Here is a 72089-nt window from a genome sequence, read left to right on the forward strand (position 1 = left end):
CACGATCTGCCCGTCTGCATACTGCCCCCTAGAGGTTTGAGCTGCAGGGTACCAAAGAAACGAGCCACTTCCAACGCCCTGCTAGGGGGAACAGGGAACTTTTCCCATTTCAAAACTGCCCACCACCTGAATGCCCACAGCTCCTAGATCAGCTCCACATTCCAGCAGGCTTTACTAACCGTGGTCTGGTAGACTAAAATAGAATTCTGTCCAACTTCTTCCTGGATTTCTGATAAGATAGACAGTTAATGAGTGGGAATAACCATCACCCAGTTATGCTATGCATCACTGCCACAAAGACCCTCCTGCTCCTGCCTTCCAACACCCGCCCTCTGGTCTTTGGAGCAGGATCTGCTCTGAGGTAGGAAAATAAATAACGGAAGAGGAGAGGAACACAATTCTGCCTCTTATAAAATGGGGAAAATGCACAGGACAAGGATGGCTAAAAGGGACTCTGATATGGTTTGACTGTGTCCCCACCCAAATCTCATCATGAATTGTAGCTCCTATAATTCTCACGTCATGGGAGGGACCCAGTGGGAAGTAATTGAATCATGGAGCAGGTCTTTCCTATGCTGTACTTGTGACAGTGAATAAGTCTCCTGAGATCTGATGGTTTTATAAAGGGAGTTCCCCTGTACACACTCTTTTGCCTGGTGCCATGTAAGATGTCCCTTTGCTCTTCCTTCATCTTCCAGCATGATTGTGAGGCTTCCCCAACCATGTGAAACGGTGAGTCCATTAAACCTCTTTCCTTTATAAATTACCCAGTCACAAGTATGCCATTATCAGCAGCATGAGAACAAACTAATACAGACCCAGACGAGAGGCACCATACTGGCTACCCATGACTCTCCCAAACATGTTTGACATGGTTAGTACCATATTTGAAATAAAATTAGGGCAATGCTAAAAAACAAATAAGAACACACAAATAAAATCCAAATTTCTAACTTCTTCTGAACTATAACAATATTTGGCAAGTCCATGTCTGCATTCTTGGAAGACAACAATTCGATGTCTTCATAGACCACGTGCCCTCTCAACTTTGGCTCTGTGCCTCCCTGGTCAACCCATTCATTTTCATTACCTTAGGCATTTTCATTTTCAACACCTGACATAAACTTGAGTTTTCCATTGTATTAGTTTCCTAGGGTTGCCCATAATAAAACAAAAATACATCCTCTCACATTTTGGACTGGAGGTCACTCCAAAATAAAGTGTCAGCAGAAGCATGCTCTCTCTGAGGTCTCAATGACAGAGTCCTTCCTTGCCTCTTTGAGCTTCTGTTGGCTCCTGGCGTTCTTTGGCTTGTGGTCCCACCATTCCAATTTCTGCCCCTGTCTTCATGTGGCCTGAAACATATTCTCTCTATGAGTCACTGCATGTGTCTTTCTGTCCCTTATAAAGATGCTTTCGTTAGATTCAGGATCCAGCCTACCCAGTATGGTCTCATTTTGAAACTTAATCCATTGTATCTACAGATAAACTATTTGGAAAAAAAAAAAGGCACATGCTAAAGTTCTTGGTGGTCATCAATTTTCATCAGAGAATCCATTCAGGTATACACAATTGAGAGGACACATCATCCAGGGGATCCCCATCCAGGAGATAGATGCACAACAAAAATAATAGTCCTTCCTACCTCTTGCTAACAGAGGATTTCCTCAGTAACACATCCACACCCATAGAAGGTTCTCTTTTCAGTTTCATTGGCATTACTGTTGGCAAAAAGTCCTCCCAGATCCAGTCTTCAGGGGATTGTCAGTCCAAGTTTATGGCTGTGTTTGGAGTTTACATCTTCTTCTAAGCCTTTATAGGTATTTTACATCACATTACAGAGAAGTTGTACCAGGGACTGTTAGCAGACACCATTTCAAACCAGCAGTCAGTGAATCAACTTTATAAGCTGCAATTAGAAAACAAGGAAAGGATAGAGCTTTTATTCCCTCCAAGTAAAGTCCTTATTTCCTCCACATTCTCCCAACTCTCAACTCCTCTACCCAAAACTATCAATCGCATTGGTGACTTTATAGGGATATGGGAAGAAGGGTGAGGTTGCCATGTGAGTATAGAGCAAGAGACTAGATAAGATTGAGTGAAGCATTGTAATGCAGCTGCTAAGATCTTTTATTTTGGAGCTCTGAAGTTTTTATTTGTTAATGTTGATTAAATAATGAAATAACTCCAGGTTAAAAAAATGTTAGTAATCAGCACTACACAATAGCTATTGTAAACGATTTGTATATGTAATGAAAAAACTAATGGCTACATATTTATTATTGTATTATGGTTAATACACCATACCAAATGTGGAAGAATGAAAGTCTTTGAAAACAAGAAAAATGTTTTACTTCTAGGAGGACTGGAGAAAAAAAATGAAAGAAAGAACAAATATCTTAAAATCTCCAGCGCTCAGCTGTGGAAACTGAGGTCTAGATAGGCAAAATTATTTTCCCTAAGTCATCCAACTAATCGGAAATAAAATTGGAACTATAAACAGGAACTATAACCCTTCAAAATCACTGTTCTTGCTAGAAATAACACAGTTAAGTTATTTTAAGCAAGTTGAGAACATAACATTTTCTATATTAATTCCATCTACTCATACATTACTTTGCAGTTTCCAAGTGCTTTGTTAACATTTTTACAAAAGACATTGTGTCATTTGATCCCTACAATGATTCTCCTGTATGGGAACAGAAGGTATTATGGTTCCATTCTATAGGTAAGGAAATGAAAGATCAAATTTTCCAATCTGAAACATTTATTCTTGAACACCATTCACAAATTCTGCAATGAATTCCCAAAGGCAAAGATGGCTCAGAGCCCTAAGGGTTGTACAGTCTGAAGGAGGAGAAACAATTGACTTGGCAATACTGTTGCAATAGAGGAGAGCCCAAGGTTCTAAGAAAGTGAAGAACACGTGGGTAATGAAAGAGCAGAAGTTAGAGAAGGACTTTTTTAATGTATGAACTGATACTAAGGAGAAGACATTTACCAGATGAAAAGTTTAAAAAAAAAAGATATTCAGCTAAAAATAAGACATTAGAGAAGGCAGAGGACAGAGGGGTACAATATGGCACTGCCTTTCAGCATGGCTTCCGGGCAGAGTGTGAGCCAAGAAGAGCCACAGAGATACGAGATCAGGTTATGAAGTCCCTTCTATGCTAGAGTCAGGAGTTTGAACTTAATCCACCAGGCAAGCAGGCTGGCGAAGGTTTTTAAACAAGTGTGTGACATGATCAAAATTGTGTTTCAGAGAAATGAGCCTGTATAAAGCATTGGAGTAACACCTTAAATTCAAATACCTCCCAGGCTCAGGCAGGTAACAAAAAAGAAGAGTTTAAAACAATAGTAAGGAGGAGAGATTATGACGAACTGAACAAAAATTACATGCCTGAGCTACAATAATAAACCCAAAACATCAAGATTTACCCAGTTGTTGCTCGCTGTGGACCAGTGAGGTCGGATCATTCAATTTTTTAAGATAAGCAGGAAATATGGATTTTTATGTAAAATCATCTGATTTTTCAATTTTCAAATCTTATTCCAAAGAGTGTTTTGGACAATAAAAAAATAAATAAAATGCATCTGTGGACTGCAAAGCAAACCATCATTTTGTCATTGGGCCTGTGTACAGTACAAGAGTCTGGAGGCATGGCGGCCAGTTAGGAATCTATTTCAAAAGGATGAACCTAGAGCAGTGCCAGTGAAGCCAGAAAAAAAGGAGATGACTGACAGTCAGAATACAGAGTTGAGAGGAGACCCACCAGATGGTAGATGAGCAGCATGACCAGGTGTTTGGAATCTGGTCTGTGATTTAGTCCTTAGTGTCATTGTTGTGACTATGGATTAGGCTTTACATTTTTATTTTCAACATAGAAAGGGGTAGCAAAGAGTAGGTTCTGAAAAACCAGCTTCCAATGCCTTCCAAAATTGACTTCCTCTGAGCCCTCCACATCTAAACTGGTTCCCAGCGTCACCAGTTGGCATCCAGAGGCAGATTGAGAAGGAAAAGGAGTGTTCTCTGTTTCTCTTCTTCATTCTCTGACATGATCAGACTCTCTGACGTATTCAGTTAATGTTCTCCGCCATAAAAAAAGAAATGGTTGGTCTCCTTTCCCTAACTGTGCTGTCGCTTTGATTTAAGTACTTTTCACCTGTAAATGTCCTTGGTTACTCCTGAACCATATTCTCTCCTATAAAAGGCACTAAATTAAAGACTGCTTTGGCTCTGCATTTTAGTGATTTTGAGAAGTGCTACAAGATTGCTCCTCCCTTCACAGAGCCAGTGAAGTTCACCTCAAATGTCACCTCCTTTCTGCGATTTGCTCTAAGACTTTATCCATTTAAGACCCAGCTCACATGCCCTCTCTTCCATGAAGCCTTTTCTCACCACACGAGCAACCCCCTGTAACCCCAGACTGGGACAGGCTGCCTTGACTGTGCACATCATCATCTGTTACCATTTAACTCCTCTCCACTCCTGAAAACCTTATAGGCACACAGCAGTCACAGTGGTCTTCTTAAATAGAAGTCAGATCTATCACTGCTCACTTAAATTCCCCACTCTGTGGAGTCAGAATAAAACCTAAACTCCTCTAAATGATTTATAAAACCCTGGGCTGTCTGATCCTGCCTACACCTTCTGCAATTCTTTTCCTTTTTTGATTACATTCAAATTATGCTGGACTTCTGAGGTACCCTCAGATACCACCACAAGGTCTTTGCATTTGCTCTTCCCTCTACTTACAAAGCTTCTGCAAGGTTTTTCACATAGCTGGATCTTTCTCATCCTCTGGTCTTGGGTTAAACATTGTCTCCTCAGAGAGATCATCCATCCTTGATCATGTAAATCTCACTCTACCAGGTATCCTCTCTTGGCAACTAGATTACTTGCTCCATACTTACGGAGGCTACAGGAAATGCTTTGCAGCCCTCCAAATGCCAAAGTGTAATTATTCAAAGGCTTTTGCTATTGCTCTCTGTAATCCACCCATTCACATGTTCCAAAGCCATACTTTCGATGAGATGCTCCCACCCAATGGCTAAGTAAGGCAGGACAAAAAGGCAGCCTCTTCCTAGAAGATATGGGACTCCTTTAACTGGCAACTTTGACTTGGGGATCCACAATCGTCTTCGCTGAAACTTCCATTGACTGCACAGCGGTCTGAGACTTCTCCCCCACAACCTTCTTACTTTCCCTCCCTGCACAATGGAGTCAGACCAGCATTGAAGTCTGGTGGCTCCTCCAGGCTCCTTCGGCATCTTCCACATGTTTCCTCATCTACCTGTATCTTACTTGTGATCTCCGAGAACCCAAACTAGCACATTGGAACTTATCCAGATCTCTGTTTATTTTAATTTGTTTATTAGGTCCCCCAGTAAAATGCTACCTATTTGAAAGAAAGGCTCTTATTAGACTTGCTTGCTGCCAAGTCCACTGCACCTAGCACCGTCCTGGCATAGAGTAGGTGCTCCCCAGTATTTGTCCAATTAAGTAATCTTCTTCTAGAACCTTGTGCATAGGTCTATTGCCATATGGACACATCATCCTGAAATTATCTATTCACCCTCTTTCATCTCTCCCTAGACTTCAGAATTCCTTGAAAATATTCTACACCTGGGATTTGGTCCCAGCCTATAGCCCAGAGCCTGAGGCACAGTAATAGCTCAATTAATGTTTGTTAAATTGACATGCCAATTGCTCCTTCTTCACTCACTTCCTCACACCCTAAACTCTCCACACACCCAGGCAACATAAGCTGTGTCCTTACCTGTCTTCCATAATGTAGTCTGCTTTATCCCAGGCAGTTCCTCCTCCTGTGTCCTATATCTCTGTAACTGTCTTCACTATTCTCCCAGTTTTCCATTTTTATTCTCCACCACTACCCTTCTATCTCCCCACAGAATTCTAGGTCATTCACTCACCAAGTCCTTTCTTCTCACCTCCTAAATAAGTGCTCATTTAATGCACTTTTACTTTTCTCCAATTCTACTGCCCCTACTCTGGTCTAAGCTCCCCTTGATTAATACAAAACATCCTCTTGATAGCTTTTTCTTCCTCTTGGTTTGCATCCTTCCTATGTATTCCCCACCCAGCAGCCTGGCAAATCTGATCAGATCTCACAGTGCTGAAAGCCCTTCAAGTCTCAATGCTCGGTTGAGGAGGCCTTTCAGGACTTGAAGAAATCCACCCACTCCTGCTTCGTGCCCATCCTTACTGCACACATATCTCCCCTTATCTTCCAGCCAAACAGAGCAGTCTGCAATGCACCAAATCTACTCTGTCTTTCTTGAAGAATTGTCTTCCCCTTGCTCACCCCCACCTTCATCATGCTAATTCTTGTTGATGTCATTTATTCTAAGAAGTCTTCTGCAGACAGGCCCAGTCTGGATAAAGTGGTTTTCTTTGAATTCCTTTGGGAATCCAAACCACTTCCCTTATGGTACTTATTACACTGGTTTGTTTAGTGGTGTGGCCCTTAATGTGTGACCTTCATTTCTAAAACAAAGATTTGATAAGTTGCCTCATTGCATCCAATGCTTTAAAAATGTCCCCTTTTCCTGCAATTTTGGGTGTTCCCAGCCACCTTACAAGTTTAATTCCTCCTCACCTGCAAGATCTTACCACTCCCGGCTGTAAGCAGAGTCTCGCCCATGTGCTGCCTCGACTACCTTTCCTGCTCTTCCTTCTCATCAAATCATCTCCATCCTTAACTACCCATCTTGAGTGTTCTCTCTTCCATGAAGTCTTTCAGCTCTCTTTCTCTCTTCTATTTAGAATTGATCACCTCTTCTTCCCCTATGGCCCCATGTTATCTGTTCACATTTCTATCATTTACTTCATCACATTTTTTGGTGTATAATTTTCTGTCTGCCACTGGTCTATAAACTTTTCAAGGTTAGAGACAAGGTCTCATTCAGCTTTTTTTAAATCAGTGCCTGCTATACACAGAGAAGGTGTTCAGTACATATTCATTGAATCAACAAATGAATAAACAACTCCATCCATTCTTCAGGGCTCTGCAATTTTTACCTCTCTGATTATTCTCCCTCTTGTGAACTACAATAGATCAGATTGCCTTACTTTCCAAGCTCTATAGACACAGCGCTATACAATCTTTCTTATTAGGTTCGAAGCATCTGAAGAGCAGGAACAAAACCTCACAGCCTCTCTGTCTCTACCGCCATGCCTTGCACAATATTCTTTTGCTGATTGATTGTTACTGCTCAATCTACTATTTGCTTTTGATTTCTTTAAAAAGAAAACTTTCTCAGAAATCAAACACCTAAAATCACAAAATGTCCTTTTCTAAAAATAACACATTCCCCAAACACTTGAGGCAGAGCTGTGCTTTTTCTCCTCTCCCGTTAATGAAAGACGCTGCTTCCTCCGTTTTCATTTTGTCTGCGTCATGTCTGTGTTGCCTAGAGATTTGTGGCTGTTGTTTCAAAAAAGATCAAATGACAACGGGAGACAGATGGTCTTCTTGATTAAAAGGTGGCACTCAGATACATCAGCTTCCTCCTAATTCAAGAAAGAGAAGCTTGTTTCACAGCTAGTGCCTGCTTCAGGAGCATGTCTCCCTGGGGTCAGCTGAGTCTAGCCATCCTCTTTCCAGGTCTGCCCATGCAAGACCTATGCTGTAATAACATGTAAAGTAAAAGTTAAGCCTCAAGAGAGGGGTTAGAAATTGCCACTGACTGACTCAGGACCATCCTTTGAGAGACAACGAAAGAATTACCATAGCATGGTGAGACTAACCTGCATTCAAGTCCTAGTCCTGAAAGTGACTAACTGTGTGACCTGGGAAAGTTCGTTAGCCTCTCTAAGCTTCAGTGTCATCATTTGGAGAATAGAGATGATGAAAACACACCTGATGGAGTTGCTAATGTGATGGGATGAGATGATACAAAGTGTTCGGCATCACCTGTCACCTACTGTTTATTCATCACTATCATGAAGTAGCCAGAACCACACCTGTCATAACAGCTACCAGTTGTTGAATACTTACTCTGTGCTGTGTACTAGGCTCATTTTTTCTATATCAATTTTCTTACTTATACATCTTATAACAGTTCTTCAAGCAGGTATTATCCTAGCTGGTGACTCTGAGAATAACTGACTGCATTCCCTGTCCCTGTGCTCAGCCTGTGCATGGGAAATATTTGGGACTTGGTAAATACATTTTGGAACAATGTTGAATGAGTTCACAATTGACATAGTTGTCTAGGACCTGCCCAACCATGGGCTGCTTCCCCTATCTAACATAGAGTGTACTTGTTTGCTTAGAATTATGTCCTCTAAAGAGTTATGTTCAACTGTTAACACCCGGTACCTGTGAATATGATCTTATTTGGAAATAGGGTCTTTGTAGACGTAATAAAGTTAAGAGGAGGTCATACTGGATTAGGGGCTACCCCTAATCTTATAAGAACAATAGCAGATGTTCTTACAAGAAGGCGAACATTTAGACACAAATGAACAGAGGCACACAGAGAGAACTCCACATGGTGATGAAGGCAGAGACTGAAGTAGCACATGCACGAGCCAGGAGATGCCAAGGATAGCTGACAACCACCAGAAACCAGAAGGGAGGCATGGAGGGAGACTTCTTTAGAGTTTCTGCAGGGGCATGGTCCTGCTGATACTTTGATATGGGGCTTCTGGCCTTAATAACTGTAACAGAGTACATTTCTGTTTTTTTAATCACTCAGTTTATGATAATTCATTAAGGAAACTCTCGAAAACGAATACAGCACTTTATTCCTTTCTTGGCATAGCAAAATGAAATTTCAGGGCACGCACAGAGAGAGTTTAACACCCCTTATTCTCTTTCAAAAGAGCTGAAAAAGCACCCAGTTATTATTTCTCCTACTCCCAGTTCTCCATCTGAAGATGAGACTTTTCAGTCATGCCAACAGTTCTGGGTTTCAGAATTTAAGGGCACACTATGGAGAGATTGCTGGTGAGTTAAGCTGAAGCTCAGCAGTCCCAAAGGGTTTCTGTTCCAAGCAACAGATGAGAGAAAAGAGAGGCAGAAATTATGAGGACACCTCAATTCCCTCATGTAGAACACTAAGCAGCAGCTTTCTCCCTAAATGTTTCTGTAAAAATATTTATTCTAAAACATCATCCGTTAATCTCACTTGCTTCCCAGGAGAAGGGAAAATCATCATGTGTAAGTGTTAGAGAGTTTCGACACCTCTCCTCCCAACCAAAAAGGGTACCGTTCTCAGGGGCTTGCCGTCTGAGGGCCCTGTCCCCCTAGACTAGGAGCCTCATGATAGAGGAACAGCCCTTTTTTGTCCTTAAAAATTCTGGGATGGGAGGGTTGGAGACAGAAAGGGTCCTCCCAGGATCTGAAAACTCAAAGGTTGCCTGCTCCTTTCTCTTTCTACCAAAGCCTTTGAAGACACAGAGAGAAGCTTTCCCTGACTTTCCCATCAGATAATATTCATTGAGGGTTAAATCCTCCAAACAACACCATTCATACAATGACTAGGTTTTAATCAAGCCAGAGGTGCTGCTCAAAACCACAAGCTTAAAAATGCTTTCAGTTTAACGGGACAAAATAAAATGAACACAGATTATTTTTCAAAACTGCCTAGTTCTGGGACAATTGCTGCCAATCAGCCTCACTCCTTGCAATCTCTTTGATCCCAGCATTGACCCTGGGTCTCTGACAAACTATTTGCTGACTCTCTACAGAGCCTGGTATGTATGTTTTCTTCCCAACAGGGCTACTTGAAAGCCCCCATTTGGCCCAAGTCCCCAAATGCCCTCTGATTAGCTCTTGGCCTTCATCCTACTAAGCACGAGATCTGCTGAGTAGAATGGCTGCTGTACCCATCCTGACTCTGGCAACAGGAGCTTCTGTTTTTGCTGAAGAGGGAAAGGGTCTCAAGAGAGCAGTTTGGGTTCAACTTGGATGAAGTCTCCAAGCAGTAGTCTTCAAGGAACTGCTCAGAAACAAAGTTCTCTTTCATTGCATCATTTAGATTTTAAGGACAATATGAGCCTCTAAGAGAATTGACTGGACCAGACTCTAGAGAAATGTTTATGTTACCTTGGCTAAACTGTTGGTGATGGTTAGAAGAAGAAGGAATCAACAAATGAAAAGAGAAAAAAGGGGAAATGACTGGATCTATAGGAGCAGCAGCTCTTGCAAATCAGATTTGGAAAGGAGCAAGGACCTACATTTCTATCTTGGAAGAGAGACACTCAGGTATCAGTAAGTGATCAGGTCGTGGCCAGTTCAAGTATTCTGAAGTGTTCTGATAAGAATTTAATAAGGACCACCTCACACATGCACATGCACACACACACAAACATACCTTTCCCTAGCTGAAGCATGCAGTTAGGGAATCTCTGGAGTCCAGAAGATGAGTCAGCCTAAATGACTCAGCAAGGAGGAACCAGGGCTGAGGCTGTTGGTGGAAACACAGCTGGAGCAAATGCAGATGGGACTGTGAAGACATTGTGTGAGGGCGAGTGAGGATGTGGCTGTTGTTCCCCAGTAGTGACCATCATCCTGTTACCACAACAATAACCTCAAGTTCCCAGGAGGAGCCTGAGGCGGGTCATTTCTGAATCCAAGTCAGTTCACCTCCCAAATGGGTTGATAATGGCAACTTTCCTGCCTACTGACAGGACTCTTGGAATGATTGTATGAGACAATGGTTGCTAAGGAACTTTGAAAAGTACCAATTTCCAACATGTGGAAAGGATTACAAGCATTCTCATGACAAGTTCTCCACCACCTACTGAAGGCACGATGCCTGCTTATGAGAAGAAATGGGGCATCAAAAATTTGAGGTGTGGGCTGGGTGAATCAAGGTACTTGCCGAGTGAATCACTGCAAGCTCAGGTGACCTCGTTATGCAATGTCAGGTGAAAATGTATTTGGTGAAATTGGGTGGAATTTCCCTCGAATCTTGGGATTGTAAGCCAGAAGAGCACCCCGTGAAAGCTGAGTCACAGCGGGGTGAGTTAAAGAGCCCTCAAAGAAGAAATCGGGAGAATTGGATCTCATCCCCGGCATGGCAAAGCCTGTGCCTGTGCCATCAGCTCTCTCTGCGTCTGTTTGCTCACTTGTAAAATAAAAGTGTTATCTCATAATCTTTTCTGCCAGTAACACTTTGTGAGAGTGTGTGTGTGCACATGTATGCATGCAAGGCCCTGCTTTATGCTGATGCAATGCTTTGAAAAACATCAGCTTCTCTTCTACAACATATACTCTGACATCCATTCAGTTCCCCAATTTCCGCAGCTCCAAAGTGTACTCAAATTGTCGAGAAGCATGGAGACATCATCCTGATTTGCCAAGTCCGGGCAGGGTACCCCTTCCCCCAGACTCCACCTTTATGGGCTGTATAAACTTGGGCAAGTTACCCTCTCTGGGCCTCATGTACTTTATTTGTAAAACAAAGATAGTAACTGTACCTATCTACAGACTTGGAATGAGAATCCAATAAGATACTTCATACAAATCATTTAGCGCAATGTCTGAGTCTTTAAAAAGACTAAAGCAACATTCTCCCAGCAATAAACATTATCACAATTGCTATTATCATTCCTGCTATTACTGTCATAGTATTGTATATTCCCATACCAGGATATATTCCTCCAAATTACAGCTGTGTGTTTACTTAAATGGAGAAATCCATGAAGGCAAGGACTGGGCCTGTCCCATTCTTCATTTTATCCTCCATCCTCTGCCGAATGCCTGGCTGATGGCAGTGCTCAAAACTTGTCCTGTTAGATGAATAAAGGGTGTGAAGTAGTGGTTCTCAACCCTGGCTGCACATCAGAGTCACCTGGATGTATTTTAAAATTCTGATGTCTACTCCCATCTCCAGAAATTCTGATTTAATTGATAAAGATTAGGACCCTGGCATTAATCATTTTTAAAGGGTCCCCAGGGTCTCAGTGGGCAGGAGGAGGTGAGGCTCACTTGTATAGAGTCTCAAAGATTAGTCACACCATTGATTGCCAAACTTTTCCTTTTATAATAAAACCATTTTTCTCCACAACAAAGTCTCAGATTGAAATCTACTTCATAAAAGAGAATGATGCAGCTTCCTCTGATAGAAGTGTTGGAGGTGGGCACTGGGGCTCTCCATCCAACTGTGTGGGTCCAAGGTGGTCCACAAAGCCCACAAGCCCCTAGAGACACAACTTCCTAGGATTCAAACTGTCCTCTCCTGAGCTCTAAGCAGTATCTTCTCACTGCACTGCACTGCCAGCCTTGCTGACTCCTCATGTAACATGATGCCATCTTCACCCTGAAACTTGGTCTAAGACATACTGCAACTGTTTTCCTTTTACAGCCAAATTCAGACACTCTCAGCTCCCAGTGAAAATCATTCCCAGGCCTTGTGGATTGAGGAGAGAAAAAACCACCTAAAATATATAAATAATTCAAGGCTGAGTTTATTCATGATGCTGTGTTTTCTCCAGGCAGCAGTTTGTATAATCTCTCTTACACTGCCAGTTGGGCAGCCTCCGTAGCATTTATTACTGCAGACAACCCGTTAGAAGCTGTTTTGATTTATACATCTACATTCTATTACAGAGGTAAGTTTAACAGCACACTGCAGTTTCTGCTGCTGACATTGTAGGAGGGGAAAGAAAAAGAAAAAAAAAAGACAGTGGCGAAAAGAATAGGAAATTATTTCTGCCGTTCCAGAGGAGAGCAAGGAAAATGGGCCTGATATTTTAATGACATATTTAGTTAGTTATCTGGAATACAGACACACACATACTACACTTACATACAACAACATACGTTTATTGCATCATTATGTCTTCGTAAGACAGCAAATGTTTATTGAACATCTACTAAGTGCCAACTTACTCTGTTAGGTCAGAAGGATATATTGGTGAATAAATGAGACAGTTGTTTGTCTCCTTTGTTATTATTGTTTGCTATCACCAAACAATGTCTCTCCAACAATGCTTAGCCCAGCATTGATACATGGTAGATACTTGGTGCCTGTTCAGTGAATGAGTGAATTCAAAATGATAAACCAGATGAAGTTATTGCAACTGTTCAGTTATCTGTCTTCATGACAATGCTACATAAGATGAACCACACAAAACCTCATGCAACAATAAGCCTTTATTGTTCATGCATCGAGGACATTAGGCTGGTTGACTCTGCTCATCTGTGCTCATCACCCAAATAGCTCAGAAATGGCTTGCAGTCCACTGATCAGTTCAGGCTTCTGCTGGGTCCAGTGGGATGACTCAGCTCTGCTCCATGTGTTTCTCATCCTTCAGCAAGCTACAGCCCAGCATGTCCTTATGGCCATGACAGAGAGACAGAGAGTAAGTATGATGGAAACACAGGGGCCTCTTGAAGTCTAGACTTGGAACTGGGAAACCATTACTTCTGATACACTTTATGAAACAAGTCACAGAGCCAGCCCAGATTCAAGACATGGGTAAAAGCGTCCATCTTTAGCATGAAGATCTGCAAAGTCACATAGCAGAGACAAGGCTAAAGAGATTAAGAATTGAAACCACCTTTGCAATCTGCCACAGGAACCCAGCAAATTAGAGAAAAGGTAGTGATGGAAACCCATTTCTCAAATGAAATCTACTGCCTTTTCCAGTATCCAAGTGTATCCCCACCCAGCCCCTGAACAAGGCTCTTTGGTGAGTTTAGGGATGCAGACATCTCTCTGGGAATAGTTTGTTGTGTCCTGAACGTCCTTCCCTCTTTGATCCTAGGTCTTCACCCAGGCACTACGTGGGGTTGACACCTGACTGTGATCCATTGTCCTTGCTTGCCCTTGTTCTTCCTGTTCCAGTTTAACCCATCACATTAGGAGACAAAATGTGTTTATAGTACAATGATGAGACAGTATTGTAGCTACCATATATTGGGAGTTTACCATGTGTCAGGGCCTGTGCTGAAGAACTTTGCTTACACTATCTCATTTAATTCTTATGATGACTCTATGAGTTAGTTATAATTATCCCTCATTTTACCACTAAAAAAGAATATTCACAATACTGAAAGAGATTAAGTAACTTGTCCAAGGTTTCACAGCTAGTTATTAATCAAGCCAGGTTTCAACCCTAATTTGTCTGAATGCAGAGTCCATGTTCTTAATCACTATGCTACGCTCTGCCTTCCTTAAACTGGGAGTTCTACTTCACTAAACCATTATGCTCACATTGGTAAAGAATTGCCACTTCCCTAAAGCAAAGAGATCATGATATTCTGCCTGGCTCCCCGCTATGAGACATTGGAAAAAAAGGATTGAAGTTCCCACAACATTTCGAATTATTTTGCCCTAGAGACAAGAGGTTGAAGAGGTTCACTCAACAAGGGCAGGTCACTAAGTTTTCAGCCTTGTGTAATTTCTACCAGCTTTCACCAGAATATCCTAGGATTGTTAGAGTTAGTACTAATGAGATCATAGATTATAGATTCCATCAGGAGGAAGAGGGATTATACAAAGACTTAGTGGTGCTTATTGGTATAATATGCACTATGTTAAATCCAACTGGCCCAAAAATAAATGTAATCTATGATCTCATTTGCATATTCTCTCTCTCTGCATAATCCCAGGTCAGGAAGGAGGCTGGTTCTGGACAGAAGAGAAGCATGAGAATTACATCCATGCTATTGCAAAAGCTTATTCCTACAGCAGCACCTTAATGTGGACCAATGGGAGAATGTAACCCAGTGGAATAAATGGAAGCTCATTCCAAAGCCAAGCTGTGGAAGGGCACCGAATTTCCCACAGATTGTCTGTTTAATCCCCAGTATCAACAGGCTAATGTCCAGCCTCCCTCCTCACCTCCACTTGACATTTACACCCAACGAACAATGGTCAAATGGAAATCTACTGCTTAGTTTACAGGTTTTCAGGCTTGTGACAGTTCCACTGTAGATCCCTAATCAAATCTGGATTCAAGAGCATGGCTTAGGTTTAAAGCCCTGAGAGGAGCAAGCTCAGGCATGCTGGAGAAGAAAGATATATAACCAGTCAACAGCACAGCTTGGTGCACTGAGCCAGAAAACTGTACAGGTGAGAATGACAGACCTGCTTCACCCCACTCAAGAGGGAGTTCAGTGGGTACTGACTTACACTGGGGATGGATGGAATCCTCAGTACGAAATGTTTACTAAGTCAGCAAAAAAGATGAAAGAGCACCGATTATGTTCAAGCACAAGAAAAAGTAGAGATTAGAATCCTGCCTTTGAAGTGCAGTGAAGGCCAGGCATGGTGGCTCATGCCTGTAATCCCAGGACTTTGGGGTGCCAAGGTGGGTGGATCACCTGAGGTCGGGAGTTCGAGACCAGCCTGACCAACACAGAGAAACCCCATCTCTACTAAAATTACAAAAATTAGCCAGGCTTGGTGGCACATGCCTGTAATCCCAGCTACGCAGGAGGCTGAGGCAGGAGAATTACTTGAACCCCAAGAGGCAAGGTTGCAGTAAGCTAAGATCATGCCATTGCACTCCAGCCTGGGCAACAAGAGTGAAACACCGTCTCAAAAAATAATAATAATTAAAATAAAATTAAAAAATAAAGTGCAGTGAACTCACTCACTAATAAACATGTCCCAGAAAGTGTTAAGCCTGGGTCAATGAGACTGTCAATCCCTCCCTCCTTGAGACAGAGTGAGTGAGGGGGTAGGAAGAGGAACATACTCTTTGTCTTCAGCATCCCTCCCATGAAGAGGATGCCCAGAAGTCACCTAAACCTTGAAAAGATTCTGTACTATGAAGAAATGGACATCAGCATGGCATCTCTCAGCAAAGCCAAGGGAAGTGTTGCTAATTCTGAAGACTACAAAAGAAAAAAAAAAAAAAAACGCCAAGCGTATGAGAAAGCAGACAGGAAGAAGCTAATAGGATTGAGGGGCAGCCTGCTCATTGTAGCTTTTGCCTCCTGGGACGCCAACCTGTCTTTCAGGCACAGCTGTAAAGTGTGGGGGCAAAGTTGGGTCCATGAGAGAATTCAGAGGCATAGCTAGAGGAGCCAATGCCAGAGGGGTCTGCAGATGAGGCAGTAGTTGAGGTGTGAGCCAAATGGGAGGCAAAGGACCAGAAAGAGGAGAGAGGAGATCACCAGAGAGGACAAAAGGGAGGTGGTGGGGACTCACTAGACATAGGACATCTTCCCTTGCAGGTGGATTTCTACCTCCTCTGGAGGGCTCAGGCCAGGGTAGAATGGACAGTGTCCAAATGATGCTTAATGAACTCCTCATTTTGATTTCTTTGTTCTATGAAGGCGTGTGCAACTGCATTAGTATGCTCAGCAAAAGGCCTCCTTTTGTTGTGGCAGGTGCTGCAGGAATTCAGAACAGCTGATGTTTCATAAAATCATGAGCCTGCAGAGAGCCCTGGGAGGTCAGAAAACCCAAGCCCCTGCCTCTCACATCTGTTCTATCAGTGGAATGGTGCTGCAGTTTTAAAATCATGTTTATTGTACTTCATCTTCTTATTTTAAGAGAGATACACTGGGTGCACTTTTATTGGAGAAAAGGTGAAGCAAGCAGTAAAGCACAGAGAAGAAGGGAAAAACATTTTCTAATCTTACAGCCCAACGACAGCCACTGTTAATATTTCAGCAAAGCCCCTGCTACACTTTCTCTCTCTCTCACCCATAGGGTATGGGTGTGGTGTGTGTGTGTGTGTTGTAAGTATATAAAAAGAACGTGGGAATTTTTCTGTTATTCCAGAATTAACAAATAAAACTATGAACAAAGAGGCATTAAGTGCTACACATTCTAAATAAAGCCAAACACCTTCCTTGAGTCTTTCATGAGCTATATGACCCAGTAATCCTACTTCTACTTATATATCTAAAGAAATTGAAATCAGTGTCTTGAAAAGATACCTGTACTCCCATACTCATTGCAGCATTATTCATAATAGTTTAGATATGGAAACTCTATGTCCACTGAGGGATGAATGGATAAAGAAATTGTGGTATATACATGCACTGGAATATTTCTCAGTCTTAATAAAGAAGGAAATCCTGCCATCTGTGACAACATGTATGGAACTGTAGATTATGCTAAGTGATATCAGTCAGGCACAGGAAGACAAATAATGCATGATCTCACTTAAACATGAAATTTAAAATAGCCAAACTCATAGAAGCAGAGAGTAGGATGATGCTGCCAGAGGCTGGTGCAGGGGCAGGTAGGAATGGGGAGATGCTGGTCAAAGGGACGAAGTTTTGTTATTTAGGATAAATAAGTTCTGGATATCTAAAGTAAAGCATAGAACCTATAGCTAAAAATACAATGTTATATTTTTTTAATTTGCTAAGAGTGTAGGCTTACTTTAAGTGTTCTACCACCAAAAAATAATAATAATTATTAGAGTAAAAAGAACTAAGAGAAACTTTGAGAGGTGATGGATATGTCAGTCTTTGACCTTGGTGGTTGGTGGTGATGATTTCACAGCTGTATATGTATCCTCAAACTCATCAAGTAGTAAAAATTAAATATGTACAGTTTTTTACACATCAGTCATACCTCAATAAAGTGGTGTTTAAAAAGAGATGGCTGAACCTCACTGCTACCTGCAACCATAATTCAGCAACACCACCAACCACTACCTCGCATTCTGTAAAAGTAGACTGGAGAAAGGGGCCATCTATGATTGCTGGGTGGAAACGCTGGGCTAGAGCACATCTGAGAGCTAAACAGAGGGTCTTCCCAAAAGATAATTCATAAAGATTGGGAACACTTTCAAGAAGGGAATGCTGATTTCTCATTCCCATTGAGCACCTGATTAGAATGTAGCCCCGTTGATTTGCTCTGTTCCCACTTGAGTAGGAAAATAGAGCCGCATTGAGAGAGCGGGGCAGAGGGAGAGCATCAGTGGAGCAGCCTGTTCCTCTGCATGGCAGAGAGGCACCCACCTTCTGGAGGCCAAGTGAATTAACTGAAGAAGAGACTCACACAAGCATGTGGGCTGCCAAGGAGAAGGACCCAAGCAGCAGGAGGCTGACAATGAACCACAAGGAGGCATCTGAGGGAGGGTTGGGATCTGGAGTTAGATCTTCTTTCTGCAGTTGGGAGGGGGCTCAGAAAAGTGACCAAACACTGACCATGAGGGAGCCACAGAGACGGAAACCAACCAGAGAGGGCTGTAAGGACCTTCAGTGTGAGTCAGAAAAACAAAACCACTAACAGAGTGCACTGTGCGTGCCATGAGTTAAACAAGCAATGCCTGTCTTTGGCCTCTTTCTCCTCCACTCACCCACACACCGCAGCACCTATCTCTATATGAGTGGATGAGGAGGACCATTCCCAGAGAAAGGATACAGGAGGAAGGGTAAAGAGCAGATAAGATCCCTCCCAACTACCTCCCCCAAGTCTCAAGCACAGATAGCACTGAAGTGACAGGAAAAGATGAGATTACTCTCTTAAGCCAGAAGAACTTGTGCAACCAAGGGGAATGGGAAATTATGAAATCTGCTACATTATGAATGAGAGATTTAATACAGCATTATTGGGAACAGGGACTAGGGAAAAAAATCCTTTGATGTTTGTAACTCAGCAAGTTTATATACTTCAATAAACCCAAAATACACACACACACACACACACACACACACACACACACACCTGCGTATACATGTACAATTTTAAAAATCCAAAGTAAAATATAGCCAAAAGCTACTTTATTTTTTCACACTCTGCCTTTCTTCCTTGATCTTGTGATCCTCTCTTCAGTGAAATCAAAGAATTTAAACTTAAACCTGGTGGAACTTTATATTATTTTGAGCCTTGAGAAGAATGTGGCTATGTGGCCTGCGTCATGTGTAGCACACAGCTGCAACTTCGGCTTCTCCAATCATAGATTAACTCCCTTACTTATTCTTGTACTATAGATGATAAAGAAAGACCAAAAAGCATGAAAGCTAGGACTCCCAGGAATCTATTACCCCTCCTTATGGAATGTTAAAGCAATCTACCTTGGAATGTAGGAACCTGTAACCAGTGAAATCACTGTAACATATGTATTGGTCTTACAAGGAAAATATTGTGACTGTTAAATTTCCCCATCTCTGCCTATGTAAGTGAAAGCCTTAATTTACCTACTTTGGAACCCTGACCCATTCTTTTGGAATCCGTGTTTCCTCCTGGGTTTCTACCCTCAAGTTTTACACTTGAATAAACTCTACTTAATCATATTTTCTGAATCTCATTATTTAAGGTTGACGCTTCTCAGCACTTGTGTGAAATCTCATGCAATTTCCAGCATTTCTCTACTCACTTTCACATATAACAAAGTTCATACTCTCTCTCAACCAACTTAAAGCCCTTCTCCACTCCACAGTGCATACGTGCCTTACACTGGGAACCTGAGGGAGGAAGGACATCGTGGTTTCAAGGCAGGTTTCTTCACTCTCACTTGCTTCCTCAATCCATGTTGTCCCTCACTTTCTAACTGTTGTTTAGAACTCTCTAAAGAGATTAAAGGGTACGGTGGCTTTGTAACACGTCAGCTTAGCTAAGCAGGAACTCAATTCCCAGAGTTTCATCTCCATGAAGTTCTAAGTTGAAGAGGCTATAAGAAAAATGCACACAAGATAGAAAAGACCATGGTGAAGAAGCAGCCATGCTTAACATCTTCAAGTTTGGTGTAGGCCGCCAGACACTGGCAGCTCATGCATGTGGCAGCTCACTGATCTGCCAGCTTGTGTTGCTGGTATGGGACAGCACCCAGGCTTACACCTTCTACATTGCATTGCTGTGTGGGGCAGGACCTGAGCTCACAGCTTCTAGAGTGTGTTGCTACTTTGGGGCAGCTCTTGAACTTGCAGCTCCTCTAGCACTCCCTGGATCTCTTCCTTCAGCTTATTCAAGCCCTGGGTCAGGTGCATGTGCAACTCCATGTGAAGAGTACCCATTTCCCATTAAGTTTGGAGGTAGTGGGAGACAGACAAATGCTTCAGCTTGTTTTTGTGGAATTCAGTACCTCTCATGGGTTTCCCTTGTTCTCCCAACTCCCTGACCGTCTCCTATCTCAGCTGCTGGCTTGGCTGACCTATTTCCAACCATGTAGAGCTTTTCATGTCAGGACCATCAACATGAAAATGCATGGTTATTCTCAAAAGATGTTTTTCTAAGCCTACATATTCACTGTAAAGCATCCCAGAATCCTCTAGAGTGAATGTTAATAAGCACAATAGGGTTGGAATTGATGGTCTTGAACTCTTATCTTTCTACACTGATCGTCAGGAACTGTAATGTGAAAAGCACAAAGCTTCCCTCAACAGCTACTATACAATCATGGTAATGTTAACAATACAACTATCAATCAATTATACAAGCTAGACATGATTCCATCATTTAACTCTCATGACCAACCACACTCTGTGAAAGAGAATCTTAATATCTGAACCATACAGATGAAGAAAGGGAGGGTTTAATGACTTGCCTAAGAGAATGAAGACAGTAACTGATGGAGCCAACAATGATATTCTTGCTTCTGACTCCAAAATCCTCACTCTTAAGTTTTTTGCCTGAAACCCTATCTCTCTTCGAGAGAGAATAAGAATAATATCAACTATCATTTATTAAGCCTTTCTGATTAGGCCCTACCTTCCTTGTTGCTTATAGACACACTCAATTTGAACTTATTCCACATTAGCACCCAAAAAATGCCGCATCATTTACTAGTCGAAATGGAGTAAAGTCCATCTGTGAGCCCACAGTGGGAAGAATGGCAGGAAGACCAGTGAATGTCATTAGTGAGGAGCTCCTCTTCTCTACTCTTAAATAAGCATATCATCATAGTTTCTGGCCCAGAACATTTGGGAACGGGTCCTGTAGACATCACCTTGTCTATGTTACTTCTAAACTGTACTGCCCAGGCTCCAGCCTCTGTGGGTTTGCAACTGACCACACCCTATCCAGGGTAGTACACGTCAACAGTGCCCAGGCCTCTGCTATTTTCAGAAACTCCAAACCCCTTTTATCTTCCAAGGCAGATAAATACCCAGCATCAGTGTATATGCTAGTGTTTAGAAACAAGTCTTCTGGGGTTAGTGCTGAAGAACTAACACCTTCTACCATAAAGACCTGAAAGAGCTACTTTAGGAATTTGAACACACCAAGGGAATCTTCCATCCACCATGAAGAGAAAAAAGAAAAAATATATATGTGTAAAGGAACTACATTATGCCAGACACTTTGCCACGTCCTGCTTTACTTTGCTTACAAAACTGCAAGGTAGAGATTATTATAATTGGTTTTTAAGATGAGTAAACAAAATATTAGAGAAGTTTTTTTTAAGTCCCTAAATCATACAGCTATTTCACTCTTTGCAGACAGCCTGAGGAAAACTTGTAGCTAATCTTAATAATAATTACCATTTCTTGAGCTCTTAGTCTGCACCAAGGCAGTATACTAAGCACTTTATATCCATTACCTTCCCTAACAATTCTATAACTTACTTCATTATCTCCATCTAAGAATGAGAACCACTGGAGCTCAGAGAAGCTAAGTCCTTTGCCCAAGGCCACACATCTGGGAATGAGGGAGTCCAGATGCGAGCCTCTATGTTAGAATTCAAAGTCGGATTCTTAACCCCAGCACAGCACAGCCTCCCCTCAAGGCTTTCAAGGGGAAGTGTGGCCCCAAAAGGACTAGGACTGTAGGGGAGATAGGTGGATAGAGAAGGCAGGGAGAAAAGTGAAAAATACCAGCTAGTATTCCTGGTGCTCTCTGAGCCTTACCACTGGAGCCCAGGGTACTCATTTTACAGGAATGACTCACAGGACAAAAGAGCAGAGGTCTGGCTTACTTTGTTTTGCAAACCATACCCTGTAGAATGAGAATAATTATTAGTCATCTGCAGGCCTTGTGATGCTGGTAGCTTAGTCATTGAATAACTATTATAGATCACACATTCCTATTCCTTTGGATAGAGTCTCAAGCCACCTACACAATCCTTAAACAACTTTTCAAAGTCCCTTGAGCTGGGGGTGGCGGCAGACACACTCTCCAGAAGCTATGCATTCTTCTTACTGAGAGATGGACACCTTGTGGCCAGTAGCATAATGAGAAGTCTTTCAGCAGAATGCACAGGCATCCCTACCCTGCTTTCAATGACCCACACACTCTTGAAATTGTCCTTCCTGCAAGACAAGATACTTCAAGCAGTTTTAAGTCTTCCTTGGGGGCATAGGAGTTTCATGTCAACTAGGTTTGGTTTACATTTATGAGAGATGTTGTCTCATGTGAATGAGATAGGAAAAGAAAATACAGCAGGCATATGAGTGGGTAAAGGTACCAAATTCTAACAAAAATGATATGAACACATATGTGCATGCCCACACACAGAGACACACACACACAAACACACCACTTAATACCTTAATGAAAAATAAGAGTCACAGCAATCTGGTGAATAACTTACTTATTTTGCTTTCCATTTTGAATTCTAAGAGTGGAGCTACTGAGATGACTAAAACAGTTGCTGTCTTCAAAGAACTCAAAGGTTAGTGAGAAGACAGAAGCAACATCAACACAATAAAACCAAAGATGTTATTATGAAAGCTCAGAGGAGAAACATCCAAATCAAATGGAGTTGAAGGTTAGGCAGAGGATGAGAAAGATTTCCTTGAGGCGATGAGAGCAAAGCTGAGCATTTTTTTAACACACACCTGTCCAAAGTAGAAACTGTTAATGCAGTACCCCAGCAATCTAGATGAGCTGGCCCTATGATTGAGGATTTCATTCATATGTATTATAGCAGTAAAGATGCTTTGAGCTTTAAATAATAGAAAGCTTAATATCAACTCATGTAAACAATGAGGAATAATTCTGTCACGTAACAAGAAGTGCAGGGAGGCTTCAGATGTAATTTATCAACTCAAAGACATCATTTGAAACTCAGTTTTTTTCCCCATGATTCTACTACAAAATCCCCAAAAGATTTTCCTAACTGTCTTCTAGATCACAAGGTTGCTGCTGTAGCTACAGGCACCATGTGCAGACACAAAAATGTTCAGCAAAAGAAGATATCTTTTCCATGTGACAACTTTTTATGAACAAAAGTTTTCCCAAAAGCTTCCCAGCAGGTTTCCCCTCATATCTTATTGGTCATAATTGGGATACTATGATTGGATTTCTAAGAACTGAATAGAGGGAGGCTGTGATCTCCCCAAGAAAGGCTTGGAAAGTATGAAGAGGGAGAAATATTTGTTGAGTAGGTAGATAAATTTTTGGGTACATTAGGAGTGGGATATGTGGGAAAGCAAACCTATCAAACATGGTGCAAACCAAACTCTTCCCACTGGAAATTCTGATGGAACACTGTCTCTTAATTGATTGACTTATTTGAGGAAGTATGCCATGTTACTGTAAATAGGGCTGTATCAAATGCTAAGAATTCCAGCTTTAAGCAGATAGACCCAGAGGGCTGGTCTTGGTACCATAGAACTTTTATGCTAGAAATGACCCAGAGGTGATGATTTTAGAGATCTGAAAACTGCTCTGCCATTTACTCAATACATGCTTTGTACTGGCCTTTGCTGCCTACTCTAAAATACTTTGCCCACTGCAGCTTTGGGCCAAGACCGGATTCTTTTCTGAGGGTCCTTCCAGCTCTGAAAGTCATGACTCATCATGATACGTGATGCAGAAAGTCTGATTCATCATGACATGGGACGCAGGTTCATAATATTCCTCATCACCAACATTGTATGATATTTCATATTGTTTTTAGCGATCTCACTAGAATGGAGATTCTTGAGTCAGCCTAGCACATAACCAGACAAACTGTTGGTACTCTAAAACAAAAACAAAAACAAAACACTTAAGTTGGTTTCATGACAGAAGAGCTGAAAAGTACATGTGACGTTTCATTTGGTAGCAGCACTCCCGGAAAATCATCTTATAGAAATTATTTGAATTTTTAGAAAATCTTGAAGCACATTTTCATCAAAGTGTTATTGATCAGGTGTGAAAAGCACAAAACAACTAAATATCCAACTCTAAAGTCTTGTTTATATTAAGTGTGGTATATTCAATGAGTGGATTACAATCAAGAAATGTAAGTTTTAGAGACCTTATAGCATGTAAAATAAAATTATATGTTACAATAGTAAGTGAAAAGTGGTACTAAGTTTTATTTACAATATAATGATAATTATGTAAACCAAACAACCCAAGCATTTAGAAGGGAAGAAAAAAAAGACTAAAAAGAAATGGACCAAATGGTGCATAGTAGCTGCACTGAGAAATTTTTTTCTTTCTTTTTTTTTTTTGACACTCCAAAAATGTTTATAATGGGTATGCATTGGTTTTATAATGGAGAAACACGATAAAAATCACTGATGGATTATTTGACAGATTTCCTTTTTTTTTTTTTTTTTTTTTTTTTTTTTTTGTTGAGACGGAGTCTCGCTCTGTCGCCCAGGCTGTAGTGCAGTGGCTGGATCTTGGCTCACTGCAAGCTCCGCCTCCTGGGTTCACGCCATTCTCCTGCCTCAGCCTCCCAAGTAGCTGGGACTACAGGCGCCCACCACTTCGCCTGGCTAGTTTTTTGTATTTTTTTTTTAAGTAGAGACGGGGTTTCACTGTGTTAGCCAGGATGGTCTCGATCTCCTGACCTTGTGATCCGCCCATCTCGGCCTCCCAAAGTGCTGGGATTACAGGCTTGAGCCCCCGCGCCCAGCCTGTTTGACAGATTTTCTTTATTAACTTAGTCTTACCTATAATTAATCTATATTACAGTTGTTGACAGGAATAAATCCAGGTGTTTAAGAATGAATTTCAACTGGCAGAGCTTGGTATTCCAAACCTTGCTTCACGTTATCAAGCTTTCCTCCCAATCCAACCTTCTCTCTCATTACGGTTCAAATGACAATGCACAAAACTCTTTGCAGAACCTGATCTGGCCCTCCCATCTCCCCATCACCACTCCCTGCTTTTGTTATACCAATAATTCTTTCCAAGGTGCCCTTTCTTCTTTATTCCACTCCTCTCTAGTGGCCAATATTAGAAAGCTCAGCTCAAACACTGAATACCTTCCTGAATGATCTTAGGCAAATTATTTCACTTCCCAGAGTTTCCACTTCTACATTTCTATAAAATGGAAATAATTTTTAAATTGCTTTTTCTCATTACTATTACACAAAAGTTACTATACCTAGCACATAGTAGGAACACATACACAAACAGAAAAGGCAGCTGTTTGTTTTTCCTCTGAATCCCTCTATCCCTAATTTATAGTTGTATCAGTGCCTGGCACCATCGAAATAACTTAATTCATGTTTATTGGATTAAAAAAAAAATGCCACTAGTGCTAGCTACCAGGCCCTGACAGATAAGGGCCTGTGGCTGTGTGATTTTAGATGGCTTATCTACATAAGAAAGCACAAAGTAAGAAAGTAGTCTAAAAGAGAGCTTCCTTCCTACACAGAGAAAGAGCTTTATTGACTTTGATCAGAAACGGGCTCTGGAAAACTGCCTGCAGGCATCTCTGTAAGTATTCACCCACAAAGCAAAGAATATCAGAAAGTAAGATGGAAATTTTTCTCATCCTTTTCCTCCTCACCCCCACACAAGGCCCCTATCTCAAAAGGAGAATTTGGTTGTGTTTTTAAATGGACTTTTGCACTTTTTCAAAAATCAGCTAGATACCAATGCATCCCCACAGCTGAATAAGCACCATTAGGATGAAAGACGTATCCTGGGGGCAGCATAAACTGTGATCCAGCTGCCCCTCCAGCTTGTGCAACTTCTCTTGTTTGATGAGAACAGGGAGGGAGTGGAGTGTCCTGTAGGCTACGTCATGCAGGGTTAGCAGCCTCAAAGTTCATTCTGACAGAAGAGTCATGATGCTTGGAGACATTACTGAATTTCAGCTTGTCCACTCAGAAATGCCATTGGTATAGAGTGGTGAAGGTGCTTCCATTCTGCTCTTCTACAGAAACTAACCCTTGTCTTCTACAGAAACCAATCACAGGCAAGCAAAGTAATCCTCTTTCTTCAACCTGCAAAAGTTCGAAGCAGCCCTTTAGCATAATCACTCTTAAAACAAACAAAAATAGAATACTGTACAAGCCATATCATCTTGTTGGTAGATGGTTCTAAGGGAGGAGTATTTAATGGGACAGTGAGTTTAAGAGAGAACAATTTCTTTTGGTTCTGTGAAAAGAAGTGTGCTTGAGAAATGTTATTCCAAATCCATTAAATTATTCATTCATCCATTCATTCAACAAACACTCAAGGATGAACTACTTTTCATTTGCCTTCTTATTTATTCAATCAATAAACATTTACTGAGCACAGAATGGATATACCATGCACTTTCCTGTGTGTTATGAAGAATATAAACAGTTAATGCTTACACTGTTGAGTGATGATGCTACGCCAGGAATTGTCTAAGATCACACAGCTGGTTAGTAGTACAGCCCAGAGTGTATCCAGGAGCCTGACCCCAGACCCCATGTCTTTGACCTCCTGCTATATTGCCTCTCAAAGATGCAAAACACCCAGATGTTAAGATGTAAGTCCAGGCCTCAAGGAGCTTACACTTTAGGAGGGCTGAGGCATGTAAGTGCCTTAAGAGAGGTTCAGGAAAAAGTATCAGGGACGTTCGGAGAAAGAAGAAATTATTTCTTCTTTGCTGAGAAAGAGAGAAACTCCTTGGAAATGGTAGGATTTGAGATGATTCATGATAGACAGATAGAACTGAACAAACATTGTTGGGCAAGAAGGCATTCTAAGCTAAGAAAACTGTACCAGTAACTGAGAGAAAGCAGAAGTTGTAAAAGAGAGCAACTGGTTTAGTGATAAAGAGTGATAGTGGGGAAAATGCCGGACCAGGAAGTTGAGACAAGTGTATATGTGATACTAATTTTTTCTGACAGGTAACATTTACTCTGCTAAAAATATATCCTCCAAGCAGGTGCTGACACTTGTTGAGGGTATTTGCTTCATCACAACGAGTGACAAAGCATTACTCTAAAAAGCCCATTTAAAATTCACCATCTTAAATATGAGCTAATAGATTCAAGCAATACGGTCTTTCTGTAGTCTACATCCTTCTATTTATCTTGAGAAACTGTTAAGATAACAACAGCTCTGTAAGTCTGGACAAGAAACTTGAGAAAGGGCTCTTCTTTCAGGGAAGATTTGCCTATAGGGTCTGACAAAGAAGTGCTCATTGGGTTCATTTCCAGAGCAGAGAAGAATAATAGTGCTGTATTTACAATAGGTGAATACAGTACACTGTATTCTTCCTTTGTGCCCATGGGACAACACTCTGAGACCTATTTGACCCTCCTGGAGCCTCTGTGTGGGGGAGGGAAGACACGGCTCAGTGGATTTGTGTTTTATGTATCACCACACGAGAGAACTAGCCTTTGAGTTAACTCAGCATAGGTCAGTCCCCAATAGGTGCTATGTTATTCAATCTGTGCTCCCACTTCAAGGCAGAGAAGGGACTTTCAATGGGAAAAGGGTGCACACTCAGTTATACGGTCCAATAATTGATGCTCAGGTTGTGTAAGAGAAGAGTTAGAAGTGGGAATGGAGATGGCAAAAGTTGTGTTCAGGTGTTTCAGATATGTTCATATGCAAAGAAAGACACTGTGACTCCAAAGAAAAGAATTCAAACAAATAGGTAGACTGAAATCCATATGAATTATGTACTAGGTATTGCGATAAATAATTACATTTGTGATGTTCTCTAAATCTCACGAAATCTCCACAGTATTATGTGCATTACCATTCTCATTTTTCATCTAAAAATCTCTATTATTCAGGGTTCTCAGAAAGACTGAGAAACTCATTTGAGGTTTCACAGCTAACAACAAGTGATGGGTTGGGACTCAAACCCACATCAGCCTATCTTTTAGCTCCCCAGGCCACACCTTCACTATAGTATGCCTTATGCTCTTTTCTGTTATTTACCTTAGAGAACAGACAGGGAGGAACTACAGCGGAACAAATATAGCTCAATATAAGTTAACTCTGTCACACTTCACTGAATGACTTTGGGCAGAAATATGTCCACTCTCAGGCCTCAAATTCCCCTCTGAAAAAATTTGAGTAGTACAGATGATCCCATTATACTGCTTCTGGTATAGTTCTCCATGATCTCTAAGACTCTATTGGATAAATAGAGACTCCTCAGCAGCTCTTTACAATCTATGAGAGTCCACTGGAATAAACAGAAACCTTTCTACAAGGCATTCATGCACTTTCATGATCCAGCTCCTGCCCATCTCTCCTCCATCACCTTCCACCCACTCAAACCCACATTCACTCTTCCAGTTCCGCCAAACTACCTGCTAGTCTCCAAAGGGAGGGACACACCACTAAGCCTTCATGCATCTTATTCCCTCCACTTGGCAAAAAAATAAATGGCTGGCCTTCCTGTAAGCTGCTATTCTTAAATATATTTCAATATCTATTTGGCATCAGTGAAGAGAAAATACTTTTCTACTCACTTAAATGTTAAGTACATATATTCTTTCTTAGGTTAGTAAATAATGTACCAATTACTATGTCACTTTCTTCTTTAAGCTCCTTAGAAACAAACCACTCCTATAAGTGTATCGGCGACCAAGGAGAATCTACTCAACATCACAGAGACGATGGAGGAGGACATTTATGTCACATGGAACATTGCATGTCATAGAAAATAGCTCCATTCCACAAGTCTCTCCTTGAAGGCATCTTTTCTGAGCCACAGCAATGCTGGGCCTTTTCCCAACTCTTCCCCAGGTCCCGTTCCCACTACAGCAGCCCTCTTGGATCTGTCTCTGCCCCTTCAATGCAGATTAATGAACTCTGTCTGTTCTTCTACCCCAAATGTGCTTACCTCCCACTTCTTAATACTGTTTCAAGGGTCAAAAGCCATGCAGCCTATTAAGGATGAAGACTGTGTTTTGACTAGAAAACAGAACTTCTAATAGTTTATAATATACTAAATTCAGAATAAGGGTTTTGTTATATTCATCAAATAAGAGGGAAAGCAAGGTGCATTCCTCCAAATGCAATAGGAACCACAGGTAGAATCCTAGGCCAACCGGAACCTCATTCCAGTTTGCTGTAGGGATATTTTGTGCCCCTCGCAGTGTAGAACCTCAGTTAACTCCCAGCTGACATGTATTTTTATCCAGACCTGTACCTGGCAAACTCCTGCTCTCACTGCAAGATTTAGCAGAATGAGGCACCACCTCTCTGTGAAGCCTGTCCTGACACCATCCAGTTCCTAACTAAGCCTCTCTTCAGTGTTCTCCAGGTTTCATGTGGACTTCAATTTGTCAAAAGAAAAATGTCAGCTGAATTAAATGTAAAGGATTTTAATTGAGCAATGAACGATTCACGAATCAGGCAGACTTCCGAGCAGGAGTAGGCTCAGAGACTCCGGTGCAGCCATGTGGTGGAAGATTTATGGACAGAAAAAGGAAAGTGACTGCAGAAAATGGAAGTAAGGTACAGAAACAGCTGGATTGGTTGCAGCTCACCATTTACCTTATTTGAACACGGTTGCAATCGTTGGCTACATTTGATTGGCCAAAACTCGGTGACTGGCACAAGTGTAGGCTACCATCTGTTTACACCTCCTCTTGCTATAGTTCACCATGTACAGAGAAAACCTTGGGCCAAAATTAAAATATGTGAGAAGGAAGCTTCAGGCTAAACTTGATTTAACAAGTACTATGATTATTTTACAGCATCTACCAATAATGAGGTATTTATCAATTTATCTGTCTCTCTCCTCCCACTAGACTGTGAGTTCCTTAGGACAAAGATTTTGTCTAATCCATCTCTGACTCTGCATAGTCCCAGATTGGAGGGATGTGTTGTGTGTGTGTGTGCGTGTGTGTGTGTGTGTTTATCAAGAACGTGACTGTAGGCCAAGCTGACAGTAAAACTGATGCTGAAGGCAAAGCCTGCCCAGTATTCCTTACTTTTAACTCAGGAAAAGGAAGCTGGTCTTGACCCAGTCCTGAGTACAGAATTCTCTGTAGGTGGGAGAAATATGAAGGCAAGGAAATAGGAGGTGATTTGTAAGGGAAAATGAAGCACATGGCAAGTTAGATTCCCCAAGGTTCTTAAACTGGTAGTTAATTGAATCCAGTGTTCCAAGACCTTAATTTCAAACAAGGTCTTTGGGAGAAACAGTCAGTTGCTCTCCCTCAGGCAAAATGAAAGCCCTTTTGCTTAACTCAGAGATGTAACAAAGCTCCTGACTTCTTTTTCCTTAATCCTTATGCACCCAGGCTGAGGCCTCACCCTGGGGGACTTTGGAAGGCAGTTTCTGAGCCTCATTTCTTCCCGCCTATCCCACAACCTAGATTATTTGCAAACCCCAATAGGTATTTTTCAGTTCAAAGCTCTCTACATAAAAATTCCAGACTTGCCAGGAGTGAGTCCTCATCAACCTGACCCAGGCCATATGTAGCCCCCAGGGCTTGATTTGGAGCCAGGGTCCAGGATAAATCTTTCCATCTCTCATTGCAATTTTGTCCCTATTAGCATCTGTATATTCTCTTTTGCAGTACAGTGACCTCATTCATTCATTCCTTCAAAGTAAGTATTTACTGAATGTTCACTACGTTTTAAATCTGAAGGAACAGAATAGTAATAGTAGCTGGCAGGTATTGAATTTTTCATGCACTGTAGCAAAAATTAGATAAAGAGAAAAATACCTGGATGATTCTCTATTTTATTTATTTGTCACAAAAATCCTATGGACTAGGTACTATAGCATTGTTATGTTACAGATGAGGAAATGAGGGACAGAGAGAGAATAACTTTCTGAATCAGTTAGAATTATTTTGTCTGCAAGTAACAGAAAAATCAACTCAGCATGGCTTGAACAATGAGAGAGATGCATTATTGGACACAACAGGAAGAACAGAGGGAGGCAGCTTCAGGATTTGTGAATTCAGTGACTTCACACCTGGGTTATTTTCAACCTTTCATCCTGCCAGCCCCAGAGAGTCACCATAATCTTCAAGTTTGGTCTGCAGAGCTACAGTAGGGCTATGGAAGTTTCAAGAGCTTCATCCAGACATAAACAATCCAAAGGGAGAGACCAAGGGCACATATTTTCTTTATGCCTGTATTAGTTTCCTAGGGCTGCCATAACAAAGTACCATAAACTGGACAAACTAGATGACCTAAAACAACAAAAATTTATTTTCTCATGGTTCTGGAAGCTGGGAGACTAAAATCAAGGTGTCAGCACGGCCAGGCTCCCTCTGATGCCTCTAGAGAAGGAGATTCCTTGCCTCTTCTTACCCTCTGGAGATGACTAGCAATCCTTGATGTTTCTTGCATTGTAAACACAACACTCCAATCTCTTTCCAGTTGCTTTATCTCTGCGAATATGTCCTTCTGTCTCTTCTTTGATTATAAGGATACCAATCATAATGGATTTAGGCCACACCTTACTCTGGAATAACCTTACCTTAACTCAACTACATCTGTAAAGGCCCTATTTTCAAATAAGATCATATTCGCAGGTACCAGGGGTTAGGATTGAACATATTTTGGAGAAGGACAAAATTCCACCCATAGCAATGTCTTATTTTAAGAGCTAGAAACCCTTTCCAGAAAGTCCCCAAGCCAACTTCTTAGACCTTACTGGCCAGAATTGCAACACATGCCCAAACCTAAGCTAATCACTGCCCAGGAGAATGGGAACCACCAAGATCAGTTTAGACCAATTCGGACCAACCCTAGGGCCTGGAAAAAGTGCGCAATACCTCCTAAAGCAGCACATGGTGAGGAGAGAGCAGGTACCAGAACACGGTTGAGGAAGAAGGAAGTGGGGAGAACTGATGTCTCTAGGAAGGTAACCAACAGTGTCTGCTACACTTGCTCATAATTCCATATGTATCTGACTCCAGAGCCTGAGGCCTATGAGCTCACAAATCCTCATTTCAGGATCCACTACGGCACCATGCCTCATATTCTACAAGGCACTGTGCTATGGGCTTTGTAGGTGTCTTCTCATTTAATCTACAGGTACATGTCATTATCACCACTATCATAGAGATGGTAAAATCACAGGCATCAAGCTCAGGGTTGCACAGCTCTTGGAGGTAGATGCTTGTGAAATGCAGGAGTCTACAACACCAGGCTGTGAGAAATATAAAGTTTACTACACGTGGAACCTGGCCCTTCCCTTCCAGAAAATTCTTTTATCCTTTTATTTTCAGGAGAACATTTGAATTCTAATTGACATAAAGCATTTGTAACTCTTATCCCACAATCAGAACTAAGAAATCCTGCTTTATCCACCTAAGTAAAATTTTCTTCTTTTGATCAGTAGAAATTATGTACAAAGTGAGGGCCTTTGCTCCTCTTGGCTTGCTTGAGCCTAAAAGAATGCCTCTCTCTCAAAGATGAGCAGCTGGTTGGTTTTTGTGGGGAAGGGATATTTATCATGTAATCAATTTCCCAATTTCTTACGTTAAGAGCTTTGGTGGGAAAGCCATATGTTCCATGATCAAGGATGAGACATGAAGGTATGGTAAGAGGCGCAGCCTGGAATGGAACATTCAGGCATTTCTTTTGTCATGTGAGCAAGGAGAAAAAGCACTGGTCTTAGAGTCAGATTGGATCCTTTCTTAGTACAGCAATTAAATAGCCTGGCTCTTGAATTTGGGCAATTTGGCAATTTGTTTCACTCATCAGGGCTCAGTTTTCTCATCTATGAAACAAAGTGGTTAAATTAGGTAACGTTTAAGTTTTCTTCAGCTAAGACACTCAAAGTTGAGGAATATTGTCTTCTGGGTTCACTGTGAGCATGCCAACTCTACTTCATTTTCTGCCCTTCCCTCTCTACCCTTCTTATTCTGTACATCTGATAATTTACGGTTCTGAGAGGTGACTGTGAAGTAGAGGAAAATGAGTTAAAATTATGCTTCCATTGGACAGTTTGGTTTAAAACTGCTTTCATGGTCACTATGTTGCTTCTTTCTTACAACAGGTGACTGTGAAGTAGAGGAAAATGAGTTAAAATTATGCTTCCATTGGACAGTTTGGTTTAAAACTGCTTTCACGGTCACTATGTTGCTTCTTTCTTACAACAGCCCTGTGATAGTATTAATTTTCCCATTTCTAAACATCAAGAAATTGGAAAATGTTGGAGCTTGCCCAAAGTTACTCAGCTAATGACTACAAATTCAGACCTAAAGTCAGGTGTTTGGCTCGCAGTTAGTAGCCTAGCGTATGATAACTCAGCACACGGGACCCCACAGAACACCAGCCTCCCCTGCTTCACCAGTGCTAGGAAAGCCTTGACTTATCCAAAGGAGATAAAGGATGCAGATTAAGTGGTTTACTTGGAACACATCTGTCTTTGTTGTGTTATAATGAAGCTATCTCTTATCCTCAAGAAATCAGGTATAAGAAAAAACCATCTAACAACAAAGTTGTCCTAGAGACAATGCATTATTTTGAGAAAGAGTGAAGGGTTCATCATAGACAATATTTAAGCATAGGATAAATAAACTCCTGATGGGACTGAAGGAATCAGACTTTGGATAAGAATTAACCTTCAGTCTCCGGTGAGGTGTTATTTACACTAAGGCAATTTAAGCTTGTGTGAAGGGTTCTTTTTTTCTGACAGGAATAAATAAATCCGTATACCAGCAACGATCAATTGGAATTTGAAATTATAGATGCAACAGCATATACATTAGCACCCCAAAAACTAAAATTCTTAAGTATAAAACTAACAAAAGATGCACAAGACATATATGAAGAAAATATAAAAGTCTGACAGAAGAAATCAAAGATCTAAATAACTAGAGAGATAATCCATGTTCATGGACAGGAGATGATAAGATGTCAATTCTTCTCAATGATGACACGGATAAGACATCAATTCTTCTTAACAAATTCAACACAGTCCTAATAAAAATTGTAGCAAATTATTTTGTGGATATTGAAAAAATGATTCTAAACTATATGGAAAGGCTAAAGACTCAAAATAGCCTACAAAACACTGAAAAAGAACAAAGTCAAGGACTGGCACTACCCAACTTTAAGACTTATTGTAAAGCTACAGCAATCAAGACATTATTGTTTTGGTGAAAGAACTGACAAACAGGTAAATGAAACAGAATAGATAGCCCAGAAACAGGCACAAACAAATATAGTCAACCCATGTTTGACAAAACAGCAAAGGCAATTCAACAAAAAAAGGTAGTCTTTCCAACAAATGGTGCTGAAACAACTGGACATCTACATGCAAAAATAAATATGTAAATCACAGATCTTACACTTTTTAAATAAATTAACTCTAAATGAAACATAGATCTAAAGAAAGTGCAAAACTAAGAAGATAACAAAGAAAAGTATTGACAAACCTGACAAAAACAAGAAATGGGGAAAGGATTCCCTATTTAATAAATGGAGCTGGGAAAATTGGCTAGCCATAAGTAGAAAGCTGAAACTGGATCCTTTCCTTACTCCTTATATGAAAATTAATTCAAGATGGATTAGAGACTTAAATATTAGACCTAAAACCATAAAAACTTTAGGAAAAAACCTAGGTAATACCATTCAGGACATAGGCATGGGCAAGGACTTCATGTCTAAAACACCAAAAGCAACGGCAACAAAAGCCAAAATTGACAAATGGGATCTAATTAAACTAAAGAGTTTCTGCACAGCAAAAGAAACTACCATCAGAGTGAACAGGCAACCTACAGAATGGGAGAAAATGTTTGCAGTCTACTCATCTGACAAAGGGCTAATATCCAGAACCTATAAAGAACTCAAACAAATTTACAAGAAAAAAAAAACCCCATCAAAAAGTGAGCAAAGGATATGAACAGACACTTCTCCAAAGAAGACATTCATACAGCCAACAGACACATGAAAAAATGCTCATCATCACTCGCCATCAGAGAAATGCATATCAAAACCACAATGAGATACCATCTCACACCAGTTAGAATGGCAATCATCAAAAAATCAGGAAACAACAGGTGCTGGAGAGGATGTGGAGAAATAGGAACACTTTTACACTGTTGGTGGGATGGTAAACTAGTTCAACCATTGTGGAAAACAGTGTGGCAATTCCTCAAGGATCTAGAACTAGAAATATCAATTCCTCAATGATCTAGAACTAGAAATACCATTTGATCCAGCCATCCCATTACTGGGGATATACCCAAAGGATTGTAAGTCATGCTGCTATAAAGACACACGCACACTTATGTTTATTGCATCACTATTCACAAGGCAAAGACTTGGAATCAACCTAAATGTCCATCAGTGACAGACTGGATTAAGAAAGTGTGGCACATATACACCATGGAATACTATGCAGCCATAAAAAAGGATGAGTTCGTGTCCTTTGCAGGGACATGGATACAGCTGGAAACCATCATTCTCAGCAAACTATCGCAAGAACAGAAAACCAAATACCGCATATTCTTACTCATAGGTGGGAACTGAACAATGAGATCACTTGGACACAGGAAGGGGAACATCACACACCAGGTCCTGTTGTGGGGAGGGGGGAGGGGGAAGAGATAGCATTAGCAGATATACCTAATGCAAATGACGAGTTAATGGGTGCAGCACACCAACGTGGCACATGTATACATATGTAACAAACCTGCACGTTGTGCACATGTACCCTAGAACTTAAAGTATAATAATAATAAATAAAATAAAGAAAAGTATTGACGTGACCTTGAGTTTGGTGATGAATTTTTAGATACAACATGAGCAACACAATCCATGAAAGAGAAAAATGAACAAACTGGACTTCATTAAAATTTAAAACTTCTGCTTTGCAAAATATACTGTTAAGAGAATGGAAATAAGAGCCACAGACTGAGAGAAAATATTTACAAAACACATATCTGATAAATGCCTTGTAGCCAAAAATATCTTAAATCTTAAGAATGAGAAAACAGGCCGGGCGCGGTGGCTCAAGCCTGTAATCCCAGCACTTTGGGAGGCCGAGACGGGTGGATCACGAGGTCAGGAGATCGAGACCATCCTGGTCTACATGGTGAAACCCCGTCTCTACTAAAAAATACAAAAAACTAGCCGGGCGAGATGGCGGGCACCTGTAGTCCCAGCTACTCGGGAGGCTGAGGCAGGAGAATGGCGTAAACCTGGGAGGCGGAGCTTGCAGTGAGCCGAGATCGCGCCACTGCACTCCAGCCTGGGCGACACAGCTAGACTCCGTCTCAAAAAAAAAAAAAAAAAAAAAAAAAAAAAAGAATGAGAAAACAAACTACCCAATTAAAAAAAAGGGGGGTGGGGGTAAGAGATCTGAACAGACACCTTACAAAAGAATATGTACAAATGACAAATAAGCATAGGTTTAGTAACCATATTAGGGAATCACAAATTAAAACACTAGGAGCAACCACATAAGTTCCTATTATACGTTTATAAGAATAGCTAAAATTTAAAATACCAAATGCAAATAAGGTGCAATATGAACTCTCATTTATTGTTATTTATTGCTGGTGGAAATGCAAAATGATATAGCCACTTTGGAAGACAATTTGGCAGTTTCTTACAAAACAAGAGATATTCTTACCATATAATCCAGGACTCATGTTTCCTGGGTATTTACCCAAATGAGCTGAAAGCTTACGTCCACACAAAAACTTGTACATGAATGTTTATAGCAGCTTTATTTATCATTACCAAAAACTAGAAGCATGCAAGTTGTCTCCAACAGGCAAATGAATAAATAAACCATGGTACATCCATAAAATGGAATATTATTCAGTGATAAAGGGAAATGAGCTATCAAGCCATGAAAAGACATGGAGGAACCTCAGAAGTATTTGTTAGGTAAAAGAAGTGAGTCAGAAAAGGCTGTATGATTGCAACTCTATTACATTCTGGAAAAGACAAAACTATATAGACAGCAAATAAATAAATGGTTGCTAGGGGTTTCAGAATTTAAGAGCAAGGAAGAAGTGGAGCACAGGGGATTTTTAGGGCAATGAAATTGTTCTATATACTGTAATGGTGGATAGTTGAAAATACGCATTGGTCAAAGCCCGTAGAACTGCACTCCACAAAAACTGAACCTTTATGGAAACTACAGATTTCGGTTAATAATTATACCATACTAGCTCAGAAGTTTTAAGAATAATGTACCAAACTAACACAAAATGTTAATAGCTACATAAGGATGAGAGAAGGAGAAGATAGTTAATGTTCTCTGGCATTATCTAGCTGCAACTACATGTACACATGTTTTGAAATCTTGACAGTTAGAAGCGTGCCCCTGACATTTGCAAGCTGCCAACGATTCTTCTGTTTCTTCCAAGGAGGAGGCTCAGATTCCTCTATGAGGGAAGAGAGAGGCTTTGTTTAGGAAAAAAACACTTACAGGGCATTTTAATTAGACAAATGTAAATTAAGAACCCCTTTTGAAACAGAGATACCTAAACCAATAAAAATTCAGTTGTGTCTGTAAGATCTGTTAATGGGTGGCCAGATCAGGCCCGGTTTTAGAGGGAACCTTGGTTATTCTCTCTTAAGGTCTCTAGAAAGCCAAGGGCCTGAATCTAGGGTAGGAGAAATGCACGTATTTAGCCTCCTCCCTCTACAGGTGCTGTATTAGTCTGTTCTCACACTGCTATGAAGAAATACCTGAGACTGGGTAATTTATAAAGGAAAGAGGTTTAATTGACTCACAGTTGCACATGGCTGGGGAGGCCTCAGGAAACTTACAATCATGGCAGAAGGCAAAGAAGAAGCAGGCACCTTCTTCACAGGATGGCAGGATGAAGTGAGTGCAAGCAGGAGAAAATGCCAGACGCTTATAAAACCATCAGATCTCACGAGACTCTCTCATAAAAACACCATGGAAGAAACTGCTCCCATGACTCAATTACCTCCACCTGGTCTTGCCCTTTACAAGTGGGAATTGTGGGGATTATAATTCAAGATGAGATTTTGGGTGGGGACACAGCCAAACGATACAGGCACTATGCTGGGCATCACAACTGGGAGACAGGCAAGAGCTGAGGATGCTAGGAGCAACTGTATGTGGTAATACTTGTCTGCATTGTCATTCCTTTCTCATTCCACAAGTCTTCAATAGTGTTTTATAAACTGCATTATAAGAGAATTAAAGGACAGACCTGACTTGTGCTTAAGGGAAAGCAATATGAAGAAAATCACAGCTATGAGGAAAGTCAGGCTTGAGGAAGCCAGAAGCAACCTGAAAATAGACTGAGTGTTTATTATAAATTATATGTTGAAATATTGACCCTCTAGGTGATGATAGAATCCTCTCACCCTCTTTCTACTATGCAAAGACACAGAGAGAAGTGAGCCATCTGCAACCTGGAAGAAGACCCTCACCATAACCTGACGATGCTGTCACCCTGATTTGAGACTTCCAGTCTCCAGAATTGTGAGAAATAAGTTTCTGTTGTTTATAAGCCACCCAATTTACAGTACTTTGCTATGGCAACCTGTGTTTGACTAAGTGACAAGGGCTGTGGGGGTTCTGAAGAGACAGAGAATGCTCTGTGAGCTGGAGGAAACAGGGCAGATCCTGGCCACATACTAAGAACATGTAGGATTCATACGCTAGTGGAAGAAAGCACTTTCCTGGTAGGAACAAGGGGTAAGCAAATGTGTCAATTTCATAAAAAGTAAGTTCCATCTTTAAAGGCTATGTGATACATTTTTACCAGTTTGATAAAAAAGAAATTGTCTCCTTGTGTAAATTTTGGAAGCAATTTGCCAGCCAGAAGATGACCACATACTCTCTCTCTCTCTGTCTCTCTCTCTCTCTGTCTCTCTCTCTCTCTCTGCCTCCCTCTCTCTCTCTCTCTCTGTCTCTCTCTCTCATACACACACACACACACCACACACACACTCACAAACTTTCAGTCTTATGCTGTGTAGGTCCTGCTGTGTAGATGCTGAAAGAATTCCAAAATATGTCTGGCTCACTCTGAAGTTATTTTTCCTTCCCAGGCTTGAACACAAAATTGTGTTTTCATATTTCTTTCAATCCAAGTCCTGCGGATCTGCTTAATAAGATTCAGACTCATCCTTTCTGTCTCAGGAACTGAAGAAAGAGAAGTCTTGGGGGTTTGGCCCTGCTTGAATTCTCAGCAGACTTCACAATAAAAAAGTTCAAACATTATGGCCTCCAGTCATTTTCTAAAACAAACAAAACCAAAGCAAGCCTGGTAGGCTCTTTCATGACTTACATGACTAAAATCCTCTGTCTCTCATTTTTTCCCTCCCTCCTCCACATACTCTTCAAATGCATATGAGTCATGCATATGCTTGGAACTCGATTGATGAGTCCCCGCATATCAATGTGAAATGTCAGTAAGCAAATTAAGCAAAAGCTCTGGCTGGGGAGATAAGTCGAGGTGAAAAGCTGCAGGAGCTGCCTGCTCGGGTCTGGTTTCCTCAGAGGAGGGAGGGCTGGTAGGAGTCCAGGACCTGAGACAAGGCAGTTGTCAAGGACAAGGCTCATGGTCAAAGTCAGGACACAGTCAGAGAAGATGCAGGAAGTTGGAGCAAAGCCAAAGCCATCAACCCTCACATGAAGTGAGCTGAGACTCAGTGGAGGAGGAGAATGCATGAGAGGGGGTGAGCAGCCATCCTGGGGTCTCATCTCACTAAGGTGCTCATCCATATAACCTTTGCCATGTGGTTCACCAATACCATATACCCCCAACCTCCTCCTGAGTCTCCCCACCACGTCCTGGCCTTAACTGAGAACCAGTTCTTCCCTGGTAATCTGATTCCTTTGCAGTCCTCTCACGTGGAGTCAGCCTGTTCTCAATCTGTCCTTCCATGTTCCTCAGAGTTGCTCTCAGCATGCTGGCACCCAGGGCCAGTCCCAGCTGCCTATGTCAAAGTTCCTCTCCCTCTTGAGTCTCAGGTCCTCCAACTACACTGACCTCCACCCCGCCGCTGCTTTCCCTAACCACCACCTGACTAGTACTCACTCTCATGATAGCCTGATGATGACAGTGGTATCTGGTCCACAGTCTTCCCTTCATCCCATATCACCACCCCAGGTGACATCACGGTCATCTTTAGTGGCCAACCTACACCATTTCCAGACTTCTCAGGGGCCTAGCTTCTCATCTGCCCTCTACATGCAGCACTCGCCATTCATCATTCAACAAATAGTTACCAGTACCTACTATTCACTGTGCTCTGGGCATAGTGCTGGGATACCAAGGTGAACACAGTCCCTGCCCTCTAGAAGTGCATACTTTAATGGGAGAGACAGTCACATAGGAGAGGGAAACGTAGGAACTCAATCTGGTGGGAAGGATGTGGCAACAGGGCCCCACTCTGCAGAAAGGCAAGATCTACAAATTGAGATGGTAGATAATCTACCCGGGCTGTATCAGGATCCCATCAGCAGCTGGGGGTAGAACAAGAGGGGTCTAACTCAGGTGGAAGGTAGGGGGAGGCTGGCATGAACTATGCCATGTCTCATAAATCCTTGTACATTAAGTTTTAAATGAGGGAAACCTGAATACCAACCAGAAACCAAGGCAGAAGCTCGATGATAAACATGGGACCTTACTCATCTTTATAGACTGGCATCTAGTGCTATGCTGGATCATGGCAGGAGCTCAGTAAATGTTTTTCCAACAGAACTCAACCATCATGAACATGATAAGCATAAAAAGGGCAGGAGGGGAAAGCTACAGAGCAAACCACAGGGCACAAAGTGGGCAGGCTGGATACCCAAGCACGACCAATTCTAGATCCTGCTTACCTTTGTGGATGGGGCTCCTAAAATACTCCATGGTTGGGTTTTCAGGGTCCAGGTCTGGCTTGAGTCCAAGTGGGAGGCGTGAGCATGAGAAGCCAAATAGGCCTGGCACAACCAGGGCTATCATGGGGTCAGCCTTGCTAAAAAGTAACATGGGGCATTAAGAGGATCCCACAGCAGAATCAACCCTATCTTCTGCCTAGAAGGCTCTTCTACAACCTTTTCTTGTTGGACAACCACCCAGCTTCCTGGAATATGGACCATCAAACTCTAGAGCAGGGATGCCCAGCCTCGGTCCCCAGCAGAGTCCCCAGACCCACAGGAGGTTTCAAAGACAACCCAGGAATCTATGGGACATTACTATTATCCTTAAAATACTGACAGACATTGAGGATACACATGTGAACCAAAGTATTCTTATTCTTTTCTGAAATTAGAACCAACTCAAGGAACTAACCCTGGACATGGAGATTGGAAACTATGATTAGAGATTATATGCACATTTGATTAAATTTAGAGAGGGAAGTGATTCAATATTTATTGTTAAGTGTAGTTGTTTTAGACAAAAATCTTTCAAAACATGTTTTACTTTGCAAAGAGTTAAGAAAAAAGGACTCCTTGGTATAGAAAGGTTGGAAATCATTTGACAAGAAGCAAGAGACAGCTTGTATATTTCATCAGCTCATTGTACAAGGCCAGAAGCATCTCATTCCCTGCCTGAGGAGAAGCTGATAACGTAGGTTAATCCTGGGCTCTTAGGGAACCATGCAGCCTTGGACATGGGGAAGTTGGCTTACCAATCAACCATTTATGCTGCCTTCTCTGTACAAAGCATATCTGAGGATCATTAAAGAGTTAATCAGAGGGTTCTCTATACAGAAGTATCCAGTTGTATTCCTTGCCCATGGTTCTTTATATTATTTAGTAAAATCACAAGTTTTAGATATTAAGAAGCCTACATTTGAAACCAACCTCTCTCACTTATTGTGAACATGACTTTGGACAAACATATTAGTGAAGACATGTGGCTGCAAGTATCAAAAATGGGTGGCTCAAAAAAACTAGGGGATTTTCTTACATAACTAGAATTTGGGTAATCTTGAGATGGAACAATTCTTGAAGGGGATCATAAAGGAACTAGGTTCCATTCAATTTCTATTCCACCATCTGAGGGAGCATCTAAACATTCATCCCCTTTGTGGTATCATCTCTGTTACCCCTCTAGCCATTGCACTCACATGCCAGGGAGGAAGAAGAAAGATAAAGGGCAGAAAGCATCAATCAACTGAATCTGTCTCTCTCTCTCTCTCTTTTTTTTTTTTTTTTTATTATCAGAAAAGCTTTTGCTTACTTGGAAGCCTCATTCAGAAGATTTGTTTCTGTGTATCTTCATTAGCATATTGCAGGCACAGTCTGGATAAAAACCAATTGACAAAGAATTGACATTTAAAGAAAGTGTTACTCAAGGAGTGGTATATAAAGATTTTCTTCAAATAGAAAAAAGTGTTCTAAAATTTAAAAGTAACAAATCCTACTGAAGCCCATCAAATACATTTAAATTATTAGTTAAGTGTAGTTAAATGTAATTATTAGTTAAATGTAGTTAAATACGTTAAGATATTTTTGTTATAAATATAGTTAATAATATGTTTGAATGAGCTAATGAGAAAGAAAGAGAGGAGAGAGGAGGTCAGAGATGGAAGGAAAGAAAGAAGAAAAAAGAAAGAAAAAATAAAGGGATAAAGCAAAAAGAGTAGGGAAAAAAATCTCATTGTAACTTTTAAAGGTTTAAAAAGTAGTAAATAAAAGTAAAAGATAAGCATTAATTCTGTCTTTTCTATATGAAGTATACCTGAGGGTAATCAGTGGATTATTGAGGGGGGTTGTCTTCACAGAAGTATTCCGACTTTAAAAAATTGGCAGGCACCATGGCTCAGGCTGTAATCCCAGCACTTTGGGAGGCCAAGGTGGGCGGATCAACTGAAGTCAGGAGTTCAAGACCAGCCTGACCAACATGGAGAAACCCCATCTCTACTAAACATACAAAATTAGCCAGGCATGATGGTGCGTGTCTATAGTTCCAGCTACTCGGAAGGCTGAGGCAGGAGAATAGCTTGAACCCAGGAGGCGGAGGTTGTGGTGAGCCAAGATCATGCCATTGCACTCCAGCCTGGGCAATAAGAGAGAAACTCCGTCAAAAAAAAATAAAATAAAATAAAATAAAAAATAAAAAAAAATAAAAATAAAATTAGAAATTCACATTTTGTGAACCTTAGTAAAATAATGGATCACCGAATAGCCATGAATGGCTACTATCATCACAGAAAGAGAGTCCATTAGACACAACGGACAAATAAACCACCATCTAAAGACTGAGGTGTTCTTGCTATAAACTTCAATCTGGATCTATCAAGCTTCAAGATTTAACTACCAACTTGCAGGAAACAGAGTTGCAGAGGAGTATGTTAAACAGTGCCAAAAGGATGCAGTCAGCAAAATCCAGAGTGTGGGAAAGGTTGCAGCCCAAATGAGTAGTTGTTTTTTTTTTTTTTCCAACAAATAAGTTCTAAGGGGAAATATTAAAAAAAACAAAACAAAACAAAACAAAACAAAAACAGAGGGAAAAGGAGAAGAGATTTTAAAAGACTGGAGGCATATCCGACAATTGCAATACATAAAACTTATTTGGCTACTGATAAAAACTACTAAAAATATAAAATAATTAGGAAAATTTGAACATTGACTCAATATTTCACTATTATAAGTAATTATTTTTAATTATTTAGATATAAAAAGAGTATTGTCATTATATTTCCATAAAGAGTACTTGCCTATAAAATACATGGTGAAATTCTTACAGATTAAATGATATAATGTCTAGAAGTTGCTCCTAAATAATCCAAGGGGAAGGAGGAAGTGAATGAAGATGCAGATAATATAATACTGACCCTAAATTGGTAATTGTTGGAATTAGATTATAGGTATAAGGGAATTTACTATACTATTATCTCTACTTTTGTATATGCTTGAAATTTTCCATAATAATTTTTCAAACACTAACCAACCTCAGAATGAATCACATTAGACAAAAGTACCACTGAACTTGGCTCAAAGTGAAGAAGAAACCACTCTGAGTCAATGGTTTTCTTCATGGAACTGGCTACAGCTTCTTCCCAGTGTCCTCATGAAGAGGGCTCACAGTTGACATCAGAACTAGAGGGCCCTTGTGCTGAAAGTTAAAGTAAAACAAAATGTAGAATTTCCATTCCAGTCCCTGTATCATCTTCACAAAATTCTGAGTTTAAATTCATTATAAATTCCTAAACTATATGATCCTACTCAACCATAAAAATCAAAGTATGATTGCTGCAAATGATCAAAACAGGTAAATAGCCCCTGGTTAGAGTATTTTGGCTTAGCAAAGCTTCTTTTTTTTTTCTGAGTATGCTCCCAGTTATACATTCACATATATTTCCACATAATTATGAGGTTTTTTTAAAAAAAGAAAATATGATCATGGAGAAGAAAATATGATCATGGAGAAGGTAATTTGAAATTCATCCCAAATTAAATGTTTGTTCACTCCATCAACAAATATTTGAGTGTCTATACTCTGCTGGGCATTGTCTTGGGTTTACAGAGGCACTGCTGAGGACAAACAAAAGATAAATCTACTGCCTGGTGGAGCTCATAGCATGGGGAGACCTAGGGAAACAGAATATATACTGTAAACACCAATGAATACCCGTAAATTACAACCTAGGTCCATAGCAGCATTATTCCCGATAGCCAAAACGCAGAAGCAACCCGAGTGTTCATCCAAGATGAAAGGATAAACAAAACGTGGTACAACATACATGGAATGTGCATAACATACAATGGAATATTATTTTGCCTTAAAAGAGAAGGACACTCTGACATATGCTACAACATGGATGAACTTTGGGTACATTATGCCAAGTGAAATAAGTCAGTCACAAAAGGACAAACACTGTATGATTCCACTTATATCAAGTGTTTAGAGTAGTCAAGCTCATCAAGACAGAAAGTAGAATGGTCATGACCAGGGGCTGGAGAGGAATGAGAACATTATTTAGTAAATACAGAGTTTCGGTTTTACAAGATGCCCAGCCTTCTATAGGTATGAACGGTGGTGGTGATGGTGGCACAATCATGTGAATGTACTTAATGTCACTGCATTGTACACTTAAAAATAGCTAACATGGTAAATTTTATGCTATATGTGTTTTACCATATAATATTTAATTTTACCACAATTAAGATGTTCTAAAAATCACAACTTAAGGCACCTGCCACCAAGAAGATGCAGATAGCTATTTTAGTAGGCATTATTTCTTCCTTCTAAGCCTTCATTTCCCACTCTCTCCTTCCTAATATTACCCAGATTTTATTTAGAAGTCCATTTCCTCTCCATATTATCATATGATTCAGGAGACACTAATACCTTTACACCTCTACTGGTGAATTCTGATTAGTCTAAGTCAATCATACCATGACACTTCCCTGGCAATTTATGGGTCTGAGGATAGGTTGGGTACATGAACCATGTTGGTCCAATTATACTGAAGTAACGCATTTATATTCCATGGTTGAAGGAGATGGAAACAAGGGTGCATATTGGCTCCATTGCTGCTGGCAGCCATATTGTGAGCAGGAGGATTACCTGCTTTAGGCTGAAGGCAATGTAAGGAGCATATCATGGAAAAACCCAAAGAATTTGGTTACAGAAAAAATTCAGTGACATTGTTGAGCCACTGAAACAACCAACTAGGTAGTCTTTCTACCCTTGGGCTTACTGTTATGTCAGATAGTGCATATTCTTATGTAAGCCAGTTTAAGTCAGGTTTTTGATAGTTCAGCCCACACCATCCTACGTTAAGTATTAAAGCCAAAAAAGCAATGAATAGGAGTAACTGGTCTAGTTGTAGAACTCAAGACAAACAGCATCTAGGCTGAGGCAATAGTATGTGGAAGGGCTCTGTGGCTAAAGCAAATGGAGTTCTGTCTAGGAGTTTCAGGAAGTGAAAGAGCTCCAGCCTGGCAGAAGCCCAGAGGGAGGGGCTGCAGAGGAACTATCATACAAGATGAGGCTGAGAGACAGAGGGGAGCCAGATCCCTCCATGTAGGTCCTCTCAAGATCTTGGTCTTAATCCTAATGAGAGCCAGAAGCCCCTGGTGTGTTTTATGATGTCGTGATTAAAGGACCAGATTTGCTTTTAAGTAGATGCTATAATGTGGAGAAGTGATGGGAGAAAGGACAAGGAGGGGCAAAGAAACAAATATTGCAGTTCAAAGATGGCAGTGTGAGGCAGAGGGAGGTATCAGGGATGACTTCTAACTATCTGGATATAACAGGATGAATGAGGAGCCTTTTAGTACAAAAGAAATGGTTTGAACTTCAAAGACAGAACTAATCCCAGTATTTTGGGAGGCCAAGGTGGGAGGATCACTTGAGGCCAGAAGTTCAAGACCAGCCTGGGAAACATAATGAGACCTTCATCTCTACTTTTCAATGGTGTGTTTTACTTTTCTATCTTCCCTCTACCTCTTGAACTCCTTTCTATCTATCTCTTGGACTCCTTCCCATATAAGTTTATCTCTTACTTTTTTATCATTATTATGAAAGTAATATATGGTCATGGTTAAAAATTAAAACTAAAGTTCTAAGGTGATTTCTCAGCTGTACTCCCCAGAAGTAATCCCTGTTAAAAGTTTGTGTGTCTTTTTATTAGATATGTGTGTGTGTTTTTTTAGTATGGATATGTACTATGGTTTATTTAGTCACTTTTCTGTTGATGTCACTAGTATCTACCTTCCAAAAAAAAAAAAATTAGCTGGGCGTGGTGGTGCATGTCTGTGTTCCCAGCTACTCAGGAGGTTGTAAAGGGAGGATCATTTAGCCCAGTTTGAGACTGCAGTGAGCTAGGATCACTTCACTGCACTCTAGCATGGACCAGAGTGTGACCCCACCTTCAAAAAAAAAATTGAAACTAGATGTTTTTTATTTTGCTTAAGTTTTTTTGTTTTGTTTTGTTTTTTAAAGAATATGTTAGAACTGTTGCTGTTTGACTTCTGAGGTTAGGTCATAGAAAGCCATATAGCTTCTGATAAGTTTTCCTGGGACACTTATTCTGGGGAAAGCCAGACTATACAAGTGGTCCAACTAAGGCAGGAGAGTAGGGTCTGGAGGCAGGAAACCTAAGGCAGATTCATGCTGACTTCCCAGAACTAAATCATAAGGAAAACCCCAACTTTTCACACACAAGTAACTAAAGAACCAGAGGCTACTCCTTTTGTATCTCACCGCCACCCCACCTTTTTTGCCTGGCAGATGAAATTCTGAAAGTACCTCTGATTGGTCCCCTCCTACAACCAATCAGACTGATTGCAGGTCAAGTCTTCATTTCCACAGGAGTATAACTTTGTAACTTTACTTCAGCCTCTGATTGGTCACTTTTGGCAGCCAATCAGACGTTTGCATCGGGAATAACTTTGTAATTTCACTTCAGCCTCGGATTGATCACTTTCCATAATCAATCAGACTGATGACAGGCCACTACTTCATTTACATAGGGTGTAGACCAAGTACCCAATGGGAACCTTCTAGAGGATATTTAAATACCAAAAAAAGTCTGTAACCAGGGCTCTTGAGCCACTTGCTCAAGCCTGCTCCCACTCTCTGCAGTGTTCTTTCATTTCAGTAAATCTATGCTTTTTTTCATTGCTTTGTTTCTGCATTTTGTCCAATTCTTTGTTCAAAATGCCAAGAACCTGGACACCCTCCACCAGTAACAACTACTCTGAGACCACCAAGCTGGGGTGACCACATGGACTCCACTGAACTCCTTGCCAATAGTCAGCATCAACTCACCAGCTAGGATGATCGAGTCACCTTGGAAACGCGTCCTCCAGCTCCAATCTCATGACTGTATCTGTTGCCATGAGAAGCAGAAACAAGCCACGTCCATTGAGCCCTGCCCAAAAGAAAATAATTGTGTACAAAGTAACTGTTTGTTGTTGATCTTTTATGGCACTAAGTTTGAGGGCTGGCCAGTTACACTCCCCTGCCATTGTATTGGTAAAACAAAATAAATAAATAAGACTGAAAGAAACTTGCTCAGGATCACAGAACCAGTAAGCACAGGAGCCAGAATTCTAGCTAAATCTGTCTGATCCAGAGTCTGTGCTATTTCTTCAGTCTCATTGCTGCCACCTTTTTGGTCACATCTCAAAATTAAATGTTATTTCTATTCAAAACATCTTCAAACCCTAATCTCAAGCACATGCATTTTGAAAGTAATGTATTCAGCTTAAAAACAGCAACCCACTAGTAGAAGTAAGACATGGACAATTGCAAGTGCTTATAAAAGGGTTTTTGTGGGGTTTTTTTTCTGTCCCCTATTATTTTTTCCCAAGCAGTAAGGAATTGATAGAAAATTAAAACAGACAACTTCCATTTTCTTTCAAGGGAGATTTATGACCACTGTCTACAGAATTTCTAACCGTAAAGTGAATTGCAAAACAAAATGTTTTAAAATAATATATTTAAAGCAACATAGTGTTATGTACAATTAATGTAAGAATAATCAGAAGTGATAGTTACTGAGTGAAAGTATACCCAGAGAAATATGAGCTATAGGGGTAATAGCATTTCATGAAACACTAATCTGTCAGTGAAGAGCATAAATCAAGGGAATAATCAGGCATATTAATGACTCCAGAGAAACTTTCTCTTACTCATCAGACATCTTCAAGTAGAACTCTATCTCTTTGCCACCGCCTTCTTCCAGGCCCTTAGGACTCCATCCCAATGTTCCTGCAGCCTCTCTGAGCTGGTCCTCTTACCCCCAGCCTCACCACCGCAACATTACACCAACATCCCATAGCCCATCTTACCTTCTCCCTTTTTCCAGGGCCACTCCCACTGCCTGGAATGCCCACTGCCTGACCCTGACCAGGATAAAGCTTGCTCATGCTAAACATTTTCATCCACATGCCAGCTCCTTGAAGCTGCTCTCCTGGGGTGTTTTCCAACCAGAGGGTACTTCTCCTTTGAGTTTCCACAAAACAGCAAACTTAGCTCTGCACTAGCTCTTCAGTCTACCTGCCAACGCACATTTACTTAGTGACACTGTGTAAGCACACTATTCCAGGCGCGGGGGAGACAAAAGAGAACAAGACAGACAATTCCTGCTTCAAGACTCACACCTAAAATCACAGTGCCTCTCAACCAGTGTAATTCTTCCCCTCAGGGAACATTTGTCGAAGTCTGGAAACATATTTTATTGTTATGCCTGGGAGGAGTGCTGCTGGCATCTAGTGGGTAGAGGCCAAAGATGCTGTGAAACGTTCTACAACTCACAGGACAGCCCCAAGCACAAAGAATTGTCTGGTCCAAAATGTCAACAGTGCCAAGGTGGAGAAGGCCTACTGTAAATAAGGAAATAAATACATAGGATCATTTCAGGGACTGTTACAAGCCACGAAGAAAATAAATAGGAGAATGTGTTAGAACACTGGAGTGAGAGAAGCAAAAGACTCTCTGAGAGAGGCAGTGAGTAGAGACTGGAGAGGATGACACCCTCACACAACCAGTATGATTCTACTGTCTGTAACAGGTCCACCACTTCACTGTTGTTACTCACAATAATACCTTGTGATACCGAACACCCACCAAGTGCTAAGGACTGGCCCAGAGACTCATTCTACTTGCCACAGTATTTAATCTACCTCTTGCTGCAAATTTCTTGTTTCCCCAGATTGAAGTTAACTTGATAACATGAATTAGGTTTGTATTTCTTACAAAATGCCCAGAACAGCCACGCACATGAATGAATGAATGAATGAATGAGAATGACCTTTCCAGAGCATGCATGAGAGATTCAAGAGCTGAGCACTTCATCCTAAGGTGATTTCGTAGAGTGTATTAGTTTCCTGGGGCTACTGTGACAAAATACACAAACTGGATGGCTTAAAACAACAGAAGTTATTCTCTCCTAGTTCTGGAGAGCAGAAGTCCAAAATCAAGATGTCGGCAAGGTCATGCTCCTTTGGAAACTCTGGATAGAATCCTGCCTTGCCTCTTCCAGCTTCTGGCTGGGGCCGGCAAGCCTTGATGTTCCCTGGCTTGCAGTTGCATCACCCCAGTCTCGGCCTCTGTTATAACACAGCATCCTCCCTGTGTGTCTCTGTCTCTTCTTTTTAAAAGGACACTAGCCATATTAGATTAGGGCCCACCCTAATGATCTTTCTTAACCCAATTATGTCTGCAAAGACCCTATATCCAAGTAAGGTCACATTCACAGATAATAAGGGTTAGGACTTCAGTGTATCTTTTTTGAGGATGCAATTCAGCCTATACAAAGTAGAAGGGTCTGGATGGACCACTTTTAAGCCTCAAGCATTTCAGCTGCAAATGAAAACCACACTAGCCAAGGCCCACCCAATAAAAGTGCCTGTAAAGCACTTGATAAAATTGGAGCCAGCTGCAGTGATGAAGCAGTAGGATGAGCTTTGAGTCCTGTGGTCCTAACACTCCAGCTGACTGGGCCAGGTAGAGGCCACAATTCCCTTGCCATTCTTCCCTCTGCTCTGGTTCCTTATTTGGAAAATCTAAAAATGGCAATAAATCCTTGCATTTTCCCAGGGCCTAGAAGCAACCAAGCAACTTTTCACGTATTATCAAAATGATCCATCCATTCACCAGTGAGGAGGCAAGACCAGGATTAACGCCCCATCTCACAAAGGCTCAGCTTCCTCATCTGTCAGGTGTTCATCATAACACTCATCCTTACCTGCTAGGCTAGGATGCCATGAAGTAATATATGAAAAGTATCTGACACATAGTGGGGACTCAATACACCTTTTGTAAATAGATCAGTAAACTGCCTGGCATGAATGTAGCTTAAATTTCCTCCTTGTAAACTCAGTTTCCTCTAATTTTTAGATTACTCAAGTCCCCATCCTGCATGTTTCTGCAGGGAAGAAAGGCCCCTCCTGAATATGTCTGGACTGTATTGGGTGATACGGAATTTCCCGTGTGTGTAGACTCTTGGTGGTAGCCTCTCACCTCCTAATCCAAATGCCTCCTCTCTGGTTTCTATCTGGGAATCTCATTTATGCCCCTTCTGCCTAATTCCTGCCCTGTCACTGTACGTCTTTCCCCAAGCATGGACAGAGCCCTCTCCCCTTCATTTCTCAAAGCACTCAAACACAATGCTTTTATGTGAGACAGATTTTCCTGAAAGCTTAGGAACCGGAAAAAAAAAATTACAGCATAAGATAGAAAAGAAATTCAGTCTCAGACATTGCTGCTTCTGAGGTTCATGAGTCAAGCCCTCCCAAGCCATCTCTCTCCTGGACACACACCTGCTGTTATGTTGCTCGGACCTGCATTCTGTCAACAGATCCTCTCTCACACCACTGGCCCCCAACCCCAATAACCAGGTTCCAACCATTATCCTCACCCAGCTCACTGGCATCTACTCTCCAAGTTTCTAAGATCCCCAGGAAGAACCTAAAAAACTGTATTCTTTATTACAAAGGACAATTTTACATCCCCTAAAATTGATCAGTCTCTTCATTCATTCCAATGTAGGCCCAGAGGGCTTACTTTTTATGATCAAAGGCCCATTGAATAATAAAAAGCATGATTTCTGCCACTGCCCTCTTTGACCCTCAGGATGCAGAAATGACGGCAGCCTGATTCTACATAGGAATTCTCCCTTCACACCACAAAGGGTAGGTCCTTCACACCTATCAGTTTCTCAGTGCCATTTGGGAAGTGAAGGCTAGCGAGGTTAGTTAACTGGCCAAAGAGCTGTTTAAATGAACAAACATAAAGCATCAACCTACCAGGAGCAAAGCTCAGGTCAGTACCTTGCCTGACTCGTAACTCAGGTGTGAATACTCACCACCACTCCAGCTGTGTGTATGTGCAAATGCCTAAAGGACACTTTCCTCCTCAAGTCAACTAAGTACTCTCAGCTCTGCTGTGCCAAGCACGTGTCTCTCCCTGGTCTTGAGATGTCTGTTCAGAAGACAAACTCTTACCTTAGTCTCCCACCTTGAGCCTTATCCTGCTTTGGACCTTCTTTGAACAAACCTCACCACTGCATATTGTATTCACTAGAGTTCTCGGATGCCAGGAACCAAAACAGACACTGGCCACTTTACACAGAAAAGTAATGTATTAAAGGATATTAACAGTGAATCGAATTTTAGGGAGGGCTGGAGAGCCAGGGTTGGAGTGGCACGGCCAAGAGCTGTGCCCCCCAACCAAAAAAGTAGACTCTTGAAAAAGTCTGAAGTTACTTGATCAAACAGAATGACGGGTGGAATCAATGGTAAAGGGAACAATACTGAAAGCCTGAGGACAGGTGTGATGGTCCAAGCAGGAGATGATGAGGGTCTGAACTAAGGCAGATGCTATTGAGGTGGAGAGACATGGACAGACTGAAGAAACTGTGAAGGGCAGATTGGCAGTATCTGCAGACTGATAAGACGTGGATGAGAGAGCAGAGGCATTTAAGACCACTTCTAATGGCTAGCTGGGTAATGGGATGCATGATAGTGCCACTGACTCTAACAGGGAATGCAGGTGGAGAAGCAGGGATGGGAATGAATGGCAGGGGGAGAGGATGAGAGCCACCTGGGACATGCAGAGGTGTAAATAAATAACTGTGTGTGTCCATCAGCAAATGGACCTTAGTAAAGGGGAGATGCTGGGAAGAAAACACAGGATAGGAGTCTAAGAACTTGACTCTGGAGAATAAAAACTGTTCAAGACCAAAACTGGTATGACCAACTCTTCCAAGTTTGCTTGGGATTTTCCTGGTTTTAGAACTAAAAGTCCCACGTCATAGAAAACCCAGCAGTCCGAGGCAAGTCAGAAGTCACTGTGCAGGGAATAAGAAATAACATGAAAGGAAGAAGATTTGCCCAGGGTGATTGAACTTGTTGTTTTCAAAACCATAGCTGAAATCTAGGTTTTCTACCTCCTAGGCCATTGTACTTTCTTCACACTCTGACAGTCAAGAGCTAAATTGAATGAACTGACTAGAAAGGTAAAGTATTAGGATTCAAATCCTAGATTCCTGACCCACCAGGTATATGACCTCAAGCAAACTAGTTACTACCTCTGAGCCTTACTTTTCTTATCTAAAAACCCAGAAGCAATATAGGTATACTCCCTAATTCCAGGATGAAATGTAAGATCAAATAAAAACATAGAGGCAGTGAAAGATGGAGATTCTGCCAGCATGCTGACGAGAGGGAAAGAGCTGCAAAAAAACGAGCCTCTCTGCTGATTTTGAAATCAAATCCCAAGTGTGCTGGGTCTCCTACAGCCCAGCCCTCACACTGGTTTAAAAAGTTTAACCCTCACTAAAGTGTCCTCACAACTCCTTTGAAAAATATAGTTTCACTACTAAAACTGTCTGGAGTAAAATATATTTCCTCCAGAAAACGCTGGTGAATTTATCACAACTGGGCTGTTCATCTGCTAAAAAGCAGAATGGCATTTATTGCCAATTGCTCGCTTTATGGATGAAAAGAAACAGGGAGCCTAATAAGCTTGGTTAATTTTTTTCTTTTATGGCTCCAGCAACTGCACTAAATATTCCGTCTACTTTTCTTATGTAGTTTGGAGACTGCTCTAGGCTTCAGAACTGTTACTAGGAAGGTTCCAGCACAATCATATGCTACTGCTTCAGAGGAGACCCTGGTAGAGACGGGTTCTGAGAACTGCCCCCAAGAGTCATCCCTGCTGGGGGTCTGCATAATCACTGACCAGTTCAACAAAATTGAGAAAATAACTTTTAAAAAATCAGTAGGCTGGAAAGCAGTTATCTAAATTTACATTTATTACAGTTGTATAAAATTAAAAATTCAGTTCTTCAGTCTTACCCCAGTCACACTTCAAATACTCATTAGCCACACATGGTTAATACTCATTAGCCACACATGGTTAATACTCATTAGTCACACATAGCTAGTGACTACTACATTGGACAGTGCAGATCAGAATATTCACGTTCTCTCAGGAAGTTCTTTTGGACAGCATTGACCTGGAAGGTCACTTAAATGTTAAAGCTGGGATTAAATGTTAGGCTTTCAATGTTCTTTGTACTTTATCATGCTCCAGAGATGTTCCATGATCGGTAGATGGGCGCATTATCTGTCATGATTTGGCTGAAATGATTTTGAAATCTTCTGGGATTTCACTGTGCTTTAAACACACAGAAAGAAGCAGAGTAGCATTCTAAAGAGAAGAGCTATGGAATTTTACCCAGGTACCCTGATACTCATTAACCATGTGAACTTGGTTAACATTTGGGGCCATCCAGAAGGCCTATTTCAAGTGCTCACCCCCCACTATCTCACAACACTCACATATCCACTCTGATGTTCCCGCTCATTTCATTCATGAACTATTTAAGGAGTTCAAGAGCATCTGCTATAGATCACACACTGCTTTCTCTGGATCATGATAATGTACAAAGAACACTGAAGGCCTAACATTTAATCACAGCTCTAACATTTACATGACCTTCCAGGTCAATGCTGTCCAAAAGCACTTCTTGAGACAATGCGAGTATTCTGATCTGCACTGTCCAATGTAGCAGTCACTAGCCATGTGTGGCTAATGAGTATTTACCATATGTGGCTAATGAGTATTTGAAGTGTGACTGGGGTAAGACTGAAGAGCTGAATTTTTAATTTTATAAAATTGTAATAAATGTAAATTTAGATAACTACAGTCCAGCCTGGGCAACACAGCAAGACCCCATCTCTGAAAAAAAAAATAATAGCTGGGTGTGATGTCACACATCTGTAGTCCCAGCTACCCGGGAGGCTGAGGGAGAAGGATTGCAAGAATCTTGCTCATGGATTCATCTTCGTTTGGCCCTAGAACCAGTGCTTCAAGTTCTGATATTAACTGGGGGTGTCAGGCAGCATAAGGATTCTGATCAACATTTGTCCTGAGGCCACAGGAAAGCAATCCGTCTTTTAGAGAACTTTTTCATTGGTGGCCATGAATGTTCTGCATGAGGAAACCTATTAACCGCTTCATGTGAGAGAATATTTACAGGAAGTTAGAAAATGCTGACTTTAGCTAAGGAAAATGCCTCTCTGTGGAGTTTTATGGCTGATTAATGCCCTGGAATTTCATTGAGAGGATTTATAGATAAAGATTACTAACTAGCTACACAGTGTATTTTTAAGTATGTTCTCACAAACTAGAGGTTCTGTTTAAGGTATGGCATGGGGTTTCTAAGGGACAAAAGAGAGCTCTTTAAATAGAATATCATAGAAAAACTATAATGCTCCAAGGTTGTCAGCCACAGGCAGTATTTCACAAAGTCTAAGACTCTTAACTTCAGAAGAACCTTAAAGGTCATCGCATCCCAGCTCCTTCTAATGCCTAAATTCTCCTGACACATCGATTTCAGCTTGAACATCTCCTGTGGGGGATCTCCCGGCATCCTGAGGCAGCTCATTCATTTCACATTGGATGTGTGATATTGTTAGAAAGAGTTTTCAATGTTGAGCAAAAATCTAGGGAAAGAATATGGTATCTTAGAAGCACTGTGGGCTCTGACATTTTCAGCTCTGTGAGACATAAAATAGAGAGATAATAAAACAGTAGTGTTGGGTTGTTGGGAAGACTAAGCCAGATAGAGATGCAGTGCGGTCTGTTCCATACCATTTCCTTCCACTGGCTCTCCATCTTCAGCTCTGGGAGTGAAATGATGATTAACTTCTCACAATGTCTCCCATCATGGTAATAGCAGTAGTTGTAGTGGTGGAAACAGTCATACAACTACTGTTATAACATTACACTAACATTTTTATTAACACTATTATTCCTAACACCTCTTCCACAGACTCATAAATATGTGAACATGGGCCACGTTGTTCCAGGCTCAGTAACCTTAGTTCTTTTCACATCTCTCATTGTTAGGTTTTAGGTGTCTCATGGTCTTAATGATTCAACAGGACTTGCTCAATGTGCCAGTGAGTGGCTGGCCCTATTAAGAGCAATGTGAATGACATCTAGAACTTGCCCATTATTCCAGCCTTACTTTCCCTGATGGTGATCATGATGTTGATGGTGGTGGTGGTGATACTGCAAATTAATGGCCATAATATTGATTTTTGAGGGCGACCGTGAGTCAGTCACTGTGTTAACTGCTTAGCATAGATAATCGCTTTTAATATTCTTAACAATATCGTGAGGTGCATATTGTTATTATAATCTGTATTTGACAGATAAGAAAGCTGAGCCAGACAAGTTAAGTAACTTATCTCAAAAACATATGGGGAACCTGAAAATAATCTGGGCAAACCCATCCCAGACTGTGCTCTTTCCCACTGCATAGTAAAGGTATTAAGAGTGTAAGCTCTGAAGCCAGCTAGGAGTGGCTCCCATCCCAAAGGTAGAGAGACAGGCAAGAGATTATCACATAGTAACAGCACCAGGGACAGCTAAGGGACCTTGACCTGAACATGGAGAGAGGAGCAGATGGATAGAAATACTTTCGGAAGATAAGATTTATAAGATTTGGGGTGGGCGTGGTGGCTCACGCCTGTAATCCCAGTACTTTGGGAGGCTGAGGCAGGCAGATCAGGAGGTCAGGAGATCAAGACCATCCTGACTAACACGGTGAAACCCTGTCTCTACTAAAAATACAAAAAATTAGCCAGGCGTGGTGGCAGGCGCCTGTAGTCCCAGCCACTTGGGAGGTTGAGGCAGGGGGCGCCTGTAGTCCTAGCTACTCGGGAGGCTGAGGCAGGAGAATGGTGTGAACCCAGGAGGCGGAGCTTGCAGTGAGCCAAGATCACGCCACTGCACTCCAGCTTGGGCGACAGACGGAGACTCCATCTCAAAAAAACAAAAACAAAAACAAAAAAATGATTTATAAGATTTGGTGTTTGATTGGATGTGAGATGATGGAAGCTTTTCCTAAGGGAGAGAATAGGGAAAGGATAGCAAGGCCAGTGTCCACCAGGGATGACGATAAGGTCCCTGCAAATTTGTAAAATGCTGGGAAATCAAGCCATTGGACAAGAAAACACAAATGCTTTTAAAAATAAAAAAGTCAGCTTTAAAAAAAAATAAATTTGACCATTGGGATTATCAGAATGAATAGTTTATGAGAAAATTCTTTCCGGACACCTGGTTCTTGGGCTCCAACATGTTTAGCTCGTTTTCACCTGACTCTTCTCCCTCTGCCCTTTAAACAGAGGGAAATCTGCTTATTTCCCAGATAAGGCTGAAACCTCTTCTAGTGGTCCAGAGGATTATTTTTCCAACTCTTAAGTCTGGTCCAGTTTCCCACTAAGTTCTACTTCAGGTCCTAGCATTCAATTTGGGTTTACTGAAACCACGGGTACACATCAGTGTCTGCATTTCATATGCAAGTGTGTTTCAAATTTCTTAACCAACCAGGAGCAGCAGTCATTTACTGACCAGCTGCTAGGAACCAGGCACTGCTCTAGCACCTTACATTTATTACCTAATTTACTATTTACCTTTACTCTTTGCCTGTGAAATGAGTGCTGTGATCATTCCCATTTTACATATGGTGAAACAAAGATCGAGGAATGTGCCAAGACACAAACAGGTAAGCCAAGATTTGAATGCTCACAACCTGATGATGCCAGAGCCTGTAATTTAAAGCAATTAGTCTATTTCTAGTTCATTCAATAATTCTTTATTGAGTCCCTAGACTGTACCTTTTTACTTGTGAGGGGCTATTTCTTCTACTTTAAGATAAAGTAGCATCATAGAAAATCAAAAATTGGGTCAACTAATCAAGCTCCCAAATTATATCAAAACATTAATGCCCAAAGAGGGACAGTAACAAACCTAAAGTCACTCAGTCATGATAAAGCCTGAATTCAACCTTGATCTCTCATTTCACCTCTCTTTCAATAATATGATGCAGTATATGAAAAATACTTTGACAAAGATCTGCTCTACAAATTTATAATATGGTTGTTATTGTTAGTGCCATTCCTATCCCACCAGGCAACATGTTTTTCACACTGTAGGTAGCTAACAGATATGTTTAGGCTATAAAAAGTCGACCGAGGGATGTAATTTAAAACTTGAGGTCTTAGATGAGAAAGGCCTTTTTGGAAATGTATGTGAAAGGTGTTTTCTGCAGGGCCAACATTCCACTAGTACTTCAAATCATTAATTATATTTTGTGGTTAAGGTCAACCCAATACCTTTGCCCATAAACTTACAATAGATTGAAAACAGGTGACCAGCTTTCTGGACTCTCTTTCAGTAGCGAAGCACTTGGAGAAAATTGCAGTGGATTAGCTCCTCAGGTCCAGGTTAATGAGGGCCTGCACTGCCTATGAAGCTGCACCACGGTATTGGGCAGATGTGTTATGGGAGTTCATGGCTCAGACTAAAGAAGTCAGACAAGGAAATAAAACTACCACTTTATCAAGCAGGAAACTAAGGCTCCCCAGGACTTACGAGCATAGTGACTGAACTAAGAATTGAAGGAAGTAGAAGCCAAACTCACATCTTTCAACTGCAAACTTCTAGAGTATTAGTCCAATAACTTCATCCTAAAGGTATCCTTTCTCCATATTCCATTATGCAGACACAATAATCAATAGTGATTTCAAAGTTACATCTATGGAGCAACTGCCTTTTGTCCAGAATTGAACTGGATGTCTTGAGATTTCATAGGAAGTGCTTGATACGGTTTAACCTGTAAAGAATATCTAGACCACCAATTAGCATGAGAAATGTGATGAGCAAACATCCAAAGATCCTTTTAATTCTTGCATAGTTCTGATCCTAAAGTTATACAGCAGAGTAGTTAAGAGCATGGACTCAGGTGCTAGAGTTTCTGGGGTTCAAATCCTGTCTCTGATACTTACTAGCTTGACCTTGGCAAGTTACTTAATCTCTCTGAGCCTCAGTTAACTCCATCCCTGAAAAAATGGCATAATATCAGTACTTCTCTTCAAAGGGTGCTGCAAAGATTAAATCAGCATATGTAAAGTTCTAATTCCAATTCAGGATCAGGTATGTAGTAATAATTATATGAGTGAGTGCTCATGATGTCTCCAGAGATTGGAAAACTAAAGCTGACAAAGTGTCAGTGAGCCTAGAGGCAGTGCAGACACTAATGATAGTGTGAGTCAGAAACTGAAGATCTGCTGCTGTAGTGATACACCAGATGTGATACTCTTTTCCTTGACTCTTTCAGAATTGCAAAAACAATCCTCAAGCTCTCCTTCCAGTACTAGAAATGGGCAATTCTACTTAAGCTGCCTGCTGTAGGTAGTTGTTTGGATGTAATAATCTGTTTTTAATCTTGTGTATAAACGAATACCAAGGTTAGTCAGTGGGTGCATATTAATCCAAAATAAATGAATACATTTGAATTAATCAGATCTTGAGTCTATGTAAATTGATGATTTATAATGATATTAGCACAAATTGCAACGATAAATCTTTTTAAAATTACATCCAATGCTGCTTAAGGCTATAAGGACTCTGGAGATTTGAATATACTTTCAGACAACTTTAAAATGTAGATTGAACTGGGGGCCTCTTGCTCTGCAGTCCAGTGCTGTATCCCTGAGCTATACCCCCTCCTATGCGTCCTTTGTAGGGACATGGATGCAGCTGGAAACCATCATCCTTAGCAAACTATCACAAGAACAGAAAACCAAACACCGCATATTCTCACTCATAGGTGGGAACTGAACAATGAGATCACTTGGACTCGGGAAGGGGAACATCACACACTGGGGCCTATCATGGGGAGGGGGGAGGGGGAGGGATTGCATTGGGAGTTATACATGATATAAATGACGAATTGATGGGTGCTGATGAGTTGATGGGTGCAGCACACCAACATGGCACAAGTATACATATGTAACAAACCTGCACGTTATGCACATGTACCCTAGAACTTAAAGTATAATAAAAAAAGAAAAAAAATGTAGATTGGTCTGACTGTAGCTTGGGAGCAAAAGCAGGGGACAGGGATACAAGAGGGCAATGTTGAACCACATTCTATGAAAGGGTGATGGCAACAGGGCCTGCAAAGTCATAAAAACAAGAAAGAGCAAGAGAAAATCAATGAAACAGGTGCATTCCACAATTCACAGTTCATTTTCTGGCTTGAGACAGAGGACCTTGGGACTTCAATTCAATGAAATGCAACAAGCAAGAATTAAATTAAGGCAGCATGATGAAGAGGAGGGATTTCGGCTGGTTCTCCTACTTACTTATTGTTGATCTTGGATAAAATAATTTTGCTGAAGCTATTGATTTCATCTGAAAAACAGGCTTTATCATCCCAACCTGGAAATAGTGTTATGAAAACCCAATAACATTCATTGTAAAGCGAACGTAATCTTCATAAAGATCAGGGTAGTAATTAAAAGAATAGAGTCAGACTGCCTGGATTCAAATCCTAGCATTGCCATCTGCTAGCTATGAGACTTTGGGCAAATTTCTTAGCTTCTCTGAGCCTTAGTTTCCTCACTTATAAAAAGAGGAGATAAACTGAGGATTGGTGTGAGAATTAATTGCACACATGCAGTTCCAGTAATAGGCAAATACTTAACAAATGTTAGCTATTAGTCTAAATGATTGTTATTGATATTATCTTGTTTCGTGAGTGGTGATTCTTGCTTAAGAAGAAAGATAGGAAAGACGGAGGAACTATGGAGAATATACCAATGCAGAAGAGAATATGTGACCAGAGTATTGAGAAGAGGAGGAAGAGAATAACTCTGTGGGGAGGCAAATATACAACATACAGAGCCCCAGCCTCTCCTTCCCCCATGCAAGGAAGACACTGCTAACTACACAAGGCTCTCCCTTACTAACCCAAGACTTAATCTTGATTATTTTTTTCTTATGTGGAAGGTTAGAAAACTGTACTGAGGATTACTTGAAGGCAAGAAACTGAGCATTACTTGTCAAAGAAAAGAATAAAGGGCCAGGGAACTCTAAGCTCCCTCTCCTGAGAATGGGTCCTGTGTAAAAAAAAGAAAAAATTATGTTCTGAGATAAGCCTAAAGAAGAAGAAAACTTGCCCTGATGTCCAAAACTGTGATTACTACCTGTAATTGTTTACAAATTAAAGTATCTATGCCCTGACATCCAATCAGAATATTTGAACCATCTGGCAGATGACATAGTTTTGGAGCCTTAAGAAGAAAATCCCAAGATGGTTGTAGAACACTGTTTTATAACTATAATGGATGGAAAAGGAGACAATAAAATATGAACTCTGTCAGTAAATCATTAACTACAAGTTTGCGATCCAGAAGTAAATATATGGGTAGATGTTATAGAAGGAGGTGCTGAGGCCATTCTCTTAAGGATTTGGGATGAAGATGGGGTAACCCCACTTTGTGATGGACTTAATGTCTGTGTTCCATTCCCACACCAAATTGATATGTTGAAGTCCTAACCCCCAGTATGATGGTATTTGGAGATGGGGCCTTTGGCAGTTAATCAGGTTTAGATGAGGTCATGAGGGTGGGACCCTCATGATGGGGTTAATACCCTTAAAAGAAGAAAGAGTTATAAGTGTCCCTAAAAGAAGTGTCTGCCAGAGTTCTCTCTCTACCATGTGAGGACAAAGTAAGAAGGAATTCTTCTGCAGAAAGAGGGCCTTCACCAGGAGTCAAATCACATATCTTGATCTTGGACTTCCCAGCCTCCATACTGTAAGAAATAAATGTCTGTCATTTAAGCCACCCAGTCTACATTATCTTGTTATAGCAGCCTCAGCTGACCAATACACACTTATTCTATGACTAGCACTTGCCAGGATTGGGGAAGAAATTCAGGAACATGGAACTTCATCTTTAAGTTAAAATCATTTTCTTACATATGCAGGTTCACCTGCAGGTAAACACACACACACATACACACATCCCACCCACACACTCATAGACAAAACATGCAAATGTGACTATCACTTACAAAATTACCAACATTAACCAAATGTTTATTCATTCTTCCTAAAGAAATACTTTCTGAATGCTTACAACTTATGATAAGCAAAAATAGAATGTTTTCCTTTAGCCAAAATAAAATCTCTGTGTCCTTGGTGGTCAACTGACAGACAGTCCACCTACCACCAAATAGTTCCTCATCATCACCTAATGCACAAATGCAAGAACTTTTAGGCATTGATTCTAAATCACCAAAGTGTCACCAGATTTTCAATAGGGTCAAAAATAATTGAATGAACACTAAAATTTTCAAAGGCATGTGGCAGGTATTTTCAAGGATACTCTCCCTAGAGAAGTACTCCCACACGGGTCTGAAAAACCATCTTCAAGGACATTTATTGCATCCTTATTTGAAAAGATAGCTAATTAGAAAGCAACCTACATGGGTTACCTCAATAGGGAAATGGATAAACAGGAGTATTTTGCTTGATTTTGTTTTTAATGAGGTATCTCTGTAAGTATTAGATCTACAAAAAAGCATTGACTAAAGAAAAAATAAGTTTCAGATAAATACACAAATACAAAGCGTTTCATGTCAAATAAAACCCAAACATAAAATAACACTTTATATTGTCTCTGGAGATGTGTACGTATGTAAATGCATTTACTACAGACTGGGAAAATCATATAACAAAGAAGCACAGTGGTTTATTCTGAGAGGAAGAGAAGATAAATGAGATTGGGGAGGAGATGGACAAAGAAGACTTTGATATCTATAAAATTTCGCTTTTAATAAGAATATACAAACATTATTATCACATAATGAATTTTTTTTTTTTTTTTTTTTTTTTTTTTTTGCTTTACTTTAAATTTACAGGAAATGCTAAAGCAACATGTAAGGTCATCTAGTCAACTGCAATACTGCAATGCAATTTCAGTGCTAAATACCTGAAGGTAGTGTCACACTTCACAAGTTAAAGGTACAGTCCCCAACACGACTACCCTCACATCAGACAGCAGCCACAAATTCAGAGATCTCAGATTACCTGCCCTTCTGATCAACTGGCTACAAATCTGGGGTCCTCTCAAAACACCCCTCAGGTTAGATAGTTTATTAGAACAACTCACAGAACTCAGAAAATGCTATCTTTATAATTATAGTTTTATTGTAACAGACACAAATCAGTACCTGTCAAATGAAGACACACAGGACTAAGTCTGGGAAAGTCCTGAAGGCAAAGCTTCTTGCCTTCTCCCTGTGGAATCAGGACATGTTTTTCTTCTGGTACATCAATGTGTTCAACAACCAGGAGGCTCCACAAAGCTTCAACATCTGGGGCTCTCATTGGGAATTTATTATACAGTCATGATTGATTAAATAACTGGCTACATAATTAAACTCAATCTTAGGAAATTCCAAAGATTTAGAGTCCCCTTCCCTGAAACTAGAGACAAAGGCCAAATTCTTTTTTATGGAATACCAATTTTCTAGAGGCCAGCAGAACTCCACCTAGCTCATTTCAGCCTAGGGATCTCTAAAGCGTCAGTCATAGCAAGAAGTCACACCCTACAAAATTTGGGCTCGTGTGTGACAAAGGAAGTTATACATTAGACACCACTATGGAGGTGCTGTCCTGTATTACTTGCATACATTTTGGAAAACCTATTTTGTTCTTATAATGAAAATTTTTTCCACTCTCTCTCACTGTTACTATTCTTTGTTGTAATTACATCCTGGTTAAATAGCAGCTGATTCTGCAATCTTTCTAGGTAACCCAATCTAATGCCAAAGAAGAGTGCTATCTTGTATCTACCTCCAGCTTACCTACAGTAATAATAATACTGTGAGGACTAGCAGAGGTGAACAAGACCTCTGGTTTTCAAGTCAGATAGAAATGGGCTCAAACCCCAGATCTGCATCAGACTGTATGACTCGACTCAGCTCCACACATCTCCCCAGCAGGAGAGGATGTGCATATTTCTCAAAGAGATGACCAAGATGAAAGAGACCTGCAACTGGCACACTGCTATGTCCAACTCATAGTATTGACCAAAGCAACTCATGTGGCTGAGTCTAAAGGTAGAGCAAAAGGCACTTCAAAGTTACATGGTAAACAGTGTCAATATAGAGCCTGGTGAGGTGGCTCACACCTGTAATCCCATCATTTTGGGAGGCCAAGGTGGGAGGATGGTTTTAGCCCAGGATTGCTAGACCAGCCTGGATAACACAGCAGGACCCTGCCTCTACAAAAACACTTTTAAAAACATAGTCAGGCATGGTGGTGCACACCTGTGGTCCCAGGTACTCAGGAGGCTCAGGTAAGAGGATTGGTTGAGCCCAGGAGTTCAAGGCTGCAGTGAGCCGTGATCGCACCACTGCATTCCAGGCTGGGTGAGAGAGAGAACTTGTCTCAAACAAACAAAGAAACAACAACAAAAAGTCTCAATACACAGAAAGAGAAGAACTAAGGCCATTTTGGAATCCACCACAATAGCCAACACTTTTTGAGGACTTAAGACGTACTGGGATATTTGCTAAGTAGTTTATATTCATTAATATACAACAGCATTATTACAATTCTGCAGATCAAGAGACTTGGGCTTAGACAGCTTAAGTAACTGACTGAAAGTGACACAACTAGTAAGAGGGAGAATTTGAATTTGAACCAAAAATTGTCTGACCCCAGACCTTGAACCCTTAACTCAAAGTTATGTAGCCTTTATCAAATCCCACATACTTTTATAAAGCTGAAAACTTAGGCAGAAACCACAATCATGTGGCATGAGTCATCATAATCCAGCTCTCAATTACTATGTAATATAACTCTCCTTGAGGCAGTATAACATTTCTCTCATTATTTGATCATATTTATCCAAACTGCCTGGTTTTGAATTCCAATTCAATCACTTACTAAATATGGTGAGCTTGGGTGAGTCATTTGACCATTGTGTTAGTATTCTCATCTGTAAAAGGGAAATAAATGAATATCTACCTTACATAAACAAATAAATAATAAATAAAACATCTGCCTTGGAGAAGTATTGTATAAATTAAATGAAGGAAAACTTAATAATGATTTATAACAAAGCTATCTAATGTTTATAGGACTTACTATGTCCCGGGCACTATTCAGACTACTTTTCATAAATTATCTCACTTAATCCTAACAAGGACCTGTAGGGATAGTACTATTATTCTTTACATACAAGGGGACTGAGACATTAATAGTTTAGGCAACTTTCCTCAGCTCACAGAGCTAATAAATCTCAAAGATTAGATCCTAACTGGGCAATTTGCTTCTTGGTATGTACTTTCAAACCAAGGATAGCCAGATTACCAACAGCAATGACTTTTATTCTGGTTGATGTTGTGTTATTTCAGAGAAGGTACTCAGGGGTTATGCCCACAAGAGGGTTCTACCCCTGAGTTCATTAACACCCTGTTTGTGAGCAGACAACCGAGTGACTCAAACAAAACCAGATTATGGACTTTGAGGACTCTCATTTCCTAAGGAGGAGAGCTCAAATGCCAGGGAGGCACGGCTCCTCTGAGCCGTTCCTCTCACTGCAGATTAAAAACAAATGACTCTCAAGAGACCCACTTCTAGCAGGAAGCAGAGGAGGCACTTAACACCTAAAGTTGTGTCCCTGAAGTGTTTGCTGCTTCTACAAAGATTGATCTGAACAGTTCCAAATAAATAAAAATTAGCTGGAGATGAATGTATGCTCTGCTTCCTAGCCTGAGATACTGAGTGTGGATCACACACACACAAAAACCTAGGGCTGCCTTATGGCTCAGACCCCTGTCTTGTCCCAAAATCAAACCCTATGTTTTCTGGTGATTTTTTAAAATGGAGACTGATGAGGCACAATAGGAGGGACTCCGTTTTATCCAATCATCAAAGCTGTAATATCACTGAAACCACAGGGGTACAGAAAGGTTCCATAGTTGACCCAAAGTCATATTACTAAGATGTAGTAGAACCAATGTCCATCCCTGTTTTTGTCTCTCTCTTGCTGCTACTATTTGAGCTGCAATAGTGTTTAGAGAGAGCTTGCCTCAGTAAATATGACCATCTCTACCCAATTGTGAACTAGAGCCCTACTGAACCTCTCCTATCATCTCCTTCAATCAAAAGGAATAAGTAACTATCAGGATAAGAAAATAAGAAAACTAGATTCAGAAATGCAAAACAAAACTGTCTTCCTTCGAGGTTCTATCACTTAACACATTTTTAAGAAGTCAAAAATTCATTCAAAGGGAAACTCCTAAAAGATTTTCATGTATTAGTGACTAGTGTTGTTTTTGGATAAGTGATAAAGCAATATAGATAAACTAGTTAGAAAGTAGTTAGTAGCAAAGACAATGCTGCATTTACATCATTTCCTCATTCTATACATAGAAAAGTTCTACATTTCCAAGTCTATCCTGAGATGAGGTGAGTTCTGGTTAATAGACAATGGGCAAAAGTGATGCAGGCCATCTCCAGAAATTCCAGTATCAGCAATTGATTCTAAAGAAATGATTGTACAGTTGCACAAAACCATATTACAAGAATGTTCATGTAACATTGTTCATAATAGAGAAAAGATCAGAAGTAAAAAAGGGGACTAAACAATTAATTGATATTACATATACATATACATGTACATATATATACAAGTAGATTTGGAGTTATATGTACTCTTCAAAATGAATAAATCAGTCACAGTTGCTGAATAGCTTGTGCCATACTAAACCTCCTGTTGAGAACAACTTAAAAGTTGGATAATATATTTATTTAAAAAGACATTTATTTATGATCCTTACTATTTACCTAAAGAAACTGAAAACTTAACTCCACACAAAAGCCTGTACATGGGTGTTTACAGCAGCTTTATTCATAGTTGCCAAAACTTGGAAGAAACCAGGATATCCTTCAGTATGTAAATGAATCCATAAACTATTCCATAAAATAGAATATTATTCAGTGCTAAAAAGAAATGAGCTCTCAAGCTATGAAAAGATGTGGAAGAAACTTAAATGCTTGCTTAATAATGTGAAAGAAGACAATTTTAAAAGGCTATATACTATAGAATTCCAACTATATGACATTCTGAAAAAGGTAAAACTATGGAGATAATAAAAAGACCAATGGTTTCCAGAGATTAGTGGAGAGGGAGGGATGAGTAGGCAGAGCACAGAGAAATTTTAGGGCAGTGAAACTACTCTGTATGACATTATAATGCTGGATACACATCATTATACATATGTCAAAACTGACAAGATGTACAATATCAAGAGTAAACCTTGATGTAAACTATGGACTCTGGGTGATAATATGTCAATGTAGACTCATCAATTGTAATAAATGTACCATTCTGGTGTGGGATATTGATAATGAGGGAAAAAAAACTGACAAGATGTACAATATCAAGAGTAAACCTTGATGTAAACTATGGACTCTGGGTGATAATATGTCAATGTAGACTCATCAATTGTAATAAATGTACCATTCTGGTGTGGGATATTGATAATGAGGGAGGCTGTGCATGTGTGGGGGTGGGGTATACATGAAAAATCTCTACTTCTTACTCAGTTTTGCTGTGAACCTTAAACTGTGCTCAATTTCGCGCTCTGCACCTCCTATTCAATTTTGCTGTGAACCTAAAAGTGCTCTTGAAAACCTAAAGTCTATTTTAAGCAAAGAAAGAGAAAAAAGCAACACTTTCTGGAGGGATCAGAGAACAACCGAGGCATATAAAAATTGAGGGGTAATACTCCCCCAAAAAAGGAAAAGTACTAAAATAAGCCCTCCTTCCAAAGCTGCTTTTTCCTTAGGGTTTTGCTAATCTGCAGCAAGGAGCACCGAGAGCAAACAGAAAGCAATGGCATAGAGTCTGCAGCAGTCTCACTGAAATAGGAAGGTAACAATGGGAAGTAAGGGTAACTAAAGCAGCCAAGGGTAGAGGAGCTCAAATCACAGAGAATGGAGCTCTGCAGAAAAGTGAGCCCAAAAGAACACATGTTATTTGTCATTAAATTACTTCCTGATTCCTAAACTGTATAGTCATAAAGCTACTTAATGAAAAATAGGAGAAATCAGCTGCTAATCAGAGGCTAAAAAGCTATGGAGAGATTTAGTCAGTCTCATGGTGATGGGGAGAGGAAAACTGGAGTCCAGAGTCCATCATGGAAGAAAGGTCCTGACAGAAAACCCAGATCTCCCATTGAGAATACTTCAGGGGTGTCCAAGTTTTGGCTTCCCTGGGCCACACTGGAAGAAGAATAAGAATCTCATAAGGTTTCAAGAAAGTTTATGAATTTGTTCTGGGCCACATTCAAAGCTGTCCTGGGCCTCATGCAGCCTGCAGGCCACAGATTAGACAAGCTTACTTAAAGGCTATTGCCAAAAGGAAGGGAACTCATAAAAAAAAAAAAAGTCCTAATAAAACCAGAAACTCAGGTTTAATTGGATCAAGGAGTTCTCATATTTTATGTAACTGCCAGAAGAAAAGTAAATGCTCCTTCAGGAAAGTAATGACATCCAGAGCTTCTAATGCCTACATAATGTAAGGCATTTAATTAAAAAATGCATGTCATACCAATAGAAGAGGACAAATAACCAAAAAATCAATGAATAAATAAACAATAGAAACTTACCCAAAGATGTTCACACAATTGAGTTTTCACATAGGGACTTTAAAGAAACCAGGATTAATGAATTCAATAAAACGTGACAGGATGAAAAGCGTTACCATCTAAACATAATATTGATTTAAAAAAAAACAAACAAAAATTCTGAAATTGAAAAATATAAGTACTAAATTAAAAGTCAAAGGCAGATTAAAGAAAGCAAAAACAGAGAATTAGTGAACTGGAACACAGATCAGTTTAAAACAAAGTTTATCTATCTTGTTTTTGTTAAAATATTTGAGTTCTTTGTAGATGCTAGATATTAGTTATTTGTCAGATGCATAGTTAGAAAATATTTTCTCCCTTTCTACAGATTGTCTTTTCACTCTGTCGATTATTTCTTTTGCTGTGCAGAAGCTTTCTTTACCAGTATGCAATATATCCATGTAACAAAACTTCACTTATACTCCCTAAATCTATAATTTTTAAAAAAGAAAAAGAGTTTATATTGATGCATCAAGTAGAGAAATGAATATAGAGAGGAAAAGTAAAAGATATTTGAAACATAAATGGAAATGTATAACATATGTCTCATTGGAGTCTCAGAAAAGAAGAGAGAGAGAATTGATCAGATGAGTGTTTAAAGACAGACTGGCTCAGAATTTTTCTAAACTGGTGAAAAGACACAGATTCAAGAGTATCTCAGAATCTGAGCAACATGAAAAAAGAAAGAAACATGAAACAAAGAAAAAAAAACACAAAAGAAACATTATAGACAAACTATTAAAAAAAAAGAGTGAAACTCTTAAAAGCAGAGAGAAAAAGTATATCTTCTGATTTTTAGCAGAAATTATGGAAGCCAAAGACAATATAATGAATATTTAAATACTGAACAAAATAACTTACCAGTCTAAAATGCTTTTGCTAGTAACTAAAAAAAAAAAAAAAAAAAACTTTCAAAATGAAGATCAAAACCAAAAATCACCTTGATATGGTTTGGTTGTGTCCCCACCCAAATCTCATCTTGACTTTTAGCACCTATAATTCCCCTGTGTCATGGGAGAAACCCAGTGTAAGGTGATTGAATCATGGGGGTGAGGATTTCCCGCACTGTTCTCATGATAGTGAAAGACTCTCTAGAAATTTGATGGTTCTATGAGGGAGAGTTTCCCTGCACAAGCTCTCTCTTTTTGCTTCCTGTCATCCATGTAAGATGTGACTTGCTCCTCCTTACCTTCTGCCATGATTGTGAGGCCTCCATAGCCATGTAAAACAGTCAATCCATTAAACCCTTTTTCTTTTTTTTTTTTTTTTTTTTTTTTTTTTTTTTTTTTTTTTTTTTTTTTTTTTTTGAGACGGAGTCTTGCTGTGTCCCCCAGGCTGGAGTGCAGTGGCCGGATCTCAGCTCACTGCAAGCTCCGCCTCCCGGGTTTACGCCATTCTCCTGCCTCAGCCTCCCGAAACCCTTTTTCTTGTATAAACTACTCAGTCTCAGGCATGTCTTCATCAGCAGCATGAAAACAAATTAATGCATACTTGTTCCTCGAAAACTGTTGCAATAAATAAATAAATAATAAAAATAAAACATACTATACCAAGTATTGGCAAAGATATAGAGCAACCGGAATCCTAACACATAGCCTATGAACACACAAATTATTCACAGTTGCTTTGGCAAAGCTCTCGGCAGTGGCAGCTAATGCTGAATATGCACATTATTTACATCACAGCAACTCCAGTCCTAGGTATGTATCCAAGAAAAATGTGTGTGTGTGTGTGTGTGTGTATTCATCAAAAGAAACATAAGTAAACAATCATTATTCAGAGCAACCCAAAACTACAATCTAAAAGTCAACCAAAGGAAAACAAATAAATTGTGGTACATTCATACAATGGAATACTATATAGCAATTAAAATGAACCACTATTCCATGCAACAATGTGGAAGAATTTCATAGCTATAACAAGCAAAGGAATCCAGACACAAAAGAGTTGATATTGAATGATTTCACTTATATTAATCTCAAGAAACGGCAGAACTACTCTATGGTGAGAGAATTTAGAATGGTGGTTACATTCAGGAAGGATGGGTTAATGACTGGGAGGGATGTGAGGGAGAATTCAAGGACAGTGGTAAGTAGAGGTTACATGGGTATATTCACTTGTGATTAAAAATAGAAATCTACACAAAAATTCTATATGCTTTGCAGTATGCTTACAATTTTAAAAATATTTTAAAGTTTAGATCTAAATGTGTAGACATAAAAAGATGTCCAAGCTATAATATTGAATAAAAAGAGCAAGTTGCAGAACAGTCCATATAGTACGAGTGCAGTTGGAAAACTAAGCTTTTAAAGTGCTATGTGTGTGGATCTGGAGGAATATATTGTCTCTAGTAAAGGCTGTGTGTGACAATAAGAGACTTTCCCTGCTGTAACTCTGTATTTTTTATTATTTTAGTTTTTCATAACAAGCATTAACTGCTTCACTGTTGGGGATTTTTTTAGAATAAAGTTTCTGAAAAGCTTTTGGGAAAGTGAGGACTTGAAGTGAATAGTAACTGAAATAAAGACATGGCATGGAGAAACCGTTGGGATAGAAAAATAATTTGAGTTTGATCCTTTTGCTCTGATGACTGCCTTGGCACAGGAAGTAAGAGAGGAGTTGAAGCGTCTGCAATGTGTCAAGCAGGGGCCATAACCACTCAAGCAGCCAGTGAAACCCCCGTATCCAAAATATATATTTTAACTCAAAGCCAAAAGTAAATGATTTGTCCGGGACTTCTGTTACCGTTCCTCTCCACTCAGCTTCCAACTCTTTCCTATTTGCTATATTTTAACCAATTTTATTTCCCTCCAAAATCTTCCGTATTTTCCCCCTCAGGAGTAAAATGTATTCTGCCACATTACTTTCAATTACCACTTAATAATTTATGAAATTACTCAGCATCATACCTGCAGTATTTCAGTCAGGCCCCATTACATTGTAATGAGGTTTGATTTAACATGGTCATTATAAATGCTGCTAAAGGTTAATAGGGAAAAAAGTTTCATTCCAATGCATTTGATTTCAATCACTTAGAAATAAAATAAGCATCTGTCACTAAGCATAGGACTTCCTTTTCCTGTAAGTAGCAGGGTGTGATTACTTCCCTCACAAAAGTTTAGCAGAATATAAAGGACTACGATCTGGCAGAAAACCAATCTGTGGGAAGGATGGCGTAGAGCAGAATTTTCCAAGGATTGCACCATAGACTTTTTCATCAGGACAATTCTTTGTTGTGCAGGATTGTCTTTCATGTGGAAGAATACCCAACATTCCTGACCTTTGCCCACTAAATGTCTGTAGTATCCCAGTTACTGCAATAACACCCCATAGCCCTGAGAATTTTCAAATCCCCTCATGGGGGCAGCACTCCTCCCACTTTATTACCATTGGTTTATAAGTTTAGAAAGTCTAGTTTATGCTGAATAGCTTTTTTTTTTTTAATGTAACAACAGAAAAAAGAGTAGATGTTTGTGATCTCAACCATCCTCTGAGGAGGACAGATCCTTTGTTTTTTGAGCCCTTCAGTGGAGGACTGGAACCAGCTCATCACAGCTCTCAAGAGCTCATTGCACAAATCTCTTCCCGGCTCAATATTCATTGACTTTGCAATAGTAGTTTGAAATCGTCCATGGTGATAATTTTTGGAAAGCAAGTTGTCAGGCGTTCATCAGTACACCATTGTTAATAGGTGTATAGTTACAACCA

Source organism: Rhinopithecus roxellana, chromosome 2, assembly GCF_007565055.1.
Source record: "Rhinopithecus roxellana isolate Shanxi Qingling chromosome 2, ASM756505v1, whole genome shotgun sequence".
Taxonomy (NCBI): Eukaryota; Metazoa; Chordata; class Mammalia; order Primates; family Cercopithecidae; genus Rhinopithecus; species Rhinopithecus roxellana.